General features: G+C 45.1%; 4 protein-coding genes across 9 annotated transcripts in view; 3 read left to right on the top strand and 1 right to left on the bottom strand.

The window, feature by feature from the left end:
• Positions 1-21,900: 21,900 nt before the first annotated feature.
• Positions 21,901-23,318, top strand: LOC136544236 (uncharacterized). Its single transcript, XM_066536462.1, has 3 exons — positions 21,901-22,835; positions 22,949-23,168; positions 23,286-23,318. Exons 1-3 carry the CDS (start codon positions 21,901-21,903, stop codon positions 23,316-23,318), a joined length of 1,188 nt encoding a protein of 395 aa, XP_066392559.1.
• A 5,163-nt stretch (positions 23,319-28,481) lies between these two features.
• LOC136542115 (NAC domain-containing protein 92-like) lies at positions 28,482-32,403 on the top strand. Its single transcript, XM_066534405.1, has 3 exons — positions 28,482-28,998; positions 30,922-31,205; positions 31,363-32,403. Exons 1-3 carry the CDS (start codon positions 28,788-28,790, stop codon positions 32,020-32,022), a joined length of 1,155 nt encoding a protein of 384 aa, XP_066390502.1. The 5' UTR covers positions 28,482-28,787; the 3' UTR covers positions 32,023-32,403.
• Positions 32,404-32,768: 365 nt separating this feature from the next.
• On the bottom strand, positions 32,769-38,540 carry LOC136542114 (uncharacterized). 6 transcript variants are annotated; one of them, XM_066534403.1, is made up of 15 exons: positions 38,031-38,539; positions 37,384-37,481; positions 37,214-37,285; positions 37,027-37,140; positions 36,100-36,168; positions 35,958-36,014; positions 35,323-35,376; positions 35,189-35,251; positions 35,014-35,076; positions 34,613-34,777; positions 34,352-34,507; positions 33,802-33,882; positions 33,640-33,701; positions 33,388-33,523; positions 32,769-33,241 (listed from the first exon to the last, which is right to left on the bottom strand). In XM_066534403.1, the coding sequence occupies exons 1-14, from the start codon at positions 38,236-38,238 to the stop codon at positions 33,436-33,438; spliced, it is 1,350 nt and encodes a 449-aa protein (XP_066390500.1). In that variant the 5' UTR covers positions 38,239-38,539; the 3' UTR covers positions 32,769-33,241; positions 33,388-33,435. The 6 variants fall into 6 exon arrangements, 4 of the variants coding, with proteins under 4 accessions (XP_066390500.1, XP_066390499.1, XP_066390498.1 ...); XM_066534402.1 differs by having other exon boundaries at positions 37,369-37,481; positions 38,031-38,537; XM_066534401.1 differs by having other exon boundaries at positions 37,384-37,496; positions 38,031-38,535.
• Positions 38,541-70,737: 32,197 nt separating this feature from the next.
• The window catches only part of LOC136546526 (uncharacterized), a 4,054-nt gene continuing 3,158 nt past the window's right edge, over positions 70,738-71,633 (top strand). Inside the window, exon 1 of the mRNA XM_066538503.1 lies at positions 70,738-70,896. The gene's annotated coding sequence lies outside the window, so the exon portion shown is untranslated. The remainder of the gene's footprint in view (positions 70,897-71,633) is intronic.

Here is a 71,633-nt window from a genome sequence, read left to right as displayed (position 1 = left end):
TTGTGTCCTTCTTGATGGGGCTTGATGCATGATTCGGTTGATCCCTTCTCAAGCTTCTTCACCATGTCTTCACGATTATCTTGAGAAGGTTGAACATTGCACTTTCCCTTTAATTGAATCAAGTCCCTTTTTAGCCTCTCAACTTCTTCCTTGAGCTCTTTATTTTCTTTTGTAATGGAATCATCACAAATTTCTATAATCACATGCTCAACGGAAGGTTGGCTTGCTTGAGAGCAACAATTGTTAGCACATGATAAAATATATGGAACTTTTGTACATGTGCACTTGTGAGTGTGAGATCGGTATGATTTTACCATTGTTACCACAACCTCATGAGCAATTTCTAGTATGAGATGAGAATCCATAAGCTTCTCATGAGAGCAGAAAAGCTCATCATGATCTTCTTGTAAGATCTCATTCTTGCTAGTGAGCCTTTCCACCTTGTCCTTAAGCACATAATTCTCATCTTCTAATTTGGAACCAGAAGATAGAGAGTTAATAGTACGAGTTTGCTCAATTGACAAGTTCTCATACCTTTTGACCAAACTAGCATGAGAGCACTTAAGCTTTTCATGCTTTTTGGTCAACTTCTCCAAGCATTTGATCTTATTGATGAGAAACTCTTCTTGCTCATGAAGTGTTTCTTCTTGCTCTTGAATTTTCTCTATGAGCTTGAGCACCATCAACTTGTCTTTCTTGCTTAGATGTGCCAAGTGTTGATTGAACTCATCATCATCACTTTCATCTTCACTCTCACTCACTTGCTACATTCTTCTCTTTCTTTGCCATGAGACCCAAATGAGTAGTGGCATAGAGAGTTGAGCTTCTTGGTGAGGTGGATTCATCATTTGGCCTCCACCGATCACAATCTTCTTCTTCCTTCAAAATGTTAGTCTCACAAGAACAAGAGAAAGTAGAAGTACCACATGTAAAAACATTATTCTCACCATCTATTTCATTGCCTTTAGTTAGGTCATATGTTGGCGAGGAAGTGCATGTGGTATGATCACTTAGGCCTTTTGGGAGAATCACTTGAGGCTCTTCATTTGTCGGTGAAGTTGAGCACTCCTCAAGTGGTTCCTCCAATGAGAGTGTCTTCTCATCATATTTGGACTTGTCATATTTTTCTTTGAGTGTGGTCCAAATGATATGAGCATCATCAAGTGGTTCATCATCTCCAAATATGATGGCATCAAAAACATCTTCACTCAAAGCACTAAATAAGACATTAGTAGATTGAGCATTGTGTTGTAAGCATTTCACTTCCGAGGACCAAGATGCATAATTTGAGCCATCTAAAAGTAGAAGTTCTAGAGATACCTCCTCACTTGTCGACATCGTCTCTCAAGGTGGTTAAGCCCTAAATTAAGAGCCTAGCTCTGATACCAATTGAAAGGACCTTGATGTCGCCTAGAGGAGGGTGAATAGGCGCTTTTGAAAATTAACAACAAATAAAACTTGCAGTGGATTAGTAGAGTGTGTGGCACTGCTTCTTCATTGTGCAGCACTACCGCACTGTAGCACTGCCTCGCTTAGAATGCGGCACTGCCATGCCTGTGCAAGGAGCTTCAACAACAGCTATGCCTAGAACCCAAACTTAGAGATGTGCATGGAGATGTCCAAGGGCAAGTCCACTAAGTACCTACACTCATAAACATGCACAACCAAGTAGATCGAGTGTAACACAGATAATGCAATTCAAAACATAAAGGAGACAAGACACAAGATTTATCCCGTGGTTCAGCTCGCCAGCAAGGCTTGTCTATGCCCACATTATTGAGGAAGCCACTAAGGCTTAGGCTTTGCAACCCTTATCCTCGTTCTAAAGTCAAGAGATTAAACTCTTGAGATGAGGGGTTTCCACTAGATCAATGGGGTAATTAACAAATTATCCCATGGCTTACAAAAAGCACGGGAGCTCACCGGGTGATGCCTAGCAGTCTAGGAGGCTTCATCTCCAAGAGTAACAAATGCACAACAAAGATTGACAATGCCCGACAAGTGCTCAAGGATTGGCTTGTTCTTAATTGTTCTCTAACACTTAATCAATCACTAATCACTCACTCTCACAAAGAGAGAGGTTAGAGAGAGCTCACAAATGGCTTAGCAAGGGTTTGAAATGGTTGGAGCATCAGCAGCAACACTAGGTGTCGTGGGATGGGTATTTATAGTCACCCCACACAAGCTAGTTGTTGTAGTTCAAAAACTAGCCGTTATGACCTGTGCAGGTGCGGCACTGCCACATCGACCCGCGGCACTGCTACGAAAATTCATGGCACTGCCATAGCTCTTAGAAACAGCACATGTCACCTCACTAAAAATGCCATAACTTTTTACTCCAAACTCCGTTTTTAGTTATAAGGAAAATAGACCCTAGGCCCATTTACTTTTAATTTTCGTGTTTGATGACCAACACAACCAAATTGGACTAATGAATTTGTAAATAATTGTTTTATAGTTCAATAGGGTGCAAGACGTGACTTAGACGAAGATGACATGCTGATCCCATGAACAACACCATAAGCAAGACCCTAGAAGCATAAGAGAAGACCCAAGATATCAAGCAAAGTCCAAGCACGAAGATAGGAATCAAGCTAGACGCAAGATCGCAAAGAAACAAGCTCGGTAGAGGTGACCAGACATGGCCCTATGTGGACCGGACGTGGCCAATCAGTTGCTCGACAATAGTAGCAGCGACCGGACGCTGAGCGAGGCAGTGACCAGACGCATGAACTTCACTGTTCATCGTCATGACAACAACTCAGTGAGGATCGGATGCAGCGGCACTGGATGACTAAAAGCACAAAGTGCAGTGTCCGATCGAGTCTAGAGAGGTTCTAGAGTGGCGCCAGTGCGACCGGACACGTCCGATCGAGTGAGACCGGACACGGCCCAGAGTCCGATCAACGCGCATGTTCAATGGTTGGGATGACCGGATGCGTCCGGTTAGGACGACAACAGCGTCCGGTCAGTAGCAAAAAGCTAGGTTTCGCCCCTAATGGCTACTTTCTTTATGGGGCTTATAAATAGATCCCCAACCGACCATTTGAGGTGTGGAGAGTTGAGGAAACATACCAAGGGTGTTGATACACTATTTTAGTGATCTCCACTTACATAGTGCTTAGTGATTCATTAGGTGATTAGTGTAGGTGCTTTGTGAAGTGCTTAGGTTGATTAGACCACCGCTTATACACTAGCTCTAGGTTTAGGCCTAGTGTTTAGTGAGGTTTACATACCTCTTACCACTCGTGCTTGCATGCACCATTGTTATACATCAAATGGGCTTGTAGTCTTGTGAGATCACACCAACCGCGTTTGTGGTGTGGCCACCATCGTGTACCGGAGAGAACAAGACCAGTGATGGTTTGGCCAGAAGCTTGATAGTGAAGACGGCGGGGAGCGGTCTAGGAGATGCTTGCCGGAAGGCACATTGGAGACCCACTTGCATATGAGGAAGGCCTAGGACTACCCATGAAGTTACCCATTTGAGAGCTTGGCCCTTGCGAGGGATTCCTTACGAGGGGCTCCAACGAGGACTAGGAGAAGCTTACGTGCTTCTCGATACCTCAGTAAAAATACCGGAGTCATCGATGGGAGTTTGCATATCTCTATCTTACTCTTTAGCTTCCGCATTTATATTGCAATCTTAGTTTGTGCTTTACTTTTCTAGCTTAGTGATAGGCTAGTTGATAGGTTTGGAACCTAGGTTGCATAACTCCTTTTTGTGGTAGAGATAGCAACACACTAGCAAAACCGTAGTTGCACATTTAGATAGTGTATCTTTTGCATAGGTTTTTGCTAAGAATAGAAAAAGAGGCCATTGTTTAGAGTTAGAGTTATAAGTTGCCTAATTCACCCCCTCTTAGGCGTCATGGTCCCTTACAAGTGGTATCAGAGCCAGTTGGCTCAATTTGGACTTTTGGCTTTACCGTCATTGAGCCGACGCTATTTAGAGTGGTTGGGATGGATACCTCTAGGCCTCCGCACTTTGATAGCACTAACTTCTCCTACTATAAAGCTAGAATGGCTTGTCACCTTGAGGCAGTAGATTTGGGTGTTTAGAGGGTCACTCGTGATGGGATGAAACCCATTAAGAATCCTGATAAACCCACAAGGAGTGAAGAAAAAGAAAATCATTTCAATGCTAGAGCTAAAAATTGCTTGTTTGAATATTTTAGCATGGATGTGTTTAACCAAGTGTTCACTTTAAATACGACACATGAAATTTGGTTAAAACTCCAAGAGCTCCATGATGGCACAACTAATGTCCGTGAGCAAAAACATTGTGTAGCTAAACAAAATTATGATTTCTTTAAAATGAATGATGATGAGCTTGTTCGTGATATGTATTCTCATTTGAATATAATTATCAATGAGCTCCATTCAATAGGATTAACAAAGCTAGATGATGCGGACATCATGAAGAAGATCATCTCCGTGTTATCACAAAATAAATATACAAGCATCATCACCATTCTTCACAACATGGAGGACTTGAGCACCATGACCCCGACCATAGTCATTGGCAAGATAGTGGCATTTTAAATGTCATGGAAGATGGGTCAAGAAGAAGCCTCATCATCAAGCAAAGGCAAAGCTCTTGCATATAGTGAGAAAAAGAAGATGAAGGGCAAGCAAGTTGAGACAAGATCAAGCTCAAACTCCTCAAGTGAAGAAGAAGAAGAAGAAGATGATGATGATGATGATGTGATGATGATGATGATGATGATGATGATGATGATGATGATGATGATGATGATGATTTCAAGTGATGATGATCAATCTTCCTCATCCACCTCCGACCTTGATAAAAAATCAATCAAACTTATCAACAAGGTGGAGAAGATGATCCAAAGGCTCAATGTCAAGGGTGTGCCCATCCATATTCAAGATTTCATCTTCACCAATCAAAGAAATGAGCAAAGAAAGAAAGGATGCTATGGATGCGGTGAGTTAGGGCACTTTGTGGAAGTTTGTCCAAACAAGCCCACACCCAAAACAACGAAGAAGGCATGCAAGGACAAATCCCTCACATCAATAAGGTCATGGGATGATTCTTCAAGTGAAGAAGACCATCACAAGAGCGCGAGGCCACAAGCATTCATCATCAAGCTCTTCTCGTGTGTGCCTTATGGTAGGAGGTAACAAAAGCTTATCCTCTAGTTAGAGTGATAGTGATGATGAAATGCCTTCTCTTAATGAACTTGTGCAAGAAAATCTTAAATATACTAAGGCTTGTACTAGCCAACAAAAGAAGCTAAAAATGTTACAAGAAAAGCTAGATAGTTCACAAGAAGCATATAAAATCTTACTTGAACAATATAAGACATTTGCTAATCTCAATATTGAACTATCTACTAACATTGAGCAACTTGAGGCTAGTGCAACAACAAATGCATGCACAATCAATGATGAGCAACTTGTAAAGAAAAATGAAAAATTAAAAGAAAAGTTAGCTAGCTCACAAAATGCTTATAAAAGGTTGCTTGCTAAAATGGAAACTATGTACAAACATTATGATGAGCTAACTAATAAAGTTGCTAATCTTGAAGCCATTAGTACAACCCTCACCAAGGCACCTAAAAAGAAAAGTTCTATCTTTGACATGCCTAAAAAGGATGCTTCTACTTCTTGCAATGATTTATGTTTAGACTCACCCTTGTGCAACCAAGTTTGTGTTGAGAAAGTTGTTGTAGATACATGCGCACAAGAGGTCGCAATGGAGAATGAGCAACTCATGCAAGAAGTGGCTCGCCTTACCAAGGACTTAACTCAAGTAAAAGGCAAAACAGAGCAAGCCCAACATCGTCAAGATAACACCGTTAAGGGAGTGAAGAAGCTTGATAAAGGACAAACTGTGGTTTGCTACGTGTGCCACAAGGAAGGTCACAAGTCCTATGAGTGCAAGAAGAAGAATGGGGTAGGAGCTAAGAAGAAAGAGAAAATCAAAAAGGAAACAAGCAAGCTCTCCAACACCTACACCAACAAGGTGGACAAAAAGGACTCCACACCTTATCTCTTGAAGAAGAAGAAAAATGACAAGGTGGTGTCCATCAAGGTGAACAAGCAAGCCAACAATGGGGCCAAATGCATTTGGGTGCCAAAGGAGATTATTTCCAACATGAAGAGCACCAAGAAGGTTTGGATCCCGAAAGGGAAGTGAGAAGTCCGATGGACTTTGGGGAATTTGGAGACTTGGCAAAGTATGGGTGTATTTCATGAGGTGCATCATTATGGACAAAGTAATTGTTAAGTGGGTTAGTGAATACTATGGACCCAAATTCCCCTTCCCATGTTATATAACTAGATTCAATTTCTTGCAATTTCAATTAGCATCTAGTTCCTTTTCATGCCTAGGTTTGCATTTGCTTGTTTAATCTTTTGTCTTCCATACACTAGGTATATCTTATGGTAGGCTTGCTTGGTTTCACTCTTAACCCTTGGAGCAAACCTACATGGTTTAAATTGTTGAAGAGCACGGCACATAGCTTGTTTTACAATTGTTCATCTAATATGTGCCAAAGTCTAAATTGTAGATAATTTCTCTCGAATATCACTTTCAAAAATGATTCTCGCATTCATGTGATGACATCTTTTAAGTGGTATTTTTATTCTAAAATCAATGTTCATGCCTCCTACAAGTATTCCATACTTGTGTGCACAAATTTAGGGGGAGGTTACTGTGGTAGAACCGCCTGAAATAACACACCTTTGGAGGCGCTCATCTTCTACCAGACACTAAGCACTCCTGAAAGCAAGCTACATCGGGTGGATTCCATCGAGCACACCCTAAGGGAGAACTTGAATAATCCATGTTTTTCCTCCAGGATCCAATAATAAGAATGAGTTTATAATACTTAGTCCATTTCATACGACTAGAGTTCTTAGAAATACACTATTATAGTACCAAGTTCAGAGTGCGGAATTTAAACCGCAGAATTACAATAAACATCTAACGGTAGAATACAAGGATTCGTCTGTGCTCACTAGAAGAATCCTCCACACAACAGCTACTCTTCAAGCTGTATCTACAATAGGGGTGAATAAACCTTGAGTACACAATGTACTTGCAAGACTTACCCGACTAGTGGAAATAATTTCCTGACTTCAAAGGATATGATAAGCTCTATGGTTTGCTGGGTTCCCTTTTTGCGAAAAGCAATACTAGTAGTGAATCCTTATGTATGTTTCTTATTAGCCATCATGATTAGTTCATTACCTAACCATTCTATGTAAGCACATGTTCTACTTTCAAGCAAGAGTTGAGCAAATAGATCTATTTCACCATCTTTCATCTTCCAGTTCTTACTATGGTGCTAGACTGTAGACAACCCGTACCGAATTACCCGACGATTCACGAATCAATGTGCCCAGCTGGTACCCTGAAACACATGCCCCACTAGTACCCCAGGCACAAGTAGGACCAACCCACCACTCTCCTATCAAGGGATCTAGGTCCCCTTCCAAACTTGGACTCCAAGCCCCCACACCTGAGTCTCAGACCCAGTGTGGTGCTTAAACCTCCACCATCCCCGTCTCCAATCAGTCAGTCTAGAAAGAGTCAGAACCCATGACAAGAGAAGAACGAGTCTTCCCTACTCCCATGAACAAGTATGTGCTCAGGATAATAAGTCTGTGACTTGCCTAGAACCCAATGCAACAGCCGGTCCTTAACCGACACAAATAGGGAAAAATAATGTAACCAAGCTATGCCCTATTGGTCGTGGGACACAACCTCTTACACCCACCAATACCCATACCATATCCCTACTCGATCTCCATTTTTCCTTTCACCATTTTATCATGAGAGTGATAATAATAACCACCTATTATGAGTAATGGCAGGTGTCGGAGACCTAATACCGGGGTACCCAATGAGGTGGAACTAATAACCATTGAAAGTTGATGCTTCCAGTCAGACATGAATGCTACTACGCTTCTTGCCCGAACGATGGAAGCTTGGTTCCATCTCGCCCGACCCCCAAGGGCTAGACTCTACCTCACCCAATGGCTAAGGGTTGGCTCTCCTCGCCCGACGTCCAAGGGCTAGACTCCACCTCACCCAACGGCTGAGGGCTGGCTCTACCTTGCCTAATTACTACACCCTACTCTTCATGATGATGAGCATAGAGTACGATAGGACATTCGAGTCAACCGCAGTACCGAGGACCATGCCCTGCACGCCTTCAGGGAGGTACCATCAGGATATGATGGGACGGGCGCTTTAATCCCTTTATGACCTAATAGAGCCTGAACAGTGTTGTAGGCGCCGACTTTTGTCCTACAGTGTTGTGGGTGCCGACTTTTGTCCTACAGTGTTGTAGGCGCCGCCATCAGCCCTCGGGCGTGGATGCTAACCCCAACATATGACAACCACTACAATCTAAGGAGGAACTCACATCATCTATAGTACAGGCGTATGGTCAATTCCCCATTTACTCCCCATAGAGTCATGGCTCAGCGCCCTAACACACCGCACCGTTCATTGGGGGAGGATGGGACATGACCACTCACTGAGACAAAGCCAAAGCCTGACCCTATCAGGATCAACGAAACATGCTATCCCTGGCGTGGTCTGCCATGTCAGTAGGGTAGGCTCAAGGGAAAAGGAAGACCCGACACCCTCGAAGGACCTTCTCTACCTTTGATTTTTTCCTCTTTCTCCCATCTATAACCCCTGCTCCCCCCTTGGTCTATAAAAGGGAGGGCAGGATGCCCCACTAGAGGGGATTAGACAGATCAATTCCATAAAACACATAGCCAAGCAGCAACTGAGCCTTTGGCATCCTTTCAACCTTTCCATCAGAGACTTGGGACCTGTCCCTCTCTCGACCGTTTGTACCCCTACTATGAACCTTTTTTGGTACCAATAACATGAGCAGCAACAAACTAGACATAGAGACATTCTGCCTGAACTAGTATAAACCTTGTGTCCTTTAGTACACCATCTGAGCCAAACGTGCAACAATATAAATTTACTAGTTGGTGTTTGTTTGAAACAACGATAGTTGGCGCACCAGGTAGGGGCCTTTGCACATTCCAAATCAGGCCTCGGATGGTTAACCACGCAATCAGCTAGGTCTTGGGCTCACACATGCATTTTGGTGACCTAGACTTCATCGTCATGGTGGGAGGAGAGTCGGCGTTGGCTCACGCCGCCATCCAACCTCTTCCCTCCATCGACTTTAGCTACAAGAGGCTTGGGGGCTAGACTAGCGCCTCCTTTAGACCCCAACCGTCCAGGGGGGACTTGCGCTGCCTCACCCTCCCTTTGAAACACTCCACATGGAGCGCCTCGACGGCGCTTCCGTTCGGTCTCCACAACGCTGCGACGACCGTTAGCCACCTTGTGGCACAGCATATGATCCAGTCCCCCACAAACAACGAGTTCATGGGGATGATCAAAGGCATCATGGAATCCCTCCATGGCCTCCTCGTGGAGGGGCTAGGGTCAGACACTGGCTTTGACTCTAGCAGGGGGAGCCATCACCCCTCTTAGGAATGTTTCATGGTGGGTACCCTCAAGGGACACATCGAAAGCATCTCCACGGAGGACCTGGTTCTCTACCTCATGCAAAGCAACAAGGACCGTCACAAGCTCTCCCTACCCTAGGAGGGGCCATACATCATCGTGGAAGCACTCTGGCTAGGCACCTACAAGTTGAAAACCATCAACGGCGAGGTCTTCACCAACGCCTAGAACATTGAGCAGCTATGTCGTTTTTACCCTTAAATAAACACATACTTTCTTATCAGTTTTTGTCATCAAAATCCCTGATCTTTCATGACATCTAACCCCTGCAAGTGCGAGGGGTCTGACCTCACTCGGGGGCTAATATAAGTACATTTATCTTGCAAACACTCCATGTGTTATCTTTGCAAACATTCTCTGTGTTTTCCCTCTTTTCTCATGGTAAGTCCTAAGGGCTAGGATTTTAGGAACAAAATCTAAGTATAACTAGTAGGACTGTGGGAAACCCACGCCCTGATGGCTATGGCCTCCTTGCTTACCAGCATGATCAGAATTAGCTCACCCGTGCTCTGAGTCTTTTGCGACCATAACTATGGGAAGGGTCAGAAGGCATTAAACCTTCTTTGCCAAAGAGAGGGAGAAAAGCTAAAAAGCTATTTGCCACAATGAAAGCTGAAAATTTATTCATTTTTCACACAAACTCATCGCTTACAAAGTGATTTCATCATGAAAAGGACAGGTGCATCCATAAATACAAAAGACTATTCATTCGATGGCTCCCACACAAACTTATTCGATTATAGTTTCTGACCAGTTCTACTATGAGTACTACTACGGTCGCCACGCCATGCTCTCCATCGGCAATGTCCTACCACTCTAAGGGATCCTCGAGGGCGCCATCGTCTGCAATATCAAGCACCACATCGGTGACCGTGGCACCTTCGCTAGGGCGTCCAGGGACTATGGCATCATGATCAGCCGCAACCCTAACAATGGCACCTGGACAGAGGGTGCTTCCAGCCAAAGAAAGGCTGCCATGGCTGATGGATGCCTCCGACATCTCATCAAGCTTCATGAACTAGCCGATCTGAGTGGCCGTAAGGACGAAAACCCCCATCAACATAGTTCTGGGTGGCTTCCCCACCAACAAGACTCACCCAAAGAAGATTCGTTGGAAGAGCTTCCCGCACGGCTCCATCCCGACAAAGGCCTCATGGACGACGGCAAGGCCGACAACGCTTAGCACCACCCAGTGCACCTCCTCCTTTGGCAGCAGTGGCCCTTTCTCAACAAAGGCGGCCAGCACCATCTCATCTATGATGGATGACCTCCAACTTGACATTGCACTCTAGATTCATGAACAGATCTGTGAGCTCTCCTCTCCCTCGCATTACCCTCTCTCACTTAGGAATCACCGCGACATACGAACATGCTCGGCAAGAAGGAGAAAGGAGAAGAGGTAGCAGCTTAGGAATAGGTGAAGGAATTGGATGAGAACTCCTCTCCCCCTCCCTATTTAAGGAAGAGGCACAATAGCTGAGGAAAGGCGAAAGGTTGGGACAAAAAACTCTCTCCCTTCCTCTATTCAATGCAGATGGGAAATCGATGCTGATGGGAATTTGAGGGAGCACGCCTAGACCAATAGGACATGCTTTGGTTGACAAGACATTGCCTGGTCAAACAGGATGTTGCCTGGGCATGGCCCACCACTACTATGCATCAGGTGCGAGAATCAGCTCACACCCGCATGCAGGCGACTCTCTGCCCCCCACGCAAGACCTGGAAGGACCTAACGGGTGTTGTACACCCATCAGGTAACCCCCATCAAGGGGGCCCAATAGGCCTCCTAGGTCAATCGGATAGCCTAGGAAAAACGACGAACGAATGGCCATCGAAAGATAAGCACCTATATTTACTTACTTTGTGGGTTAATTTCATTATTGAGCTTCCAACCCCAGCAACGGCAGGGGCACGGACATCGCTCAGGGGCTGCCGAGAGTATCTACTCATTTAGACATCATCTTCACTCGACCCCTCCTTACATTCGAACCCAGAGACACGGTGTGCAGGTGTAAAACTTTGAGTAAAACTAGATGAATCGGTAGACCCTACGCCTCGACAGCTATAGTGTTTTTATTCACCAGCATAATCGAATTCATAGTTCCCCGTACCCCAAGCTTTAATGTTTGCCTTTTTGAGAAGGGTTCAGAGGGGTCCACCTACAAAATCTCCTTCAAGGAGTAGCTGTCAGGTCGCTTGAAGTCAATCGAATGACTCGAATCACCACCGAGAGACAGAAACAAAAAATTGCGATGCTCATGCAGGTTACACCGGCCCAATCATGAACGTCAGACTCGAACCCCACACGAACATCCGGTAAGATCTTCCCATCACTCATACCACCAAGGTAACATTACCGACCCCCACTTTCGTTTCAATTAAACCCATACATCCAAACGATGCATATGCAATCGTCGCATCTTAACACTTTGTGTCGTGCCACGAAGCGACACCTGCCTCATTTCATATGAGCGGCAACTAATCAAGGTTTGAAGGCCGGCCCATGAAGGGCTCGAGGCTGCCTCACATCAAACAGAGCCATGGGAGAAAAACCAAGAGGAGCCCCAGCGACCTTGCCCAACCCTGCTCAAAAGCGGACAGGGACATCTCAATGTTTCTTGTCTGATTCTAACCTTGAGCCAAACCCATAGAATCTCCATTGAGGAGAGGCCAATGGGCCACCTGAGCCTATCAAACGGCTCGGGCATCTACTAGGAGGTGGGTTAAGAAGTAGTGAATGCCACATGAGGGCTCTACTGACCCCGTCAGCGATTGATGCACCCAGATTCCACACGAACATACCCATTAGCGAGCTCATTGAGCACGACACTTAAGCCATCAAGGCAAGTGTCATTAACTTAGCCCCTCTGGTTGCAGAAACTAAGGATGGGGTGACGCGTGAAATATGGCCGACCCCTATCAGACCATAAGGGGCTTGGGGGCTCGAGCAGCTCGATCCAAGATCGAGAGGCTGAGGTTCGAAGGCTAACATGCGAAGGGTCCGAGGCCACCTCACGACAAATAAGAGCCAGGGGAGAAAACATAGATGAGCCTCCGTGGCCTTTGCCCAACCCGCATTGAGGCGGATAGGGTCATGTCAACCTTCTAGTTCAATCCAGCCTCTAGCTGAGCCCATGGAATCCCCATTGAGGGGGAATCTATTGGAAGGTAGGTCAAGGAGCAATGAAACGCCACCCAGGGGCTTTGCCAACTCTATCGCAAAGCAACGGGATCGGATTCTATTCGAACATCCCCGTTAGCGAGCTTATCGAGCACGTCACTCAAGCCATCGAGGCAAGTGACATCACCACAACCCCTCCAGTTGTGGAAATCACAGACGGGGAGACAGTCACAAATGAGCCAACCCTTGACCGAATCCCCGCCACGGGCGAGGGCTCAGGGAAGGCCGGGCCAGCAATAAGACCAAACGCACGGTCACAGAACGATCACCAAAATCCTAAGTAAGGGGTACGTATGAATACAAGAGTAAGTTCGCTACCCTTGCTTTGGTCTCCAGTAACACCTGACGAGTGTGCTCACGCGCACCCTCTAGTGAATCGAAATACCCCTTGGGTGATTCTATCCGAATCACCCGAGGGCTTAGGGGCTACTATCGGGGACCTAATACTGGGGTACCTAATGAGGTGAAACTAATAACCATCGAACATTGATGCTTCTGGTCACACAAGAACGCTACTCGCTTCTTGCCCAAACGACGGAAGCTTGGTTCCGCCTTGCTCGACCCCTAAGGGCTAGACTCTGCCTTGCCCGATGTTCAAGGGCTAGACTCTGCCTTGCTCAATGGCTGAGGGCTGGCTCTACCCCACTCGATGTCCGAGGGTAGGCTCCGCCTCGCCCGATGACTGCACCCTGCTCCTTCATGATGACGAGCACAGAGTACGATAGGACATTCGAGTCAACTGTAGTACCGAGGACCTGCCCTGCACGCCTTCAAGGAGGTACCGTCAGGATATGATGGGACAGGTGCTTTAAGCCCTTTATGACCTAACAGAGCCTAAACAGTGTTGTAGGCGCCGACTTTTATCCTACAGTGTTGTAGGCACCAACTTTTGTCCTACAGTGTGGTAGGCACCGCCATCAGCCCTTGGGCATGGATGCTAACCCAGGCATATGACAACCACTACAATCTAAGGAGGAACTCACATCATCTACAACATAGGCATATGGTCATTTCCCCGTCTACTCCCCACAGAATCATGGCTCGGTGCCTTGACACACCGCACCGTCCACCAAGGGAGGATGGGACATGACCACCTGCTGAGACGTTGCCAGAGCCTAGCCCTATTAGGATCAACAAAACATGCTATCCTTGGTGTGGTCTGCCTTGTCAATAGGGTAGTCTCAAGGGAAAAGGAAGACCCGGCACCCTCGAAGGACCTTCTCTACCTTTGATTTTTTTTCCTCTTTCTCCCATCTGTAACCCCTGCTCCCCACTTGGTCTATAAAAGGAAGGGTAGGACACCCCACTAGAGGGGATTAGACAGATCAATTCCACACAACACACAGCCAAGCAACAATCGAGCTCTTGGCATCCTTTTGACCTTTCTATCAGAGACTTAGGACATGTCCCTCTCTCGACCGTTTGTACCTCCTACTATGAACCTTTTCTGGTACTAATAACACAAGCAGCAGTAAACTAGACGTAGGGACATTCTGCCTGAACCAGTATAAACTTTATGTCCTTTAGTACACCATCTAAGCCTAACGTGCAACAATATAAATTTACTAGTTGGTGTTTGTTCGAAACACCGACAACTGGTTACTCATTACCAAAAAACCTAAGCATAGCAGCTACTCGACCTATGCTAGTAGAACTCATAGATAGGTTTATCTATGCATGTTGTTTTAATATAAATCCTATAACATAAATGCACATCACATATATATATCATGTGATTATTCAAAATAAGGGTTATGCACCGGGGCTTGCATTGGGCAAACGCGGTGTCAGCTCAGTCAGACCGTGGTAGCTCCAAGACCTCTACCTACATGAGGATCTCCTCCTCGTACTCTTCAATCACCTCCTCATACTCCTGCTCACCATCGGTCATGAACTCCACCAACTCGTTCTCTACATGCATGCAATGATGATGCAACACTCAATATTAAGGCAACAATAGTTCTTAAAATAAGAATACATCTACTAAGCCACTAAGCTAGCTCTAATGACTAAGATACCGAGCTAATCATCACTCCCATCAAACCCATAGGGTTTCACCTACAAGTGCTACTTAGCAACTAAAACATATTCTTACTCTTATTAATGATTTCCTATATACTACAACAAGGAGTACTTAGCTATCATATTTTTCAACCAATTCTAAGGCTACAAAAATTACAATAAGCACATAATAATACAATGAATCTACTGTAAAAATTTCATGGTCAAAGTTATTACCAGTTTGCCACAAAAATTCCTACAAATACTAATCTAGATAATACTGAACACTCACAAATGATTTAATAGCCGCTGGTATCAACAAATATATATATATGAACTAAATACACTAACAGATAGAGAACAATTTTAGGAACCTAAAAAATTGGTTTCATAATTTTTGGATATCTACATATGATTTACCAGAGTTCAGATCAGAATTACAAATGAAAAGCTATTTCTATTTTCCACGAAAAATCTAAACTGCTTTTGGCCCATGCGGTGCAACGCGTGCGCGCGAGCGCGTAGCGGCCCACAGGCGAGGCATGACCCATGCGCAGAGGCAACCTATGGTGAGGAGGCCTACACGCGCCGACACATATGGAAAAACGCCCCTGGACTATGAGCAAAATAACCCGCAGTCAATGCTACTATTCCTAGAGACAGCACTTATGCGAAAGAACCCTCAGATCTTTCTCCTCTTTACAATAGTGAGATCCTCGGCCATCCCCGCACGCTCTGGCATGGCAAGCAGTGGCACAGGCGCTTACGTCGGCCACACGGGACCCCTGCTGACCTAGCTACGATTCCGATGCTCACCTAGGGTTCGATGCAAGACGATGGGCGGCGGTTGCGCAAGCCAGGACACTGTAGAAGGACCTCTCCATGATAGTGGACACCCTTGTGGCAATGTCAATGATGTTTAGGTGAGCCATAGCAATAATCAAGGCAGTAGGGCAGCGGGTGAGCAATGACAACTCATCGGTGACCTTACCGAGAAGTCGGCTCGGCCAGAGACGACCTAAGCGAGGCTGGCTGCATGCGTGCGGTGGACTACTAAGGCATGGCCATGTCAGCAGCGAGGAGGTGGCACAAAGGCTACAACTAGCATGCGCATGATGAAGAGAAAGCCAAGATGAGCTAACGGTGCTAAGGAATTGATGCGGGGTGAGGTGGTGGAGACTAGCCATGGAGTGGGCGGCGATGAGCCTTAATGGCACAGCGACGATAAGATTTCAAAATTGGAGCTTGGCATGATGCAAGTCAATGCAGGGTGGGGTCGACTAGAGAGGGGGCAAGAAGGCGAAGACGCGAGCACGAGGAATTGATGAGAGGTGCTCGCTCTCTGGCTTCACCGCGACGCGACACGACGACGGTGGAAAGCAGAGGAAGGGAGAGACGGGTGCGGCAATGGGTTTGGCTCTTCCATGCCTTGGTGGGACGTGAGCGGTGGGACTAGGAGGCCCATGTGTCAGCGCTAGCCGACGGGCGTGCACGCCCAACTGGCGTGGCCCACGCGGCCATAGTGCCATAAATTGCAAACCAACGGCGGCGCACATGGCCACATGCGAACAGCACCCAACTGGGCTAGGGAGGGGTAGCATGATGTAGCACACATACTAGAGTGACACAACAGCAGTGGCAGTGTCGCGATGCGAGGCACTAGTGGCTGATGTGATGGCAACGCCACGTGGGATGGGACAGGGCAACGACGACGTGACGGCACATGGCTGGGAGCTAACGGCGGGTAGTAGCACGATAGTGAGGCGGGGCAGCCGTGCGCCAGGGCTGTCAGCCACAACGGCTAGCCGAGCATGGCCCGGAACGCGCGCGGGAGGCCGACGCGTCGACGTTGTGTCACAGGAGCGCGGTGACCGTGCCTATGTGAGGAAACCGACCGAGGATGTGCCATGCACGCTTTTAAAGCATCCAAAACAACTAATCGGTTGGCCAAACACCCAAACCATCTTCACCATACTTTAGAGGGTACATCAGGCCATGAAAACAACCCATAACACTACACTACTTCTTAACCACATTGTCATACAAAAATTACCAAACATCGCAGTGTCTAGCTCACCAAAAGTTCATGAAATCTTCTAAGTGTTGAATGACTTTCTATTTCTAGTTGCATTTCCAAACCCTTAGAAATATAAGCTAGCAACATTATTTATCAACACCAAGTATTTCATTATCATCTACAAAGTTTGTACTTTCAACTTTATCTAAGCGTTGCATATATGTTCTATATTGTTTTTGTTTGATAAAAATTAGTTTACAACCCTATTTGATAATTACGCGAATCTTGGAATAACTTTTCGATAACATTCTTTTGATCCTTCTACATTATGACACTACATCTACTCATTTCACCACATGCATTAACACACAAATATGATGCTCATGGCATATTTTAGTAAATGATTTATAGTGTAACACCGAGGGTGTTACAGTTACTCTACAAGTTGGATGCTTTGAGACTAACACCTTTTCAAGCTTATCATGTGTGTAGTAGTCTCATTGCAAGGAAAATGGAGTTCCCAAAGTTAAGCATCATACTTCAAATATCCACCACCTATTTTAAGTGGTATAAATCAAATTGGTTTCCACATGTGGTATTTCTAAACCGATATCATCATGTTGATTTCACTTTGGTATTTATATGCTTTCTCCATGTATTATATAGATTAAACTCCCTTGAGCATTAATTTGCTAATTATGCATAAACTATATTCTCCATCATATGTATGTATATATTTAGGGGGAGCTTAGTCTATGTAATGTGAGAGTCAAATTTTGTGACCTGTTCCACTCCACATACAAAGGATCACAAAGTTTGACCCTCCCTTGTGCTACTAATGTCTTCCTTTTCGGTGTTTGATTCCAAAGGGAGAGAATTTGTAGGACCAAAAGCAAGCCTGATCATAATAATTTATAAGTGGTAATGGTCTGAGAAAGGAAGGATAGTGGATTATGGAGTTAGGGGGAGGCTTAAATCCATAATTCCACATGGGGACATTTGTAAGGGAAAGATAAGTTTCTAAAGATGTTTACATGTGGTATCTTTTAGCATCATATAACCTTGCCCTTTGCATTGCATCCTAGCAAGTAAATAGTTTTTAAATTCCAAAAAATTTATTATTTGCTTGCTTTGGCCGTGTTGTCATCAATCACCAAAAATGGAGAGATTGTAAGGAAAATGGACCCAAGTCCCATTTACTTTAGATTTTGGTGTTTGATGACCAACATAACTAAATTGGACTAATGAATTTGCAAGTAATTGTTTTATAGTTCAATAGGGTGCAAGACGTGACTTGGATGAAGACGACATGATGATCCTATGATCAACACCATAAGCAAGATCCTAGAAGCACAAGAAAAGACCCAAGATATCAAGCAAAGTCCAAGCACGAAGATAGGAACCAAACTAAACGCAAAATCATGAAGAAACAAGCTCGACAGAGGTGACCAGACACAACCCTATGTGGACTGGACGCATCCGATTAGTTGCTCTGCAACAACAGGCTTAGCAGTAGTGACCGAACATTGAGCGAGGCAGTGACCGGACACACGAACTTCATTGCTCATCATCGAGACAACAACTCAGTGAGGACCGGACATAGTGGCACTGGATGACCGGAGGCACAAAGTGCAGCGTTCGATAGAGTCCAAAGAGGTTCCAGAGTGGCGCCAGCATGACCGGACGCATCCAATCGAGTGAGACCAGACTCGGCCCAGAGTCCGATCAATGCGCACGCTCAACGATCGGGATGACCGGACGCATCTGGTCAGGACGACAGCAGTGTTCGGTCAGTAGCAAAAAGCTGGGTTTCGCCTCCAATGGCTACTTTCTTCATGGGGCTTATAAATAGATCCCCAACCGGCCATTTGAGGCACAGAGAGTTGAGGAAATATACCAAGGGTGTTGATATACCATTTTAGTGATCTCCACTTGCATAATGCTTAGTGATTCATTAGGTGATTAGCGTAGGTGCTTTGCGAAGTGCTTAGGTTGATTAGACCACTACTTATGTGCTAGCTCTAGGTTTAGGCCTAGTGTTTAGTGAGGTTTGCATACCTCTTACCACTCGGTGCTTGCACGCACCATTGTTGTACATTGAATGGGCTTGTAGTCTTGTGAGATAACACCAACCGCATTTGTGGTGTGGCCGCCACTGTGTACCAGAGGGAACAAGGCCCACGACGGTTTGGCTAGAAGCTTGATAGTGAAGACGGCAGGGAGCAGTCCAAGATAGGCTTACCGGAAGGCACACCAGAGACCCACTTGCGTGTGGGGAAGGCCCGGGGCTATCCATGAAGTTACCCGACCAGGAGCTTGGCTCTTGCGAGGGATTCCTTGCGAGGGGCTCTAACGAGGACTAGGGGGAAGCCTGCGCGCTTCTCGATAGCTCGATAAAAATACCGGAGTCATCGACGGAAGTTTGCATATCTCTACCTTACTCTTTAGCTTCTGCGTTTACATTACAAGCTTGGTTTGTGCTTTACTTTCCTAGCTTAGTGATAGGCTAGTTGATAGGTTTGGAACCTAGGTTACATAACTCCTTTTTGTGGTAGAGATAGCAACACACTAGCAAAACCGTAGTTGCACATTTGGATAGTGTATCTTTTCCATAGGTTTTTGCTAAGGATAGAAAAGGAGGCTATAGTTTAGAGTTAGAGTTTTAAGTTGACTAATTCACCCCCCTCTCTTAGGAGTCATGGTCCCTTACATCAGTGATCTTGGACTTTCTGGAAAGCTTGTTTTGAGGGATATCCAGCCCAGCCTAGAACAAGCCCCAAAATCAACAAGTGTAGGTGTTGTGCTAATGTGTTTCTCTCATGTTAGCACTTGGGTTCGGTTAGTTTGAGCACTTGAGACTTGTCTATGATTCATATTGCATACCCCTTGATAGTACGATATACCTATACTCAGGATCAAGAGAATATAACCATTTCAATCACTTGAGTCTTCAATGTCTTCATATGTCATTTCTTCTCAATATCACTTCATAAGGGGTTCAATCATCTTTATCTCATCTATTCGAGCAAACACACCTTGAGCATGTGACTTGAACCATTTCCTTACATATAAGTTCACCTAAATGGCTTCAAGTCACTTTTACTAATGATTTAATCCTCAACACAATATGACTCCTCATAGCTTGATTAGTTCCTCGACGCAATGCAAGTACTCTCTTCTTCACCTTAGCCATGGTACCTCGGTCCTCAAGTCATCGCTTGCCCTTCACCTTTGCTTAGTCCCTCAAAGCCCTTGCCTTGCTACCTTCACTTTATCAAGCCATACTCAAGTCACATCATATTAAGCATCCATTGGAAAAATCATTTCTTCAATAGTATGATCCTTGCTTGAATATCTTGTAGATATGAATGTTGAGATCAATCAAGCTTTAGTTTGATTCACATAAAGACATGTATGAATCAACATTAATATGGTCAAGCCAATTCATGATTCCTTATATCCTCTTTATTTTGGCTTGACACTCCTAATACTCACTTCAATATCTGTCTTCATACTTCTAGCTTGATCAAGTCAATGCAAAGTGATTTTTCAAATCTTTGTCCATACAAGCAAACCAATGTAGAGAACATCTTATATCCATTATACATTGTCTGCTTTGTCATTTCACCTTTGCTTAACATTTTCTCACTTATACACTCTTGATTCATTCTTCAATCCTTGATCAAAGCTAGTCTGCTGTCCAACTCTTCTTGTTCATATAAAGCAGGCCATTATAGAGACCAATCCAAAATCATCAACTCATGTCTTATTTGTCATTTTGCCAAATATGCTTGCTTTCACATGATGCTATGATATCCCACAACATAAAAGTCATTTCATTGATTCCATTTACATTGTTGTCTTTTGCTTGAACTAGATTATTTCCGTAATCTTTCAATACAACAATATACAATTTGGCCTTCATTACAACACTATGTGGCATATCATCAAGTTTGACTTCTTTTTGAACCTATATACACTTCTTATTTCACAATCCACAAGTGTATGCAATAAACTCAATTTCCTGTTCAACACTTAGCAAACTTGTTAGACCTTTAATGATGTTGTCATTCAGTTCACCAAAAACCACTAAAGGGCTTGATGCACTTACAGTAGTTGTAGATGAGGACAAAGTATATGAAGCAATGGGATTTAAGGCAGTAGATGAGAGGGCAGAAGAAGCAGCAAAGGAAGCAATACCTATCCCTACAATGATAGATGAAATGCAACAAGATATGAGTGAAGTTGCTGTTCTAGTGGATGACAATGTAGAAGAGGAGCCAATGTTTGAGTGGGACAAGGATAACCTGACATGTATGTGGGGACTTGTTACCCTAGTATGAATGATTTTAGGCTAGCAGTGAGGCAACATGCCATAGTAAAGGAGTTTGAACTTGGTACTGCTCATTCTGATAAGAAAAGGTTTAGGGGACACTGTGCTGCTCTTGGGTGCCCTTGGATTATTAGAGCTAGGACACAATATGATGGGAGTGTTAGGGTATATTTTTTGTTTTTACTGTTCAGCTGATTTAATATTCTTGTGAATGTTTTCATGAAATGTTTACTTATGCAGGCTTCTTATGTCATTTTGCAGGTGCAAATAAATGAAGGCATTCATAATTATCCTTCTAGAGCTAGAGTCCCTGGGTGTTCAATGGCATCACAGACTTGGGTGGTAGAGAGGGCCATACCCTTACTTAAGAGGAAGCCTGGCATGGGTCCAAAGGCAGTACAAGATGAGCTTTAGGTTAAGTACAAAATAGAGATCCCATATCAGACTATAGTTTATGGTAGACAAAGGGCAGCCAATAAGCTGTTTGATAAATGGGATGATTCATTTGATTGGTTGTATAGATTCAAGGCAGTGGTTGAGATGAGGTCACCTAGGAGTATATTGGAGATAGACACTGAGACTGTGGAACACAAGGTTCATTTCAAAAGTTTTTTTGCTGTTTCAAGGCTACAATTGATGGTTTTAGAAATGGTTGCAGGCCCAATATTAGTATAGACTCAATAGCACTAAATGGACTTTGGAATGGACACCTGCCTGCAGCTCAAGCTTTGGATGGGCATAACTGGATGTACCCCTTGGCCTTTGAACTTTTTGACTCTAAGACAAAGGAAAATTGGACATGGTTTATGGAACAACTGAGCAAGGCAATAGGCCCCATGGACAAGCTAGTTGTTTGCACTGATGCTTGCAAGGGCCTTGAAGTTGCAGTTGCCAAGGTTTTCCCTAACAGTGAACAGAGGGAGTGCTTTAGGCATTTGATGGAAAGCATGAAGAAGTACTACTCAGGAGATGTCTATGCCAACAACATGTGGCCTGCTGTTAGATCATATACACCGCACAAGTTCAAGTACTTCTTTTACAAGGTAGTAGATGCTAGTCCAGATGTGCTTCACTGGCTCAAACAACATCACAACCTGCTATGGGCAAGGAGCAAATTCAGTCCAGACATCAAATGTGACTACATCAACAATAATCTAGCTGAGAGTTGGAATGCTTGGATCAAGGAGCACAAGGATCTACCTGTTCACTGCTTGGCTGATGCTATTAGAGAGAAGACACTCACTCTTTTTGCAAAGAGGAGGAAGATAGCTAATGCTCTGTCTCCTAGAATTCTACCTGCAGTTATCCATCATCTCAATGCAGCCTCTAGGGGTTTAGGCCATCTAAAAGTGACTAAAGGGCACCTAGAGGAAGCAGAAGTGACTGAGATCTACAAAGATGAGGAGGCTAGGAGGCATGTTGTATATCCAACACAACATATCTATACTTGTAAAGAGTGGCAAGTGACTAGAAAGCATTGCCCACATGCATTGGCTATAATCACAACCCTGAGGCAACCCAATATGGACATGTATGTGCACAACTACTACTCAGTTGAGAAGTTCCAGGCTGCATACCATGGGATCATTCCCAGCATAATAGATAGAGGACAATGGCCAGAGGTGGACAAGGGCTTCAAGTTGTTCCCACCAAATATAAAGAAGAGAGACCCAGGCAGACAGAAGAAGAAAAGGCATCTGGCTCCATCTGAGAGAAGTGGTAAAGCAACAAGACAGGTCAAATGCCCTGGATGTGGTGAGTATGGCCACAGGTCTAGAAGCTGGAGGTGTTCATTGACTGGCAACAAAAAAAAGGTAATGTACTACCCCTACCGTTAGCTATAATTCTAACCATTAACCACTGACCCTAACAACTACATTGCAGGAAAAGAACTAAAAAGTCAGCCCCTAATCCTGGAAGGAAGAAGAGCAAGACAGATCCTACCCCTAGTGGAGGAAAAATAACAAGAACAAGGGCAACAGTGGCTAAAGAAGCAGCAGCTAAGGCAGCAAGGGAGGCTCTGGAAGCTGCAGCTAAAGCTTCTGCAGTAGCTGAAACTGCAGCTGCTGCAGAGAGAGAAGTCCTAGATGTGGCGCCAATTAAGGTTGAGCATGCACCACCTTCAACCACTGCAGCAACTAGAAGATATGCCCTACTTCAAAATATATGCTTGGCCAAAACTTATTATTGCCATTCTGATAACATGTCTTGCATTCAACAGGAATCTCTGCTGGAATCTACAAGTTGTGAATGAGGTAGATGAAATAGCAAGTGCATTTGTGGACCCACCACCTAAGAAAATGACTCCAAGGAAGAAGCAGCTAGCTACAAAGGTGAGGAAGAGCCCAGCCAACAAAAATAAAAAATGAGAGCACCATCAAGGACAAATTCATTTTGGTTGTAAAGGCCTAAAAATTGTCTCTTTTGTGTAACTAAGGCCTTCTGTTGGCCAGAACATGGATATGTCATATGTATGTGGCCAAAAACAATGTATGTGGTCAGCTCAGTGTGTGGCCAGAACAATGTGTGTGGCAAAACTTTGTGTGTTTCATGTCACTGGATTTAGTACTGCTAGTTAATGTCACTGGATTTAGTACTACTGATTCATGTCACCGGATTCATCCATACATTGTCACTTCATTACACCATACAGTAGTATAGATCCTAATGCTGCGGTTTACACGGCGGCGGCGGCGGTGATGGGCGGGCGTTGCACGGAGCAGAGAAAGACAGGGGAGGGAGGGAGAGTGGAGTGGGCCGGGCTGCGTGGGGGAGGATAAAGACGCTAGGGGTAGGGGAGGTCTTTTTACCTGAGCCTGCTAACTCGGATCCGAGCTGGACAGCGGAGCTGACGTGTCACGCGAGCAAAAGTGGTAAATGTGTATCGTTTTTCTCTCTCTGCTGCTAAAAGCGTAGCGCCAAACCTAAAGCTACTATTTGAGGAGGCGCCATTCGTTATGATGGTAAAAAGTTAAATATCCCAATTGGTTCAATCGGAGTGTGAAGTTCGGGTGCGGCCGTGAGCCCGTGGCAGGGCTCCGGTCAACTTGGAATTTCTGTCAAATCCAATTTCTTAAAAAGGAAAATCTTACATCAATAAATCAACACAGAAAATTACTCCATCTGTTCCAAATCATAGTTCACCTTAACTTTCTCAAGACTTTTTAACATCAACCAAATTTATAGAAAAAAATGGACAAACATCTAGGACAACAAATTAGTATTCATTAAATTCTCTATGAAATATGGTTTTGTAGAACTTTTATTTAAACTTGTAAATGGTTACATAACTTTCTAATATATTGATCAAAGTTAGAGTGGTTTGACTTACGATAAAGCTAAAATAAACTACAGTGCTCCCTTTACTGTAAAGTGTAAGTCAGTTTAGTTATGTTATCAAGTCAAAATTCTTTAAATTTAATCAAGCTCAGAGTAAAATATATGAACATCTACCAGATCAGATTATATTTCGTGATGTATTTAATGAATCTAGTTTGATGTTGTAGATGTTTGTGATTTTTTCTACAAATTTAGTCAAGATTAGACAAGTTTAACTCAGAACATAGCTACCAACCTACAATTTAGAATGTGGAAGTGTAAATTAAAATGGTTGGGGCAGCGAAGAATCCAGCGTTATTGAGTTGACAATGTTGTGCACCTCACATGGTGCACCCAAAAAAAGAATCCGTCCATAAAAAAGGCCTTTTTGTTGAACTGCCGGATTTGCATTTTGCAAAGTTGGGCCCACGTTTTTCCAAGATTCAAGTACATTCTCATGGTTCATAGCAGCCAGCATAGGCCTGGCAGCAAATACAAGTTGCACCATGTTGCGATATCTTCACTGACAGTGAAGCTGCAGCTCACGAGACGCCAAGAGAGGTGGGGAAAACTGAACCCGCAAGAAACCAACCCTAAACTTATGGAAATGATCAAACCTGGAAAGAAAACCATGAGGGATTTTGGCCCACAAAAAAACTTTTACATATTCGTGTTAATCACACTTCAATGCAACAACATCAGCAACCAAAATGACCCTGGAGTCACTGCGCCAACCTTTTCGAACTATCAATTCCTGAACTTTCTTTTCATGGGGTCATTTTCAGATGTTACACAGCGAACAGTATATCAATAGCTGTTCATAAGCAGGCACCAACCAGTCTTCTCAGACCTCTGCATGTTGCTTTGATTATACCCATGAGAACCACGCATTGTTCATTAAGAGAAAGAGATTACTTACTTCGAGCGTTTAATGATCCGATCGCTTGAGCTATCAGTTCTTGCCACAAGAAATTCAGAAACTTCAGACACAACCAAAACCAGTATCTTTCAGCGGAGATTTAGTCAATGTACAGATATTCAGCTCTACTCAACTATCAGTGTCTGCACCCCCAGACAAATTAGTGCAAAGAAAATGAGAGGGCCTAAACATGACAAAACCGGGTATTTTTCTGAACGGCGTAAGTATGACAGAACTGGTCAGAGAGCACTGCAATTTGGGTGGTCAACGTGAACAAGAACCCCAGATTTAAGCAAGGATATTAAATAAGAACTGTTTTTTAGGGAATAATTTGAGGTGTTGTACTGCTGTGGCATGCAGGGTTTTCAATTTCGGTATTGCAAAAATTTCGGGCACCACCGAAACTACCAAATTTCGCGAAATTCGGCCGAAATTTCGGCGATTTTTTTTAGAGACTAGCACATGAAGTATGTTTTTTTCTAAAAAAAACATTTAAATCTAAACAAATATTAGTATGATTTATGACTACACATCTATTGAATACAAAAATATGCAATATAAACAATAAAAATTTGAGTCTAAAGTTATATAACACATATATTAGTGTATTACAAAATTTCGGATTTTTCTTTCGGCCACCACCGAAATTACCGAATTTCGCGAAATTTCACCGAAATTTTGAACCCTGGTGGCATGTGAGTGATGACAAGATTCAGGTTATTAGAACCTGTGCCTTTTGGCCAACCGTCCTGCTTGAATTGCTGTATAGTACCCCTCCCACCCCCTCCCCCCCCCCCCCCCCCCCCCCCCACCCCCCACCCCACCCCCTAGTCAAGATTGCATCCTGCTGTCATTGTCTTGATATTCACAAGACCTGGCTCAATCTTGACTGCCACAGCCCACAATGCAAGGTAGTGTCTTTCTGTCTTGCAAGTGGACAATGCAAGATCGATGACAGTTTGGTATACTCTGTTCCCAACATTTCAGTTGTTCAAGCTGTGGTGCTTGCCAATTCATTCCTGCATCTCTCAGCATTTATTCGACTGAAAACTTTATCAATTTTGTTTGAAACACGCGAATTACATACAAATGTGAGGGGGGTTATTCGGCTTCTGAACAATTTTCAGTTAAGCTGCCAACCGGTTCATGGTCCTCTGTGTACTCGGCACGATTCAAGAACCAGTTCCCCCCTAACAATGCTTTATGTCAGAGTTGCCGAGCCTTAAGAATTACTGGTATCATAACAAACTGCATGCGCCATGTGCAAAAGAAAACGAAAATGCTCAATTTTTAAGTACAAACAAACAAACAGGCTCAACTCTTTCTCTGAACTATGCACCAAATTCACATTGTGCCACAAGCAGCAACTAGCCATTTCTGTGCCAATGATTAAGGAAGGAAGACCAAAGGAAAAGACACCACAAGCTAGCTACAAACTGAACAATAATAACGCAAGGGAATAATCCTAGGCTTGTAGTAGATGACTGTGAAGTGCTGAACAGTTTGCTGCTGCTGCTGCAATTGTTTTCTACGCGTTGGTTGGGATCAGAGGGAACCCAGGCCCGGCGCCCCTGCTCGACTGCCGCTCTCAGCTCTCCTACTACTCCGGCCGGGTCAAGGGGAGCGTGGGCCCCTGCCGACGTGGCCATATCTGGCGCCCGGGCCCACCCGCACGTGTCCTGTTTGTCCAGTTTTCCAATCCTGTTGCTGCTAATTTTGCTATGCTCTACTGCTCAGGGTTTTCAATTTCGGTATTGCAAAAATTTCGGCCACCACCGAAACTACCGAATTTTGCGAAATTCGGCCGAAATTTCGGCGAATTTTTTTTAAAGACTAGCACATGAAGTATGCTTTTTCTAAAAAAAACATTTAAATCTAAACAAATATTAGTATGATTTATGACTACACATCTATTGAATACAAAAATATGCAATATAAACAATAAAAAATTGAGTCTAAAGTTATACAACACATGTATTAGTGTATTACAAAATTTTAGATTTTTCTTTCGGCCATCACCGAAATTACCGAATTTCGCGAAATTTTGCCGAAATTTTGAACCCTGCTACTACTCTATCTTCGTCTGCGCGTCCATCGATCGCCAGGTGTTTCAAAATTCCGTGATCAATCCTTTGTATAAAACATCTCCATGGAGTATATAAACTAATTCAGTTACGTTGCCATCGGTCGAAATATACATGTACTATTGACTTTCAGTTGTGAAATTTGTTCGGATCGGATAGGCTACTTGCGTATACGTATGTGATGTGTTATGGTAGCTTGTTTTGCCTAGATTTCTTTTTCTAGGTCAAATGATGAGTTGATTTTTGTCAAGGATTTCATACTGAGTTCAGTTTATGAATGCATGGCCAACTGAGTGATGGGATTTGACACTAGATTTGAACATGCATAACGCAAAAATCTATGGCAGCTAAAGCAGAACCTATACGTACGTGATGTTTATTTTGAGCAAACGGTGATCGAGCTAGCTGAGCTGCATATATAGAGGTAGAATGCAATGTTATGTGAGCATTGAGCTGCATATGGGTACAGCTCAATCGATGCTACGAACCAGTCTATTAACCAATTACTATATATATATAGTAATTGGTTAATAGACTGGTTCGTAGCATCGATTGAGCTGTACCCATATGCAGCTCAATGCTCACATAACATTGCATTCTACCATATATATATATATATATAGTAATTGGTTAATAGACTGGTTCGTAGCATCGATTGAGCTGTACCCATATGCAGCTCAATGCTCACATAACATTGCATTCTACCTCTATATATGCAGCTCAGCTAGCTCGATCACCGTTTGCTCAAAATAAACATCATAACATAATCAAGTTATTGATCGCTAGAGGTAGCAAGAAATGGCGCGGCCGTGAAAGGCGTGGCGTACTGCACACTACTGGCTAGTACGACGTACGGTCATATCCATGGGCACTACTGTTGCGATGAAGAAGACCCGGCGAGTTGAAAGATGCAGCGGCGAGCGCGTGGAACAAGACGCGCGCGACATGCGACTAGGACAACGCATGCACACCCGCGCCAGCAGGGCAGCAGCTTGTAGCTCACGACCCCTGGTAGGTAAAAGCTTCTCCAAGGCGTCTCCCTCGTCAAGCCCGCCCTCATGGCGCTGGCCCTATATCTCTGCCCTCTTGCGTGAAAAAACAACCCAAATATCTCAGAGAGAGCAAGGAAAGTTTAACCAGGGGAGCGAGCGAGACAGAGCTGCCGTGTGTGCAGTGTGTTCTTCTCTTCTTCCTCCTCCTTCGCCTAGCTCCTTATCAAACCCTTTTTTGTCAAATCATTTCGTTCTTGAATCCGTTATAGCTGCCTGCTGCCGTCCTCTTCAAGTAGTAGTGCAACAAGAAACTGGAAGCTTTATCTTTTGCAGAGTCTAGCACAGGATAGGGTTAGGGTTCTCCGCCGTTTTCTGATCTAGTAGACCATCGGTCGATTGATCTGAGTAGTATGGAAGGGTCAGCAGCAGCAGCAGGAGGTGGTGGAGGGGGAGGGGGAGAGTCGAAGAAGGAGGAGAGCCTGCCGCCGGGCTTCAGGTTCCACCCGACGGACGAGGAGCTCATCACGTACTACCTGCGGCAGAAGATCGCCGACGGCAGCTTCACGGCAAGGGCCATCGCCGAGGTCGACCTCAACAAGTGCGAGCCGTGGGATCTCCCGGGTAAGGATCGGAGTAACCAACTGTATATACACGCCCATATATATATGCATATGCATACTCACGACCAAATTAACTCCACATATAAATGATTGATCATCAAAAAGCTACACTGTTTCTTAACAATAACATCCGCGTGTTTACCAATCTTATTATATCTTTCTCTCTTCTTTTTAAGGACACGAATATCATTTTTAGGGGAGAATAGCATATTGTCTATCTACACATAAAAATCTGGCGCATCGTATATATCATCATGTTATTGTTACTTATTTGTTATATCCACTAATTCAAATATAGATAGAACACCTAGGTACGTGTAGATGTGGGCATGGTTAATTTCCAAGCATCTATCTTACCTATGAGAAGAGTTTTCTAATTGTCAAGCTTTTGGTGCAAGTTTTTCAAAAGCTAAAAAAGGCCTCAAAACCACCACTACTCGTTCAGATCGATATCCTACATGAATGGGTCTCAAAGTTTTCTTTATTTGTTAAGTTTTATTTTATATTCTTGCTGTCTAATCTGTCGTCCTTAGTTTAGCTTGGTTTTGTATACCTATAATCTATGTTAAATGTATATTTTGTCATCTTCGTCTCTTCTCTTCTCCCTTTCTTTTGGCGTGTGTATTGTGCATATGACCGTATGCATGCATCCTCCTCTTCCAAAAGAGGTATATGGAGATTTCAAGCTCTCATGGAGTCATGATCTTAATTAGTTATTTGTTCTCAAAGGCACAACTATTTTTTATCCTTGATATTACTTTTATTCTCAGTGTATCTATTTTGAAATTACTGGCCACCGGTGAACGACTGGATGTGTCGTTAATAATACCACTTCTCCTATATCTCAGGTGCCTGATTCTTTGTTGTTGTTCAGGCAACATGCAATTTTGTCATTGTTTGGCTATAGAAAAAAATATTTTTTTTGTCTCTTGAGAATTGTCCTTTTGATTGTAATAGTTGTCTCTTGTGAGTTGTTGCCTAAATTTTTTTAAAAAGGAGGCACCTAAAATATATAGCAACTACCTAATAATACAGATTGTCTTTCGGTTATTAACGATATGCACTCTCTCCGGTCACAACAATGTTGTTTTAGACATCTTCACGTCAACAAATATGTCCACCACAGCAATATAAACTATATGCAAGACATGGAAAATTGTATAATTTTTTTTTCATGGTTTTGATGGTCAAAGTCTTTTTAAATGGGTGGATTGCATATAGAACTCAAATGGCAATATTTGGTGAGAGTGGATGAAGCAGTTTTTTAGAGAGAGATCTACACTTATATATTTGTCTATCCAGAAAAAGTAAATCCAGAAGAATAGTGAGATGAAGTTGGATACCATGATATACTATCTCTGTACATGTCGTTTTGGAGTTTGGACATGCTTACCAGCTTGTGCTCTCTTGATCACTGGACCGTAGAGTGAGAACGGCTCAGCCCAAAGTTTTGCAACTTCAACTCTTAATAACTAATACCTCCGTGTGGGAAAGGATGCAATTCTAGTTCATCCTTTAGTCAAACTATTTAGTGTTTAGCCAAATTCATAAAAAAGAGTATTACTATTTGACGCTAAATAGACGTATTATGAAAATATATTTCCTAATGAATCTAAAGGTATTTATATGGTATCATTAACATTGATACCTTTCTGTATAAAATTGGTCAAACTAAATATGGTTTGGCTCGGTACTAAGCTAGAATTAATAGAATTGCATTCTTTTCTTTTCTGGAAGGTGGGTTTATGTAACTACATTAGACCGGAAACATGGATTTTCCTATGGGTACTTACCTTATGATAATATAATTCTCATGGGCTATCATCAATATATATAACCGGTTAAAAGTTAGCTTTGAAAAAGTTGTATTTATTTATTCGCAAAAAAAAAAGAAATTTGTATTTATTTGTTGAACTGATGCCAGAGAAAGCGAAGCTGGGAGAAAAAGAGTGGTATTTCTTCAGCCTAAGGGACCGGAAGTACCCAACAGGTGTTCGAACAAACCGTGCCACTAACGCTGGTTACTGGAAGACAACGGGGAAAGATAAGGAAATCTACAGCGGTCAGCTGCCAGCTGCCACGCCAGAGCTAGTAGGGATGAAGAAAACCCTGGTGTTCTACAAGGGAAGAGCTCCTCGGGGTGAGAAGACAAACTGGGTCATGCATGAGTATCGCCTGCACTCCAAATCAGTCCCCAAATCTAACAAGGTACGTACGGTATATATACATCTCTATATACTACACTTACTTATATAAATAAGTTATAAAATTCTATTCATATTTCACGAAATTCATTATATTCAGCGGAGTTTGTGATCCTAGATAAATTGATGAAGATGTTTTATCTGATGATTATGGCACGCAGGATGAGTGGGTGGTGTGCCGGGTGTTCGCCAAGAGCGCCGGCGCCAAGAAGTACCCGTCCAACAACGCGCACTCGCGGTCGCACCACCACCTCCACCCGTACGCGCTGGACATGGTGCCACCCCTCCTGCCCACGCTGCTGCAGCACGACCCCTTCGCGCGCCACCACCACCACCCGTACATGACCCCGGCCGACCTGGCCGAGCTCGCGCGCTTCGCCCGCGGCACGCCGGGGCTGCACCCGCACATCCAGCCGCACCCCGGGATGTCGGCGGCGGCGTACATGAACCCCGCCGCCGCCATGGCTGCGCCACCGTCGTTCACGCTCTCTGGCGGTGGCCTCAACCTGAACCTCGGCGCCTCGCCGGCCATGCCGTCGCCGCCTCCGCCGCCGGCGGCGGCACTCCACGCGATGTCGATGTCGATGGCGATGAGCGGCCAGACGGCGCCGAGCTGTGCCGGCGGCGGTAACCATCATCAGGTGATGGCAGGTGAGCACCAGCACCAGCAGCAGATGGCGACGGCGGCGGGGCTCGGCGGCTGCGTGATCGTGCCCGGAGCGGACGGAGGGTTCGGCGCGGACGCCACCGGGGGCCGGTACCAGAGCTTGGACGTGGAGCAGCTGGTGGAGAGGTACTGGCCTGCCGGGTACCAGGTCTAGTAGCTGTGTGGATCGGAGTGCGTGGCTGCCATGCATGCAGCAGCAGCAGCGCCCAAAGTGCGGAGCGACTTGACAACGTGTAATGTTGGTCTATGGATCGTGTAGGACGACAGGATTTGAGGTGTCTTTAATGTAGTTCGTTGTTGTATCAGTATCAGTAGCTGAAAGTTACTCTCTTTTTTCAGTTTTTTGTTGTGCTGTTGTAATGTTGTCTAGGGATTATTAGCTGTTGTCTTGGCTTGTAGAAATTGGAGCAGGATAGGTTGATAACATGCATGTCATGTGCAGAAAAAACAGGCATGGTACTGAGCTCATACAGGGCTCTGTGTACTCGTTCGTGTGATTGTTTCTGATAAATGTGCATGTTTTCTTCAAACCTAACACTACCTAAACTTTGAATTTTGAGCTATGGTTACGTGACTTGGCGTTCCAGGAATGGACGAATGGTCATCACGAAACCACCCAGTGGTGGCAAAATTTCTCTTCAACAAGACAAGACAGGTGGGGCGACAGCAGGTGAGGCCGCCTGCCGGATTTGCTCCAACACCGGGACATGCCCGTAGCTTCGATTTGGATTTTCCCTTGAAGAAACATCAAGCAGATTCGAGGTAGATTAGGGGCTTACGCAATTACGCGTAAACATCAAACTCGTTCACACAAATATATACAGCCATGTAGTGCAGCAACGCGCTGTTTGGATACAACTACCATGGTTTTGAAGTGCCATGAAATATTTGGATGGTACATTCGAAAACTACAGTATTTTAAAACTTTAGTCTTTTTGAAGTTTTAATAACTCCACTCTAGACCTCTTTTCCATGTCTCTTGTTTCTAAAACTAAGGTTCCTTGGTACTAGAGTTTCTCCAAACCACAGCATCCAAATGTCGAAGATAAACTTATACAGCGAGTGGAAGCTACAGCTGAAGTGATCAACAAATGCGAGACAAAAGAATGAAAATTACACAAGCTCAAACACATGCACAATGCTACAACAAGTAACCTATGAAATGAACACCCACAGATTTAAGCACGTGGTCCCTAATCTGATGAAAAACACCACAACCACAACTGTTCACACACAATGGGGGCAGAAACACAGTTCTTGTGTGTATTGTATAATTCGTAGATACACAGCAAGGTTCAGCGATGATGGATCATTGTGTCTATACCTGACAACGAACTCATCAGTGAAAGGTAACATGGTCAAACTTCCATGATCTGCACGGTACAGAATCAAATACTCAAGTCAAAAACTCAAAGTGACCTGGAAAGCCAAACAATATTTATACAACAATAAAATCGTTTTGTTTTCAAACCAGCAAATAAAATGGATCTGTATTACAGGGAACCAATAATGGTCGTACCTTCTTCAACTATAATACGGCACACCAAAGACTGTGTTTATCAATGGTTTATTTGTCAGCATGCCGGCGCTTATGTCTCCGATGACCATGGTTGGCATTACTGCTCCGTGATGTTTTCTTCTTCTGCCTCTTGATACTACATGCAAATGAAAATATTCAAATTAGGTGGCGAACAAAGTCAATTTGTATAAAGCCATGCCATTAAAACAAGCATCTAAAACTAGCTGAACACTGAGAAAAGAAAACACAAACCCAAATGTTTCAGTTAGGAGTGTGTACAAAACAAAGACGGGCATAACCAACAAAGCAGAAGCCTGTAAAGAGAGAGAATACGTAAGCATGTTCGTATGTTCAAAACAGCAAGGTACAGTAAAAAATAATTAATTAGTTAACTTTTGGTTAGTTGGTGCCTACCAGATACCACACCAACTCCTCAGTTACAAATTGTTTTGTAAATTCATGTTGGTGAAGGTAATCCGAGATAGTTGCCTGAGCCTGGAAAAGAAAATGGCTGAGATTCTTGCATGTGGTTATTGATCTGAGCATTTGATTATACTTATCGACATTAATCTATCATACTGATGGGAAAACATATTGCAATTAGCAGTAGTTTTGATATGTTTACTAACACAAAAGAAAGCAATCAAAGACCTCAACAACCAATTAATAATCAATAGTTTCGACACATACCAAAAGGGGGAAAAAAATTTGACCTCAGTGTTAAGGTTTTTCAGCAGAGAATACAGCAGAAGCTACATGAAATACTGGTGAATGAATATAAAAGAACATAAGAACTAAGCTCAGCTAAAAAGTGCGCTAGAAATCCAGCCATGATTTTCAAAATTTGGAAGCAATAAACATAGACAAATAAGAACTACAAGCAAAAAAATATAGATAGCAATTGAATATTAACAGGGACCAAAAATCTTGACTAAGGTAGATGGGAAAAGGAAACAACAAATACCTGCTGATGATATGTAGTAGCTGTCTCAAGAAACTGTCCATATACATGGCGTGCTCTTTTAGTATAGGGCTTGAGAGTAGTTCTAATTTTCTCAACATGTGGTTTAGTAGCTGTAGCAATTTGATCAATATATGGTTTGGATAATTTCTTGGCTTTCTGAAAAACATAGGATCAAACAATTATATATCAATGATTTTGCAGGGTTACCTGGTGAAAAAACTGTGGCACGGAGCCATAAAATCTTAAATGCTGGAGATGCACCTGGAAATAGGGGTCAGCAACTTGATGTGCATTTACAAGATGAGGCCTGATGAAGTCACTTGATGTTTGATAAACCTCCAATGATTTCTCTGAGACCATTTGGACATAAGGCTTTGCATTTTTATTCAAGATAACCCATTTTTCTTTAGCGACAGGCATCCATTTCTTCAAGAAGAGAAATGCCATTTTTAGTGAAAAATGAATCAATAAAGATGCTAAAAATTAGAAATAGTTTTAACATTTCAAATACACTTTATTCAACTACAGATTCACAAACATGATACATGTCAGGAATTTGCTACAAATGCATTAAGATATGATTCATATTTAATGCTTCAAAAACACCTGCTACATCATATTTCAGTAACTACAGATTCAGGAATATGTAAGAAGAATATTACTGTCTTAGCAGTTTCCAGATGGGGTTCGGCCCATTTCTTTGCCTGTGCTGATTTTTCTGATGCCTGCAGTTGTTTAGTTCACAGGGTATAAATGTCAAATGGATAGATAAAGTATCAATTTAATTCAGAATTTCCATCCATAAATAAAAAGAACTACAAAGAAGATACACGGCACCTTCTGCAACAAGCTGTCAAAGGCAGGTTTCCCATGTTCATTCCAGTGATTTGACATCACCTCCTGTATAGTAACACAACGAATGTGATGAGAGAAAGCAACCAAAGAAGAATAGTCTTTAGGTCCACTCGTACCATAGAGTGTGCTGCATGTGTCACTAACCAAGGTGGCAACCAGGCTCCATGAACCTGCCGAAGAAAAACATTCAGTATAATATGCATTGCAATAATCATGTAACAAAGAAGGCGTAAGGTTGGCATGAAACATAGAAGAGTATCATGCTCAACTGCTCATGGCAACCATAGCGGTTTGGAAGTTCTCACTGAACAAGAAGTTCCATGATAGCATCTACATGCCCAAGAACTGGAGTATGCTAGGGTTTAGCAAAAAAGGGACTTTGCTATTCTATTCAGCTTCCTCACAATTAGAGCAGTTCAGCTGAAAAGTTGAATTACATTGATTTGTGTTGTCAGAAAGGTCATTGGAACACATCACCAAGATGCGAAGCAGATATATTTACTAAACTTTTACCAATCAATTTACATCAACCTGACAAACATGAATTTACTATTCTATGCAACTTCATCACAAATTCACAATTAGAGCAGCTGAGCTGACAAGTTAAGTTGCATTTGAATTGTGTTTTTAAAAAATCATTGATATACTGCACCAAGATGTGAATCAGATAGTTTCACCAAAAAACTTGCAATGAATTTACAACAACCTGAAAAACCTTGATAGGATAGCAGAGAGTTAAATACATATTTACCTCTCCCAGCTGTTTAGCTTTTGTTGTTGCTTCCAACTGCACCTTCATCAGCTCCTCCTAGAGACATAAGAAACAAAGGTTGAACAGAATGCAAACATGCTACATCAGAACAAAGCATCACAGTAGTCGGATATTCTCAAACCTCAGCAACTTTAAGAGCGTGTTCAGTCTTCTGAATCCTGCGCTTTTGATCACTGCTTGTCTTCTGGAGCTATTAAGAAAAGTATAGAAGGACACTGCTCGGTGCTTGCTAAATAAAAATATGAAGTAAAAGCCTTTTTTTTCTTTTTGAGGGGCCTAAACCCTACTTACACAGAAACTGTAACAGGTGATAAGAAAGAAAGAAAGAAAGAAAGAAAGAAAGAACACAGGATCTGACAATCTAGCCTGTCTCTCAAAAGGAAATAACCTCAAACGTTTTTTTGTCTTTACATCTTGATTGCAACTCAACAAGACATGAGCCCCATTTATACTTAAGATAAATAAGAAAATGCTAACATGTAGTACGCTGTCATTCCATGGAACTCTAGGAAACTGAGCCTAACTCGGTAGGTTGAGGGTGTGGATGTATGCCTAGACCACCTTAGGTTCAACTTATCGAGGCAAATTTGGGTGCCTATTTTCTTAATATAAAGCCACCTACTTCCTCCTAGGCTGGTCTCTCTTTTTTCATTCCATGGAACTCCGACAACTATCGAAACTTCTTTTATCAAGTGACTACAATCACCAAATAGTGATAAGAGTAATTCAACCACAAATTTTCATGACTCATCACTCATGTGTAGTATAATTGCATATTCACTTACAAGTTACAATCAACATGGACAGAGAAGAAAAATGGGGAACTTTTGAACACCTACCATACCACTACCAGTACTGAATCTCAAACAAGGAAAAAAAATATAGCAGTAAGCATAACACAGAAAGTATGCTCGCTGTCTAACCACAGAAAATTCACCATGACCGCTAATCAATGAAAAGTAACTGCAAATTTTAGTGAAGTAGAGAAAAATTGTAGTCTAATGTAGTAGCAAAGAAGATAACTCCGCAACCACAGCTGCACACTTACTTTCTCCAGCTTCGTATTCAGCTCTTGCACCTTCTTATCAGCATCGCCAGCCCTAGCCTCCAGAGCTGCTTTTTTTATTTTTTGTTCTGTAATATCCTTCTTGAGCTTCTCGGTCTGGAAGAAGTTAGATCAGAAACCACAATATTCTGTCACAGTAACAGTTCATGGAATTCTACCAGCCCACTACCTGCTTCTCAAGCTCAATAGCCCGTGCATTGGCCTTGCTTGCCTGCTCCTCTGCAGCTAAAGACCCCTTGGCCTGTATAGGCAGTAGGTAATGAATATTGCTACTTCAATAAGGTATAAAACAATGCTCCAATAGTGTATTCATTGTTATTAAACCTCGAGGGAAGTTACTTCGTTCTGCATAGTAGCTATCTTCTGTGACTTTTCCTTGACAATCACATCCAGTGTTCCAATTGCATCATTCTTGGTCTTCAACTCCAGGTTCTGCTCTGCAATGCGAGAGACTGCAGAATGAAAACAATCATGCCAGTTTCTCACTGTTCAAAATTTTAAGAAGAGAAATGACAAAGCAGTTTGTCATGATTAGAAGTTGGTACAAACTTGCACTCAGCTACACAGGCTATTTTCCCCCAAATTGCTTCACTCTCAGACAAAAGCTGAAACTGTAGCTTACAAAACACGATAGATTGGTATGAGCATAATGTGCTCTAACTTGCAAGGGGAATGTAGGCACAATGACAAAGGCTTTTGCTCTAAATTGCAAGGTTTGAACAGAAACATTTTTCAGATAAACCTGGCCTTCGTCAAAGCATTTGAAATCGTCTCAAGTCGAAACGTAAACCCAGTGAAACAGCAGCCAAACCATCAGGTACTCACCAATCCCTCCCCCAACCCAACTCGCCTCATCTCGCATTACCCCGTTCCGTCACAACACAATGTTGAATTTCCACCTGAACCCTAGCGAGTCAGCCAAACCCCACCGACGACGCAGCAGAACAGCACGAAGCGGAGCGGGAATCAGGTAAGCGTGCACGCACCTAACGCGGAGATCTTCGCCCTGAGCTGCCCCAGCTCGGCGGCCAGCACCGCCGCCTCCTTGGCCCTCGCGCCCGCAGCGATCTCATCCGTCGCCGGCGCCACGCCCTCCACCGCCGCGTCCTGCGCCGCCACCGGCCCCGCGACGAGCAGAAGCAGACCCAACAGCAGCGCCGGCGCCGCGAGGAAGAGCCGCCTCGCGATCCGCATCCTCACGAGGTGAGCAGGGCACGAACCACGAATTCCTCGCTCACCTCGGCGCCGAGATGAGGAGTCGTGGGAGACTACTACGAGGAACTGAGGAAGGGAGGAGTCGGGAGGTGAGACAAGGGCGGCGTGCCGGTCGCTCGCCTACTTCTACTGCTCGTCAGTCGCCTACTCGCCCCAAGCCACGTCATGGCCCGCTGCTTCGTCCAAGAGGGATGCACGTGGGCGCGGCTGCCTCGGCCGGCCGGCCCTGGTTGCCTGGCTGGCCGCGGAAGGGACGACGAGGTGGGTGTCACGTGGTCGCCGTGCCCGTGCCCCGTGCCGGCCGAGCTGTTTTTTAGTGGAAAACGCCGTGGTGTCGTGGGATTTTTTAAATTTTTTTTCCTTCCTTACCGACGTTTACCAGTTTTATGCGCGTTCCTACAAGATTATTATCGTAAACAGTGTATCTTATACTTTTTTTTCACTTTCACTGATATGGCACACCAGGTGGCGAGCCTGGAAACCTCTACCAGGCATACGAAATTACTTGTTTTTCCCTGTTGCTTCTCTCTCAGTCTACTCGCTGACGTGTGGGCCCTCTTTCTCCTCTCGCTGATGCGGGGGCCCACACGTCAGCTTCTCCTTCAACCCCATCTCTTTTCCTCACCGCGCCTCACCTCCATAGCCATCGTCGTTGCCGAAGCAGAGGACAGCGGTTCGGCAAGCTGCCCAGAGGAGGTCGCGCTTGCCAAGAAGAAGAAGAAAGCTGAGAAGGCCCGAAGGAGATTTGATAAGGAGAAGGAGATCAACCGGCGGGTCCATGGTGACGAGAGCCGGAGCGACGTGGAGGCGGAGGAGCCCACGAAGATGGGTGACGACGCGAGTTCCTCGGAGTACGAGGAAGATAGGGGCATTGTTGTGACCTTGGTGGAGCGCCGTAAGCCCGCGACTGCGCCCGTCAGTGGCGGGCATGTTACAGAGGTGTGCGGCGACGTTCCTGAGTCGAGGAAGCGCGCCGCGAGTGAAGACGCCGCCCTCGAAAGAGAGGCGAAGCGGGCACGGTCGCCGCGCCCTTCGAAGGCGTTGTCGGCTTCACGGCCCCCTGCTCCGAGTGTGGCGGAGCACGCCGGTCGGTCGGGAGGATGTGATCATTTCCCTATGTCTCCAGGGTCGACGCATGTGCGCGACCCCCAACGGGGAGATGCCCCGCCAGTTGCTCCGGTGGTTTCACCATGAGCTAGCGGTCGCGGTCGTTCGCGGGCCGATCGGGGACCGACTGGATCGCCTCCTCCCTCGGTTGATGCGAGGGGGCGTGGGTCATGACCCCCAAGTGATCCTCGTCCGGTCGGCTCATCGTCAGCTGGTCGAGGCTTCAGGGTTCTGCCACTTTCGTTTGGGTATGTATTCATGCTTCCTTTTGTCCTCATAGTTGAGTTTTTTAGTGTGACTAACCTACGCTTGTTTGACAGCGGCCAAGGGTGGCAGGACTGGGGATCTCCCACCTCCTGTGCGAGAAGAGTGGTGACCCAGCCTACAACGGGTTGCAACGAGCGGTGGGGGAAGCAAATTGGTGGCGGCGTGACCTTCCTTAATGGGGGTTGCGTCTTCCCGACCGATCGTGAGCACGGCGGCAGCGGCAACGACAATGATGGCGGCGATCCCCGTGGTGATGGCAAAGGCCAGGTTAGAGGTGCTCTTATGGTCCCTCCCCCGACAGTTACGAAGGAGGAGAGGATGGAAGGTGGGCTCCCCGTCTCGCCCGGTGGAGGAGCGCATGGTTCGCCCGCTTGGTCAGAGCTAGAGGGGTCTAGAGGAGCCGCAGCCTGGTCAAAGGTAGAGCGGCCACCGGTGAGCCATGGAGTCTTGGTGGCAGACATCCCCTTCGACGGTGAGGAGGACACCAGGGTGGAGTCGCCAGCCGTTCTGCCGTCCCAGGAGTTGGTGATGATTTGGTCGTCGCTTGATACTGCGATGGCTAGATCTTCTAGCGGGTCAGGGATGACCCGCGAGCTAGTGTGGCCTTGCCCCGGTGAGCTAAAAAAGGCTCGGTTCATCCTTCGCGATGAGGAGGAGGTGAAGCTTTGGCACCTGCTCGAGGAGAGAGGGTTGTCAATGGAGTCCGATCTCGTCCTTACCAAGACAAGGCTCAAGGAGGCCTTGGAGAGGGTTGAGCTCGTCCAACAGCCCGTGACTATGGACCTACCATGCGTTGTTGAAAGGTCCTAATGGCTAGAGGGGGTGAATAGCCTATTAAAAATTTCTACAACAACACTTGCTTGCAACTAGTGTAAAATCGACCATTGTTCTTCACAAAACTAGTCTTGTGAGGAGCAAAGGCTGCCTTGCTTTTCTTAGGGGTATAGCCCAATCCCTCTTTGTAGAGAGAAGCTCTTTGGATACCCAAGCACATAAGCAAGCGGTCCTTACCACCATAGGCCTTAGCCAAAGTGCGAGTGAGCTTGTTAACCTCCTTCTTGAGATTCTTATTCTCAACCACTAGTGAGGCATCACAAGTGAGACCATCACTACTAGATGAGGTGGAAGTTGAAATACTACAAGAAGGGTTAGTGGGAGCAACAATGATAGGCATAGATAATGATTCATCAATTATATCACAAGTTAAGTCTGCATTGCAAGTTTCAACATGCTTTTTTTTATTTTGCTCATTAAGCAAGGAGGAATGAGCTTTTTTAAGCTTCTTGTGAGCCTTGCCAAGCTTCTCATGGGCTTCCTCTAGCCTCTCATGAGTTGCTTTAAGCTCATCAAGGGCTTGCTTAAGGGCTTTTACCTCCTTATTCAAGCTCTTGCATTCCCTTCTCTTAATATCAAAATGTTCTTTAGCATCTTCTAGCATGTCAAATAATTCATCTTTAGTAGGTTCATCATTATCACTATCACTATCATTTTCACTATCATGTTCATTTTCACTTTCATCATCACAAGTTTGTACCTTAGTGGCCTTAGCCATGAAGCATGATGGAGTGTTAAAGAGAGAAGGCTTTTCATTGATTGCAATGCTAGCAAGTGCCTTCTTCTTAGTGATCTTGTCATCATCACTATCATCATCATCACTTGAGGAAGCATCACTATCCCAAGTGACCACATATGAACCACCCTTCTTCTTCTTGAAGGTCATCTTGTCCTTCTTCTCTTTCTTTTCCTTCTTGTTCTTCTTCTTGTTTTTCTTGTTATCATCATCGTTATCACTATTGTATGGACATTGAGCAACAAGATGATCTTTGCTTCTACACTTGAAGCACCTTCTTGACTCTTCTTTGTTCTTGGATGAAGACTTCTTTCTTCTAGCACGGTAGCCCTTCTTCACCATGAACTTGCCAAATCTCTTGACAAAGAGAGCCATCTTCTCATCATCATCATTATCCCATGAATCATCATCTTCACTTGTTGTTTCTTGCTTAGCTTTGCCCTTGGATGATGTGGCCTTGAATGCCACGCTCTTCTTCTTGTCATCCCTCTTCTCATCCTTCTTCTCTCTCTCTTTTCTTCCTTCTCATCATCATCTCTATAAGCATCATCGATCATAATATCTCCCAAGATTTAGTTTTGTGTCATTGTGTCCAAACCGGTCCTCACTAGCAAACTTATTAGAGAAGTCCTTGTCCTCTATCTTCTCACCAAGTGCTTTGAGATCATTGACAAGAACTTACATCCGATAAAACATGTCCAGCACACTCTCATCCTCCTTCATCTTGAAGCTTGCAAACTTCTCTTTAAGAATGTATGCCTTTGCACCCTTCACGGCTTGAGTGCCCTCAAATGATTCCTCCAACTTCTTCCATACCTCATGAGCTCTCTCAATGTTCTTGATTTGCTTAAATGTTCTCTTATCCAAAGCATCATGGATGGCACTAAGAGCAATGCCATTATTTTGAAGTAGTATTTCTTTGGCGGTGGTGGGAGCCTCTTCATCTTCAATCTCAGTCTTTATCTCTACCACCTTCCAAACCTTTCTATTGATTGACTTGATATAAGTTGTCATCTTAGCTTTCCAATAGGGATAATTTGAGCCATCAAATTAGGGCGGCTTCTTGGTGTTATTGATTTGAGCTATTTTTACACCGAAGGTTGTTAAGCCTCAAATCACTATGACCTCGGCTCTGATACCACTTGAAATGTCCTAATGGCTAGAGGGTGGATGAATAGCCTATTAAAAATTTCTACAACAACACTTAACAAACCGGTTAGACAATTATGAGACGAAGCAAGTATTGCGCTAGCCTACTAAAATAGCAAGCCACCTACCACAATTCTAGTTTATATAGTTTCTATCCACACAATAGATATAACACTACACTAAGTTAGTGTGCTCTCAAAAGCTAACTAAAGAGCCACACTAACCAAACTAACAAGCTCTCATAACTAGCTACACTAAAGAGCTTGACAACTAGTTTGCGATAATGTAAAGAAAGTAAGCAAGAAGGTTATACCGCCGTATCGAGAAAGGAACCAATCAATCACAAGAATGAATAATAATGAAGACCAATCACCTCAGAATCAAATGATGAACACAATGATTTTTTACCGAGGTTCACTTGTTTACCGGCAAGCTACTCCTCGTTGTGGCGATTCATTCACTTGGAGGTTCACGTGCTAATTAGCATCACACGCCAAACCCTCAATAGGGTGCTGCACAATCAACACAAATGAGGATCACACAAGCCACGAGCAATCCACTAGAGTACCTTTTGGCTCTCCATCGGGGAAAGGTTAAGAACCCCTCACAATCACCACGGTCGGAGCCAGAGACAATCACCACCCTCAGCTCGACGATCCTCACTGCTCCAAGCCATCTAGGTGGCAGCAACCACCAAGGGTAACAAGCGAATCCTATAGTAAAACACGAACACCAAGTGCCTCTAGATGCAAACACTCAAGCAATGCACTTGGATTCTCTCCCAATCTCACAAAGATGATGAATCAATGATGCAGATGAGTGGGAGGGCTTTGGCTAAGCTCACAAGGTTGCTATGTCAATGCAAATGGCCAAGAGAGTGAGCTTGAGCCAGCTATGAGGCTTAAATAGAAGCCCCCACGAAATAGAGCCGTTATACCCCTTCACTAGGCACAACTCGAGGTGACCGGACGCTCCGGTTGGATCAATCGGACGCTGGCCCTCAGCATCCAGTCATGTGATACACACCATGTGTCCCCTCTCTTTGAATACTGTTTGCTCGATCTCAGTGGTCAACAGCCGGCCGGACGCTATGGCATAAGTGACCGGACGCTGAACCTCCAGCATCCGGTCATTTCCAGTAAGGTTCTAGAAATGAATTTCTTTGACCAGACGCGTCCGGTCATGCTCAACCTCAACAGTCAATAGTCAACTGGATGCTACGGCATAAGTTATCGGACGCTGAGCCTCCAGCGTCCGATCGTTTCCAGTAAGGTTCTAGAAACAAATTTCTTTGACCAGACGCGTTTAGTCATGCTCGACCGGACTCACCTAGCGTCTGGTCACTTGGCGTTTCTCCTATGCATGACTATGTCAGTGTGACCGAACACAGCCAGCCAGCATTCGGTCATTTCAACATCAGCATCCGGTCAATGACCGACACTGCGCTTCTTCTGCTGCTACTGACCGGACACGCTAGTCCTTCAGAGACCAGCGTCCAGTCACTTATAGTGACCTCTGTCTTTTTTGTCTAGGGTGCCAGTGGCACCATCGGACTATCCGCACTCTACGGGCAGACACTCCACCAGTGAAGTTCCTAATCCTTGCTCAAATGTGTCAACCACCAAGTGTATCACCTTGTGCACATGTGTTAGCATATTTTCACAAACATTTTCAAGGGTGTTAGCACTCCACTAGATCCTAAATGCATATGCAATGAGTTAGAGCATCTAGTGGCACTTTAATAACCACATTTCGATACGAGTTTCACCTCTCTTAATAGTACGGCTATCAAACCTAAATGTGATCACACTCTCTAAGTGTCTTGATCATCAAAACAAAATAGCTCCTACCATTTATACCTTTGCCTTGAGCCTTTTGTTTTTCTCTTTCTTCTTTTCTATTCTAAGCACTTGATCATCACTATGGCATTGCCATCTTCATGTCATGATCTTTATTTGCTTCATCACTTGGAATGTTCTACCTATCTCACGATCATTTGATAAACTAGGTTAGCACTTAGGGTTTCATCAATTCACCAAAACCAAACTAGAGCTTTCAGTTGTAGAGGTAAGTTTTCTACGTTCCTAGTATTATCTTTGATTCCTTGGCATTTAAATGATTGTATCAGCACACCTGCTTCTTGTCTCATAGGACCTGGAGATGATGTTGACCTATAAGTCCTGGTTTCTTTGGGAGGAGCACAGTCGGATGGAGAAAGAAGCGGTAGCGTCATGGTAGGTTGACGAGCTCAGGCACCAGCTAGAGTCTACCTGCCATGAGTCCCAAGACTAGGTGGCTGAGGCGATGGGAGCATGGGTGATGAAGATGCGTGTGGTCGAGCGGGTAGCTGCTACCGAGCAAAAACTCGACACGGTGAAGGCCCACTTGGCGGAGACCAAGACGGCGCTCGAGAAGTCCCTAGAGGCTCTAAAGCGGAGTGAAAGGCCCGATTGGACGCCAAACGGGAGGTCATCGCACTCCGGAGGTAGATGCTTGGGGCAGAGGAGTCAAACACTCGGCTACTCAGGAGGGTGACCTAGCAAGAGGAAGGGCATTCCAATCTTGAAAGTGCCTGGCTTGGTACATACCTATTCTATGCTCAGTTGATGCCTTGAATTTTTCTTTATCTTGCTCCTAAATTTGTTGTCCGTTTCTAGAACTGGGTGGAAAGATTGGCTCTCTAGAGCAAGAGTTAGAGACGATCAAAGCAGCAGTTGGTCAAGGCATGGAGACGCTAGCCTAGTCCCTTGAGGAGCAATGCGCTCTTGAGGTAGAGCTCAACCAGATTCACAACATCGCACAGGTGGTGGTCTTCGAGGGGTTTGGGTTAGGACCAAGCACTAGTACGCCCGCCGTCTAGCTGGCGGAGGTTCGGGATGAAGTTCAGGTGCCCATCTCTGACAACATCCCCTGTAGAACATCGACGGTGCTAAACTCGGTGGTGACCCACTACCCTAATCTAGATTTCGTGGCTATCTGCAGAGGATATGTCGATGGGTGGAGTGCAGACGAGATCCATGCGCTAGGGGAAAGTTTGGTGCTGCATGCATAGATGGTCGCTGAGCAGGTCACCGCACAGTGGGTGATGGAGGCTCACTGTTCGACCATGGCCACAGACATGCACCGAGAAGATGTTGTCCAGCCTACAAAGGCAGCGGAGGCCGGTCGGAGGTGAGCATCGTCCCGCCCCAATCGAGCCAAACGTCATCCCGACCGTAGCCGAGCCGAGCACTATTGTCCCATCCACAACCGAGCTACCTTCGTCCTCGCCAACCGCACCGTCAGCCGATGCGGCCGAGGGGCCATAATAGAGTTAGAGTAGAAATAGTCAGTTTATGTAAAAGATGAATTCGTGGGGAGCCCCTATGTGAATAGTTTTACATTCGTGAATATTTTAAGTTCGTTTTTGTGATGAAATCACTTGTGAGGGGAAGCTTCTCCCATCCACCCTTATTTTTATCCTTGCGTAGCTTTGTTTTTCTCCTTTCTTTTTCGCACCTGCCCGTTGACCCGTAGGCTACAACCTTAAGAACCTAGGCATGGCCCATGAGGTTTAGCTGCTCGTAACCATAGGTCATGGCGAGGTATGATCAGTCGGGAGGCTAAAAGCACAAGTTACGTAGGGTAATCAAAGGAATGGAATGCTCTTTTGTTTGGGTGATGCCCTTTTGTTTGCAGACGCCCTTTTGTTTGGGCAAAAAGTGTTACTATATGATAGTAAAAAGGGGTGGTATCACACCCCCGTGGAGCCCCCAAGCGACCTAGGCCGAGAGTGCTCGGGCTGGGGTGCTATAGGAGCAAGCATTGAATGGAAATAAATGGTAAGACCAAGCTTCAGGGAAAGAAACAACGTAACTATTCGATGTTCCATGTGTTGGTGAGAACATTACCGTTGTTGTCCTTCAGTCGGTAGGCGCCCGATCGGATCACCTTAATCACTATGTTGGGTCCTTCCCTTGGTGGAGAGAGCTTATGTTTCTCCTTGGTTGACTAGGTCCTCTAGAGTACGAGATCACCGACCTCGAGGTCCTCCCCCTGATTTTTCTTTCATGGTACATGTGAAGAGTTTGCTGGTAACGAGCGGAGTGGATGACAGTCGTCTCACGAGCCTCCTCGAGCAGGTCGACCATGTCCTACTGAGCCTCCAAGGCTCGGTCTCGGTCAAAGGCCTTTACTCTTGGGGCACCGTGATCGAGGTCGGAGGGCAGCACTACTTTGGCTCCGTATGCAAGAAAGAAAGGGGTGAACCCTATGGATCAGTTTGGGGTCATTCTTAAGCTCTAGAGGATTGCTGGGACCTCTACAACCCATCGCTCGGCATACTTTTTGAATCAGTCAAAGATGTAGGGCTTGAGTCCTTAGAGGATCATGCCATTAGCCCGCTCGACCTGACCATTAGTATGCGGGTGTTTGACCGAGGCCCAATTGATCCTGATGTCATATCCATTACAGAAGTCTAGAAACTTCTTCCCGATGAAGTTTGTTCTATGTTCAGTGATGATATAGTTAGGGACACCAAACTGATAAATGATGTCGAGAAGGAACTTGACTGCCTCTTTTGAGCGGATATTGGTGATAGGCTTCACCTCTATCCATTTGGTGAACTTGTTCACCACCATAAGTAGGTGAGTGAATCCACCTGGGGCCTTTTTGAGGGGTCGACAATGTTGAGGCCCCAGACCGTGAATGGCTAGGTGATGGGGATGGTCTGAAGTTCCTACGTCGGCACATGAGTGTGCTAAGCTTAAAACGGGCATCCTTCACACCTACGGACCACCTCCTTTGCATCTTGTAGTGGATTGGGCCAGTAGAAACCTTGGCGAAAGGCTTTCCCCACCAGTGACCTTGGGGCCACGTGATGTCCACAGATACTGGCATGGACTTCAAGGAGAAGCTATTTCCCTAGTCGGTCGGGATGCACATCATGAGCACTCCCGACGGACTTTGCTTGTAAAGTTTGTTACTAATGGTGACGAATGTCTTGGCGCATCGAGCGATTCATCACGCTTCAGTCCTTTCCAGTGGGAGAACCTCCTCGAGGAGGTAGGCGAGCAGTGCTGCTCTCTAGTCGACCGGATCGAGTGCCATCATGGCGATGTCGCTGAGTGATGTTGCCATGGAGGCGCCAAGGTTGGAGCCCCTGAGCACTCGGTCAGGGTCGAGGCACATCGGGAGGTCAGAGTCCCTGAGTGCCAGATTGGTGTTGGAGTGCGTCTAGGTCGGATCCTCTCAGATGCGGGTAGACAACTCATGGAGGTTGTTTATAAAGACCCCATCGGTGGGCGGTTCCCGTCTAGCCGCTAATTTTGCGAGGAAGTTGGTCGCATCATTATCCTTTCGAGGGACATGATGCAGTTTGATCCCTCGCAACTTATCCTTGAGCTTGCAAACCTCCTAGTAGTAAGCCACCATGAGAGGGCTCTTGTAGGAGAATTCCTTTATGCCTTGGTCGATGACCAACTCTGAGTTGCCACGAACATACAACCGCTTGGCACCGAGCTCGACGATGATGCGCAGTCCGTTGATGAGGGCCTCATACTCCACGACATTATTTGAGACTAAAAAATAGATATGGATCATGTAGCAAAGCCTACTCCCATCTAGGGAGATCAGAAACCACTCTAACCCCCAAGTCAGGCACCATGACCGACCCATCGAAGTACATCATCCAGTACTCATGGGTGACGTCCGGGGTCGGGAAATAGACTTTCGTCCATTCGGCGATGAAGTTGGCAAGAGCATGAGACTTAATAGCAGTGCGGAGGACATACCTGATGTTGTGGCCCATGAGCTTGAGAGCCCACTTGGAGATTAGGCTGGTGGCATCGCAGTTACGGACGACCTCCCCGAGTAGGTACGACATGATGACCATGACCTCATGGTCGGTGAAGTAGTGCAGGAGCTTCTGGGTCACCATCAGCATGGTCTACGAAAGCTTCTGAACCTAGGGGTAGCAAACTTTGGCATCGGTGAGTACCTCACTGATGAAGTACACCAGTCGTTGGACCTTCAGGGGGTGTCCCGGCTCCTCCCTCTTTGATGACGAGGGAGGCACTCACAACGTGGTTGTTTGCCACGATGTAGAGGAGGAGGGATTCTTCCCGTTCAGGAGCGATGAGGATTGGTGTTGATGTCAGCGATGCTTTGAGGCTTTCCAAAGCCTGCTGTGCCTCCCTCGTCCAGACAAATGTGTCTATCTTCTTGAGAAGTTTATAGAGAGGCATCCCTCATTCGCCTAGTTGGGAGATGAACTGGCTCAGGGTAGCCAAACAGCCGGTGAGCCTCTGTACGCCCTTGATGTTATGTATCGAGCCCATGTTGGAGATGACCATGATTTTTTTAGGGTTGGCTTCGATGCTGTGTTCAGACACGATGTATCCAAGTGGCTTCCCCTTTAGGACCCTAAAAACATATTTTTAGGATTCAATTTGACACTAAACCTTCGGAGGTTCGTGAATGTTGTGGCCAAGTTTGCGATCAGGTCGCTAGCTTGAGCCATTTTCACCACTATGTCATCTAAATAGATGGCGATTATTGGTTTTAGCCGCTCAACCTGATTAGGTTGGTCGGGTAGGTTGATTTGGTCGGTGAAGCATCACTACATGCACCATTGATAGGTGGTGCCAACGTTCTTCAGACCAAAAGACATGGTTACGTAACAGTACGAACCATACGGAGTGATGAATAAAGTCACGACTTGGTCAGACTCTTTCATCGTGATCTGGTGGTAGCCTAAGTAGGCATCTAGGAAGGAGAGGGTTTCGCACCCTGAGGTGGAGTCGACTATCTGATCTATGCACGGTAAAGGGAAGTGATCCTTTGGGCATGCCTTGTTGAGGCCAGTATAATCACCACACATTCTCCACTTTCCATTCTTCTTTTTCACAAGAATGGGATCAGCTAGCCAGTCGGAGTGGAATACCTCTTTAATGAATTCGACTACCAAAAGTTTGGTGATCTCCTCGCCTATAGCCCTACGCCTTTGAAAGCTCTAATTTGATTTTGGTGAATTGATGAAACCCTAAGTGCTGACCTAGTTTATTAAATGATCATGAGATATGTAGCACATTCCAAGTGGTGAAGCAAATGGAGATCATGACATGATGATGGTGATGCCATGGTGATGATCAAGTGCTTGGACTTGGAAAGAAGAAAGAGAAAAACAAAAGGCTCAAGGCAAATGTATAAGTGGTAGGAGCCAATTTGTTTTTTGGTGATCGAGACACTTAGTGAGTGTGATCACATTTAGGATCGATAGCCATACTATTAAGAGGGGTGAAACTCGTATCAAAATGCAGTTATCAAAGTGCCACTAGATGCTCCAACTCACTTCATATGCATTTAGGATCTTGTGGAGTTCTAACACCATTGAAAATGTTTGTGAAAATATGCTAACACACATGTGCATAAGGTGATACACTTGGTGGTTGACACATTTGAGCAAGAGTTCTAAACTTCACTGGCGGAGTGTCCGGCGCTCTATATAGAAAAGACTCGGTCTCACAGAGTGGACTGGACGCTGGCCTCAACTGGACCGGTGCGTCTGGTCAGTAGAAGCGGTGAAGACGCTGGCATCAGTCTTCGATCAGACACTAGGTCACTTCATGACCAGATGCTGAGTGGGTGCATCCAATCCCACTGATGTGGCAGCGCACAGAGGAGACGTTGAGTGACCAGACGCTAGGTGAGTCCGGTCGGGCATGACTAGACGCATCCGATCGTGATTTTTTTGCTTTTGGTACCTTACTGGAAATGACCGAACGCTGGTGTTGGTGCATCCGGTCACTTTGAGCAATGTGTCTAGTCACTACTTGAATGTACTGATGACCATTGAGATCAAGCGATCAATGTTTGAAACCGATGACACATAGCAAGCATCAGGTGATCGGACGCTAGGGTCCTACGTCCGGTTGATCTGACCGGAGCGTTCGGTCACCCCGAGCAGTGCCCAGTAAAGGGGTACAACGGCTCTATTTTGTGGGAGCTTCTATTTAAGCCCCATGGCCGGCTCTAGCTCACTCTCTTGGCCATTTGCATTGACATAGCAACCTTGTGAGCTTAGCCAAAGCCCTCACACTCATCTCCATCATAGACTTAACATCTTTATGAGATTGGGAGTGAATCCAAGTGCATTGCTTGAGTGTTTGCATCTAGAGGCACTTGGTATTCGTGTTTCGCTGTGGGATTTGCTTGTTACTCTTGGTGGTTCCTGCCACCTAGACGGCTTCAAGCAGCGAGGATCATCGAGCGGTAGTTGGTGATTGTCTCTAGCTCCGATCGTGGTGATTGTGAGGGATTCTTGACCTTTCCCTAGCATAGAGCCAAAAGGTACTCTACTGAATTACTCATGGCTTGTGTGATCCTCATCTTGTGTTGGTTGTGTGCCACCCTATTAATGAATTGGCGTGTGATGCCAATTAGCGCGTGAACCTCTAAGTGAGTGAATCGCCACAACGAGGACTAGCTTGCCGGCAAGCAAGTGAACCTCGGTAAAAAATCATTATGTCATCATTTGATTTCGAGGTGATTGGTCTTCATTGGTATTCATCCTTGTGATTGATTGGTTCACTACTCGACACGGCGGTATAACCATCTTCCTCACTCTCTCTCTCTACATTACCACAAACTAGTTGTCAAGCTCTTTAGTATAGCTAGTTGTGAGAGCTTGTTAGTTTGGTTAGTGTGGCTCTTTAGTTAGCCTTTTAAGAGTACACTAACTTGGTGTAGTGACATAGCTATTGTGTTGATAGAAACTATATAAACTAGAATTGTGGTAGGTGACTTACAATTTTAGTAGGCTAGCGCAACACTTGCTTTGCCTCATAATTGTCTAACCGGTTTGCTAAGTGTTGTTGTAGAAATTTTTAATAGGCTATTCACCCCACTCTAGCCATTAGGACCTTTCAAGTGGTATCAGAGCCAAGGTCACCATGATTTGAGGCTTAACAACCTTCGGTGTAAAAATGACTTAAATCAACAACACCAAGAAGCCACTCCAATTTGATGGCACAAATTATCTATATTGGAAATCAAAGATGACCACACATATCAAGTCAATCAATAGAAGAGTGTGGAAGATGGTAGAAACCAAAATTGAGATTGATGATCTAGAAAATCCCACCGCGGCCAAAGAAGTGCTTCTCCAAAACAATGACATTACTCTAAGTGTCATTCATGATGCAATTGATGAGAGAACATTTGAGCAAATCAAGAATATTGAGATGGCTTATGAGGCTTGGAAGAAGTTGGAAGAATCATTTGAGGGCACTCAAGCCATGAAGGGTGCAAAGGCATACATTCTTAAAGAGAAGTTTATAAGCTTCAAGATAAAGGAGGATGACAGTGTGCCGGAGATGTTCCATAGGCTTTAAGTGCTTGTCAATGATCTCAAAGCACTTGGAGAAGAGGTAAAGGATAAAAACTTCTCCCACGAGTTCTTGAGATGCTTACCTTCAAGATTTGGCATATTAGTCACTATTCTAGTGAGGAGTGGTTTGGATACTATGACACCAAACCAAGTGTTGGGAGATATAATGACCGATGATACATATAGAGATGATGATGAGAAGGAAGAAAAGAAGGAAAAGAAAGATAAGAAGAAGGATGAGAAGAAGAAGAGCGTGGCATTCAAGGCCACATCATCTAAGGGAAAAGGCAAAGCAAGATACATCAAGTGAAGATGATGGCTCATTAGATGATGATGATGATGAGAAGATGGCTCTCTTTGTCAAGAGATTTGGCAAGTTCATGATGAAGAAAGGCTACCGTGCTAGAAGAAAGAAATCTTCATCCAAGAACAAGGAAGAGTTAAGAAGGTGCTTCAATTATGGAAGCAAAGATCATCTAGTTGCTCAATGTCTATACAATAGTGACAAAGATGATGACAAGAAGAACAAGAAGAAGGACAAGAAGTAAAAGAAAGAGAAGGAGGACAACATGACCTTCAAGAAGAAGAAGGGTGGTTTATATGTGGTCACTTGGGATAGTGATGCTTCCTCAAGTGATGATGATGATAGTGATGATGACAAGACCACCAAGAAGAAGGCACTTGCAAGCATTGTTATCAATGAGAAGCCTTCTCTCTTCGATACTCCATCATGCTTCATGGCTAAGACCACTAAGGTACAATTTTTTATGATGGAATTGATGAAGAACATGATAATGAAAATGAAAATGAAAATGATAGTGATAGTGATGATGATGAACCTAGTAAGGATGAACTATTTGACATGCTAGAAGATACTAAAGAACACTTTAGCATTAAGAGAAGAGAATGCAAAAGCTTGCGTAACAAACTAAAAGCCCTTAAGCAAGCCTTTGATGAGCTCAATGCAACTCATGAGAGGCTAGAGAAAGCCCATGAGAAGCTTGGCAAGGCTCACAAGAAGCTTGAAAAAGCTCATTCCTCTTTGCTTAATGAACAAAATAAAAAGAAGCATGTTGAGACTTGTGATGTAGGCTTAACTTGTTATATAATTGATGAATCATTATCTGTGCCTATCATTGTTGCTCCCACTAACCCTTCTTGTAGTACTTCTACTTCCACCTCATCTAGTAGTGATAGTTTCACTTGTGATGCCTCACTAATAGTTGAGAATGAGAACCTCAAGAAGAAGGTCAATAAGCTCACTCACACCTTGGCTAAGGCCTATGGTGGTGAGGACCGCTTGTTTATGTGCTTGGGTAGCCAAAGAGCTTCTCTCTACAAAGAGGAATTGGGCTATACCCCCAAGAAAGGCAAGGCAGCCTTTGCTCCTCACAAGACTAGTTTTATGAAGAACAATGGTTGATTTTGCACTAGTTGCAAGCAAGTTGGTCATAAAGAGCATGAATGCAATAACAAGAGCAAAAATGCTAATGTATCCTCCATTAAGCTTGATTTTTTCTATGTACTTACAAAGGGCGCAAATAGTATAAAGGCTAAGTTCATTGGTAAACCATGGATAGGCTCAAAGAAGAAAGTTATTTGGGTACCAATGAGCTTAGTGACTAACCTTTAAGGACCCAAGCAAGTTTGGGTACCTAAAAAGAATTGATCTTCTTTTATAGGTCAATTATAAAGCCAGAGGAAGGCATTGGGTTCTTGATAGTGGGTGCACTCAACACATGACCGGTGATGCAAGAATGTTCAACTCAATCAATACCAATGACAATGATGGTTATGATAGTATCATATTTGGTGACAATGACAAAGGCAAGGTCAAATGGCTTGGTAAGATTGCAATATCCAATGACATGGGCATATCCAATGTATTGCTAGTAGAGAGATTGAACTTCAATTTGCTATTTGTGGTTCAATTGTGTGATCTTGGATTCAAATACATATTTGGGGTAGATGATGTAGAGATCATAAGTGTAGATGGCTCTAATTTGATCTTCAAAGGCTTTAGATATGAGAATCTATACTTGGTTGATTTCAATGCTAGTGAAGCTAAATTATCTACATGTTTGTTCACTAAGTCTAGCATGGGTTGGATATGGCATAGAAGACTTGGTCATATTGGAATGAAACAATTGAATAGATTGGTTAAGCATGACTTGGTTAGAGGCTTGAAAGATGTTGTGTTTGAAAAGGATAAGCTTTGTAGCTCTTGTCAAGTCAGAAAACAAGTTGGAAATACCCATCCCAAGAAAAGCATGATGAGCACTAGTAAAGCATTTGAGTTATTACACATGGATTTGTTTAGGCCAACACAATACACTAGCATTGGTGGTAACAAATATGACTTTGTGATAGTGGATGACTATACTAGATACACTTGGATATTCTTTCTAGTGGATAAAAGTGATATGTTTGCAACATTCAAATCATTTGTCAAGGGCATTCACAATGAGTTTGAAACAACCATCAAGAAAGTTAGAAGTGACAATGATAGTGAGTTCAAGAACACTAAAATTGATGAGTTGTGTGATGAATTTAGAATTAGACATCAATTCTCGGCCAAGTACACTCCATAATCAAATGACCTTGTTGAGAGGAAGAATAGAACACTCATTGATATGGCAAGGTCTATGCTTAGTGAGTACAATGTGAGTCAATCTTTTTAGGCCGAAGCTATCAACATGGCTTGCTATTGTAGCAATCGCCTCTATTGTCACCTATTGAAAGAGAAGACACCATATGAGCTCTTGAATGGTAGAAAGCCCAACATTGCATATTTTTGGGTCTTTGGTTGCAAATGCTATATCTTGAAGAAAGGCACTAGATTGGACAAGTTTGACAAGAAATGTGATGAAGGATTTCTACTTGGTTATTCCACTACAAGCAAAGCATATAGAGTTTGGAATTTGGATAGTGGTACTCTTAAGGAAATTCATGATTCAAGGGTTCATAAGAAAAAAAATAAGAACTTGGAAGATGTTAGAGGTATTCAACTTTCAAATGCCATGAAGAACATGGATGTTGGTGAATTGAGGCCTAGGCAAGTAAATGATGATGAAGATGATCAAGTGAGAGTGCTCTCTAACTCAAATGTGCAAGATGATATAAATCAAGTTAGCACAAGTGGCTCATATGATAATGAACAAGATCAAGTGGCTAGTACATTATCTCAACCTAATGATCAAGCAAGTGTAAGCAATCAAGTTTCAATCCTCCAACCAACCAATGTTACAAGGGATATTTCAAGAGGTATGCAAACTAGATCAAGATTGGTTTTATTTTATGAGCATTTCTAATTTATGTCATCCATTGAACCAAAGAAGATAGATAAAGCATTGAAGGATGTTGATTGGGAGAATGTTATGCATGAAAAATTAAATAACTTCACAGGAAATCAAGTATGAGAATTAGTAGAGAGACCAAAGGGACACAATGTGATTAGAACCAAATGGGTCTTTAGAAACAAACAAGATCAAGATGGGATAGTAGTAAGGAACAAAGCAAGATTGGTAGTACAAGGATATACACAAGTTGAAGGTCTTGACTTTGGAGAAACATATGCCCTGGTTGCTAGATTGGAAGTAATTAGAATCTTGCTAGCCTATGCTTGTGCCCATAACATCAAGCTCTATCAAATGGATGTTAAGAGTGCATTTCTCAATGGTTACATCAATGAAAAAGTATATGTTGAGCAACCTCCCAGTTTTGAAGATGACAAGAAGCCCGACCATGTATACAAGTTGAAGAAGGCATTATATGGCTTGAAGCAAGCACCTAGAGCATGGTATGAGAGATTGAGGGACTTCCTACTCTCAAAGGGTTCATGATGGGCAAGGTTGACACCACTCTTTTCATCAAGATTGGAAAAGATTTATTTCTATTACAAATCTATATTGATGACATCATATTTGGATCAACCAATCAAGACTTTTGTGATGAGTTTGGAAAGATTATGGAGTTTGAGATGTCCATGATTGAAGAGTTGAGTTACTTCCTTGGTCTTTAAATCAGGCAATTGAAGAATGGTACTTTTGTGAGTCAAGGCAAGTTTATCAAGGACATGATCAAAAAGTTTAGCACGAGTGATATCAAAGCTATTAGTACACCAATGGGAACAAATAGCAACTTAGATAGTGATGTAAGTGGAAATATGGTGGATCAAAAATTGTATCGGTCTATTATTAGAAGCCTACTCTATGTGACCGCATCAAGGCCGAATGCTATATTTAGTGTATGCATGTGTGCAAGATTTCAAGTCTCATCAAGAGATAGTCATTTGAAGGCTACAAAGAGAATATTGAGGTACTTGAAGTATACACAAAATGTTGGCTTGTGGTTGTAACACCTCTAGTGTTACGAGCTCGTTTAGCATCACGATTTAGGACTAAGTAAAATTTTCAAAATGAGTTTCTCAGATTTTTAATTTAAAACGTACTTGAGACGATAAGTGAATCCTATGTGACTTAGTTTCATGGATTAAATAAACGCTCAAGTTAATTTAAGTAGTGCATAGAAATATTTTAGGCATGACTGATAATGATTCTAGCAAGTAAATGGCGAAACACACGCACGCCATGCTACATACTATGTTGGCCACATTTTGCATTGCTCTGTCCATCGTCTTGCAGCTGCTGCGATTAACGTGTCATCCACCGTACAAAAGCGCAGTGGCTCACATGAAGTTTTTAGTGCGTGCATGCAACGCTTACCACTCATCAGGCTTAGCTGTACGAACATCCAACCTTTAGCTACTGTAATGCCCAGTCTCTATCCAGGCACATGATCGAGTTGAACCGCGTTATGAGGCTGGTGGTGAACCACACGGCTCCTTGCATTTTGCCTTGTACTATCTCTGTCCGCTCTAGTCCTTCTGGTCATGGCCACAAGTGTTGCTGCCCCTTGCCTCTGCTGTCTCCATGGCCGGCGAGCAAAGCTCCAACTCACGAATTCCCACATCTTTGACTCGGCCTACCTTGCTTGTCCCTAATCTAATCTTGCTTGTCTTCTACTGCTACTTGTCCTTGCTTCACTGTTTTCTCTACCGAATAAGACAGCCGGTCACCTCTGTGCTGCCTCCTACCCCTGCTTCTTGAGGAAGCCAACGCCATAGCTTTGCTCTCCCTCCCCAGCTCGCCCTCACTCTGTTGCCTCACGCCAGAGCCCACGCCACCGCTCTAGGCACACCGCGTGTGTGCTTGCCCACGGCGCTGCCCTCCCGCACATCCTAGCCAGGCTCAACTGAGCGTGCTGCTCCTCCTAGGTGCATCATGTCCCGCTGCCTCTTCTGGTGTCCCTCACGTGCGCGCCCCTAGGCTCAACTGAGCGTGCTGCTCCTCCTAGGCGCGTCATGTCCCGCTGCCTCTTCTGGTGTCCCTCACGTGCGCGCCCTCAGTCAGTGCTGCCGCTCCTTCCTACCTATAGCCACCCTGTGTCCTGCAGTGCCCAACCATGGCTGCGCTAGGCCGCCTAGAGCCATGGAGCCCTCCTGCCAGCATTGCCCTCTCATGCTCCCTCTCCGGCCCCACTATGCTCCGCATCATGGCTGTTTCCATCAACTCATCGTGCCTCCCCGCGTGTAGCTCCTGCTCTGCCTTGTCACCTCTTCACCGCGTGTAGCCTACCAAGTCACAGTCGTGCCTGTGCCACAGTGCTCCACTACCGCGCCATTCCTATAGCTTACCACACTTCTTGCACCGGAACCGTCGGTGCCCCATGCCTCCCCTCACCATCGTCTGCCCTGCTACCGCCCTACCATGCATGGCCATCGTGACCATGCCATCGCCCTGACAATGCCGCTCCACCTCCGTTGCCAGTACCCGTGCTGCCGTCACGGCCCGCCTTGGCAAACACCCAGCGCGAGTAGCCGCAACTGCTACGCAGCCACCGCGCTAGGAGCACCGTCGCCATGACCGTATCCCTTCCGGTCTAAAATTCATCATACATAAGGTTTATCCCTCCAATTCCTTGAATCCCTAACACCGTGAGGAGGATATAGAGAGTTGTGACATGGATCGAACGCCATTAGTTCATCAGAGCGCACGTGCATGCCGTTTTCATCGCCGGCCGCTGCGCGTAGTCCTTCCTTGGATGCCGCCGTGGATGTGTCTGTGGCTAGCTCAGCTCAGAGCACCCATGCCTAGCACGACTAGTAGCAGCTCTGCCTTGACCATCTGAGCCCGCGTGTTTGCTTTTGGAGTGGAGCCAGGCCCGGCGCTTCACCGCCGTGCGCGGCTAGAGTCACGCCATCGGCGCCCTATCGACGCTCTGCTCTAGAGCCTTCCCTCCTGGGCCAGCCCGTTTCCACGCATGGACCAGCGGTCCACCCGTGCTGGATCAGATCCTGCCATTGCTAGGCCAAACTCGCCGTCCGTGCTGTTCCTGCCTTGCTGGGCCGGTCTGCCATCACTGGCTGGGTCGCGGCCTGCTCGCTGCTCACGCCTAGGCTGCAGTTCACGCCCGCGCACTGGGCCGTTGGCCACGCGCTCGCCTGGGCCACCACGCCTTACCGCGCTACTGGGTCGGCCGGTAGCCACCGTCCGTGTGCTGGACCGTTGGGCCGATCTGGCCGCTGGCCCTTTAGTTTCTAAAACAGTTAGCTAATTTAGTTTCGGGAATAAAATTGCAAAATCAATATAAAATTGTGTAGGTGTCCAAAAATTATAAAACCAATTTTGTTAGTCTCCTAAAATCATGATCTACTTGTTAGTATATTTTATTCACATAGTGTGATAATATTCTTGAAAGCTATATAATTAATTTAAGGTACTTAATATTGTAAAGATATAAACTTGTACGAATTATTGTGATAAATTGTTAATAGTGTTGAATCTAAAATTATTACAGTAGGCTTCTAGCAATATTAGGTACTCACTATAATTTTTATAGCACCGTAACAATTAGTTGCTAAATAGGTAATGATGTCCTATTGCGAATAAAGATTAAATTGATAGAACGGAATAAAGAAACAACTTGGGTTTGTATAATTAAAACATCTGTTGGGAAATAACGTCTTATTCGACAACGTGGATACGTAGACCAGCGTTAGAGCTATCTCATTAGCTTGTGAGGCATGATCAGATTTCTAAATATTTTGACTGTCGTCGGTTATTTACATCTATACATTTGCATCCATGCATACCATATAGGTACGACGATGGGTCAACGGATCAATTGAAGGATGATTGGGAATTTGAGGACGGTGTAATGGTATTCTCTCTAGGAGATGATGTAATGAGCTTTCTATTCAATTGATGGTGGATTACCCAAAGATGCAGATACTAACTTTTTAATATATATCTTACCCAGGCAAGCCCCGGTGCATAACCCCTATTTTTCTGCAGTTTAAATTATATTTGTGCATTAAGTTTTAAGGAGTTGAATAAAACCCACTTGTATATATATATCTTTATCCAATGAGTCTTACTAGTATGACAAGATCATATAGAATGCTATGCTACAGGACTCCGGTAGAAGTTGAGTGATTGCCTATCACTCTCGAGAGATAGAAAATATCTTACTATATTATTATCACTGGAAAATATAAATGGTGGAAAGGAAAAATAGTGATCGGGTAGGGATATGGTTTGTGTATTGGTGGATGTAAGAGGTTGTATCGCCGTGGACGCGGGACATGGCTTGGTTACACTACTTTCCCTATCTGTGTCAGTTAAGGACCGGTCGTTGCATAAGCCATCAAGGCAAGTCATAGATCTATTGTCTCGAGCACATACTTGGGTATGGGCGCTTGGAAGACTTGTTGCTCTCTTGTTGTAGATTCGGCTCTTTTTAGACCAACTATCAGGGTTTCTTTTTGGTAGAGGAGGTCCTTGCACCGCACTGAGTTCGAGACTCAAGTGCGGGGGCTTGGAGTCCTAGTTTGGACGAGGACCTAGACACCTAGAACAGGAGGGTGATGGGTTGGTCCTGCTTGTGCCCGGGGTACAAGCGGGGCGTGTGTTTTCGGGGCACCCAACTAGGCATATTGGTTCATGAATCGCCGCCGAGTCGGTACGGCTTGTCTTATGCCTAGCACCGTAGTAAGAACTAAAAGATGAAAGATGGAAAGAAAAGGAAATATGATTGCTTACCACCTGCTTGAAAGTAGCATAGGTGCTTACATGGAATGGTTAGTTAATGAACCAATGTGGCCATTAATAAAAATCTAATATAAGGACACACGCTTAATAATGCTTCCTGCAAATGCAATAAACCCACAAGCCAGATAGCCTTGCACATCCTTGGAGTCTTTTCTTTCCTCCCGTCGAGTAAGTCTTGCTGAGTACAATTGAGTACTTAGGGTTTTATTCCTTCTGTTGCAGATGACAGGTGGATGCTAGAGCTGACCCTTGTGTGTGGATACCTCCTGGTGGGCTCAACGAGGATTCCTTTACACTGCGATCATAGTTGTTATTTATAACTCTCACCAAATGCTATTATAAATGAAAGTTTCATAATCTATTGTCGTAGTTTATATATCAATACTTCATCATGTCATGATTAGATATTAATTTCTACTGTAATTCTGATCACATGTTTATATTCCGCTGTTTAATTAAATTGCTTATAACTCTGATAATATGATTTCAATCCCCTGTTATATTAATAAATATTATACTCTGATGTTATATTAAAAGTGATGTAAGAAATGGTTTAGAATGAGGTAAGCTTTATTCTCTCATTTGTGATCCTGAAGGCAAAAATATGGATTTTTGGGTTCTCCCCTGGGTGTGCCCGATGGAACCGAGTAATTTAGTGTTCTCCTTTGGGTGCTTAGGGTCTAATGGAAGACAAGCACTCCTAGGAGGCATTAGATTAGGCGGTTCTGCCATAGTGGTATCCCAAAGGAGCAAAGTTTGAGCTAGTTGGTTACTCCGACTCGAATTATGCGGGATGCAAGGTTGAAAGGAAGAGCACCTCGGGCAGATGTCAATTGTTGGGAAGATCACTTGTTTCACGGTCATCAAAGAAGCAAAATAGTGTTGTATTATCAACCACCAAAACCGAATACATATTCGTCGGTAGTTGTTGTGCACAAATACTTTGGATGAAGGCCACTTTGAGTGACTTTGAAATCAAGTTCAAGAAAGTGTCATTGTTATGTGACAATGAGAGTGCAATCAAGTTAACCAACAATCCGGTTCAACATGCAAGAACAAAACACATTGATGTCCGCCACCATTTCATAAGAGATCACCAACAACAGGGGGACATTTGCTTTGAAAGTGTAGACACCGAAGATCAACTTGCCGATATATTCACCAAGCCATTGAATGAGAAAAGGTTTTGCAAGCTAAGAAATGAGTTGAACATATTGGATTTCTCAAATATGTGTTAATGCACCCCTCACTTATATGACATGCCTCTCCTTCAAGCAATCCATGGTAAAAGTTGATTGGCATGGCATACATCCTTGCTAAGGACATGTTTAGTGCATCTAGTCATCTCTCACATTAAATAGGCTCATTCATGAAAATCAAATGATTTTGATGATTGTGTGGTACCACTATTGCTTCTATGCTTATTTTGATCTAGTGGTAGCATATGACATATTTGTGGGCTTGTAAACCTAGTGTTTGATCTAGAAAATAAGCTCTAAGTGTTTAACTCAACATGATACAAGATAACCCATATTTGGAGGTGTGAAGAAGCTTGTCCTTGGATCAAACCGAGTTAAATATCTTTGGCAAGTATTCTAGATTGGACCAAATTTGGGAAAATAATCCTCACCCCATTGATTGACATTATAATCTCAACATATCTATATTTTGAACCTTTGTGGTCATTGATGACAAAGGGGGAGACAAACAAAGATATTAGTGATATTAGTACTATGGGAAGAAAAACGAAGATATTAGTGTACTAAGATAGTGAAATGACAAGGGGGAGAATTTGAAATAGGGGGAGAGATATAACAAAAGAAGAGGATCAATTAAAATTTTGAGCACACAAGTAGAGGGAGCAAGCTCATGAACTTGTATGGTGCATTTCATATGTTTGCTTGTATGGCACAAGTTTTAAATTTCAATATCCATGCTTGTGTGGAGTATGCTAGTTGTAGGTTTGAACGATGAAATAAAAAAACTAGCATGCATAGGTTATCTAGTGATTTCATTTCCAAGTGGTATTGAGCTAACCATGGTGCAAAGGATGGTACATTGGTGCACTCCGATTGGTATCACGCATCAAAGGTCCATCTTTTATACCTTAGCATCATTTGGTAGACATTGTCTCCTATATTTCCTATCTAAGCGTATGTGCAAGCTATAATCCAAACTCTTAGCACATATGTAGGGGAGCAATTGCTACCATACAGGGTTCATGAAACTTGTCCATATCCTTTTATACATAGTAAATATGCTTGGGCAAGCAACATGGATTCAATTGAATTTTAATTCATATTTTTGTGTAAGAGCTGTCATCAATTACCAAAAAGAGAGAGATTGAAAGCTCTAGTTTGGTTTTGGTGAATTGATGAAACCCTAAGTGCTAACCTAGTTTATTAAGTTATCATGAGATAGGTAGCACATTCCAAGTGGTGAAGCAAATAGAGATCATGACATGATGATGGAGATGCCATGGTGATGATCAAGTGCTTGGACTTGAAAAGAATAAAGAGAAAAACAAAAGCCTCAAGGCAAAGGTATAAGTGGTAGGAGCCAATTTATTTTTTGGTGATCGAGACACTTAGTGAGTGTGATCACATTTAGGATCGATAGTCGTACTATTAAGAGGGGTAAAACTCGTATCGAAATGTGGTTATCAAAGTGCCACTAGATACTCCAACTCACTGCATATGCATTTAGGATCTAGTGGAGTGCTAACACCCTTGAAAATGTTTGTGAAAATATGCTAACACACATGTACATAAGGTGATACACTTGGTGGTTCGCACATTTGAGCAAGGGTTCTAAACTTCACTGGCGCCCTATATAGAAAAGACTGGGTCTCACAGAGTGGACTGGATGGTGGCCTCAACTCGACCGGCGCGTCTGGTCAGTAGAAGCGGTGAAGACACTGGCATCGGTCTTCGACCGAATGCTGGGTCACTTCATGACCAAACGCTGAGTGGGTGCGTCCGGTCCCACTAATGTAGCAGCACATAGAGGAGACATTGAGTGACTGGACACTGGGTGAGTCCGATCAAGCTCTGGTACCTTACTAGAAATGACCGAACGCTGGTGTTGGTGCGTCCGGTCACTTTGAGTAGCGCGTCCGGTCACTACTTGAATGTACTGATGACCATTGAGATCGGGTGATCAGTGTTTGAAACCGATGACAAGTGGCAAGCATCAGGCGATCGGACGCTAGGGTCCTATGTCTGGTCGATCTGACCAGAGCGTCCGATCACCCCGAGCAGTGCCCAGTGAAGGGGTACAACAGCTCTATTCCATGGGGGCTTCTATTTAAGCCCCATGGCTAGCTCTAGCTCACTCTTTTGGCCATTTGCATTGACATAGCAACCTTGTGAGTTTAGCCAAAGCCCTCATACTCATCTCCATCATAGACTCAACATCTTTGTGAGATTGGGAGTGAATCTAAGTGCATTGCTTGAGTGTTTGCATCTAGAGGCACTTGGTGTTTATGTTTCGCTGTGGGATTCGCTTATTACTCTTGGTGGTTGCTGCCACCTAGATGGCTTGGAATAGCGAGGATCATCGAGCGGAGGTTGGTGATTGTCTCTGGCTCCGATCGTGGTGATTGTGAGGGATTCTAGACCTTTTCTCGATGGAGAGCCAAAAGGTACTCTAGTGAATTGCTCGTGGCTTGTGTGATCCTCATCTTGTGTTGGTTGTGCGGCACCCTATTGATGGTTTGGTGTGTGATGCCAATTAGCGCGTGAACCTCCAAGTGGGTGAATCGCCACAACAAGGACTAGCTTACCAGCAAGCAAGTGAACCTCGGTAAAAAATCATTGTGTCATCATTTGATTCTGAGGTGATTGGTCTTCATTGGTATTCATCCTTGTGATTGATTGGTTCACTACTCGACATGGCAATATAATCATCTTGCTCACTCTCTATATTACCGCAAACTAGTTGTCAAGCTCTTTAGTGTAGCTAGTTGTGAGAGCTTGTTAGTTTAGTTAGTGTGGCTCTTTAGTTAGCCTTTTAAGAGCACACTAACTTGGTGTAGTGACATAGTTATTGTGTTGATAGAAACTATATAAACTAGAATTGTGGTAGGTGGCTTGCAATTTTAGTAGGCTAGCGCAACACTCGCTTCACCTCATAATTGTCTAACCGGTTTGCTAAGTATTATTGTAAAAATTTTTAATAGGCTATTCACCCCCCTATAGCCATTAGGACCTTTTAGCCTTTCATCATCAAAGCGATGGAGGCATTGCTTGGCAAGCTTTGAGCCTAGGACGACATGTAGTGCGTGCTCGGTGACCTCGCTCGGTATGCCTGGCATGTCAAAAGGCTTCCATGCAAAGACATCACGATTTGCGCGTAGGAAGTCGGCGAACTCGCTTTCCCATTTGGTCAGGAGCTTGGTCCCGATCCACACTGTCTTGGTTGGGTCGGTGGGGTTGATCTCCACTGCCTTGGTTTCCACAGTTAGATGGAAGGCACTCGAGGAGGTCGGCCCATTGCAGTCAGGGACTGCTAGAGTCGCTGAATTCCCAAGCCTCGGGAGCTCGGCGGAGTTGATGACGGTAGTGGCGAGCTCATAATGCTCACGATCACACATGTAGGCGTGTGAAAGGTGCTACCTATGGTGATGATGTCGTTTGGCCTTGGCATCTTTAGCTTGAGGTAGGTGTAGTTAGGGATCACCATGAACTTGGCGTAGCATGGCCGCCCCAAAATGGCATGGTAGGACCCTGGAAAGTCCACTACCTCGAAGGTTAGGACCTCCGAGCGGAAGTTGGTGCAGTCACCAAATGTGATGGGTAGGTCGATCTGCCTGAGTGGATACGCCTACGCCCCTAGGATCACGCCATGGAAGGGAGAGCTCACTGAGCGGAGCTCCGACCAGGGAATGTGCATGGTGTCAAGGGTGTCGACGTAGAGAATGTTGAGGCCGCTACCTCCATCCATCGGCATCTTGGTGAGGTGCTTCTTGGGATGATGGGGTCAACGATGAGTGGGTAGCGACCCAGTCAGGCGACGTGGGAAGGATGGTCTCTCTGATCAAAAGTGATCGGGGAGTCCGACTAGATAAGGAAAGAGGGGATGGCCGACTCAGCAGCGCATGCCTCTCTATACATACCTTATGTTGGCCCTTAGAGTGGATGGCATCGGATCCCCCAAAGATCATGAGGCATTCCTCAGGGTTGGGAAAGCCATCTTCATCCTTGCCTGTCGTGCCTCCTTTCTTGGCCGCCTCCTCCTTGCCTTTCCCCTCCTTTGGCTTGCTGGCTTGCTACAGAAAGCGCTTGAGGAGCTCACAGTCCTTGTAGAAGTGCTTGATGGGGTAGGCGTGGTTGGTGCATGGACTCTCCATGAGCTTATCGAAGTGGTCAGGCTAGCCCTGATGGGGCTGCTTGCCCGTTCGGTCGGCCATAGCGACCAAAGCTGGGTTGGCCGGTCAGCGTCGATCCTTCTTGTTCTTCTTGCCCCTTTGTGTGGAGGGACACTCACCTTGGTCCTCATGCTTGGCCTTGCCCCTATCCCGACCACCGCTGAAGAAGGCCCCAATCGCCTCCTCACCGGAGGTGTGGTTCATGGAGATGTCGAGTAGGTTGCGGGTGGTATGAGGCTTCACACAGTTGAGCTTATGGATCAAGGACTCACAGGTTGTCTCATAGAGGAATGCGCTGATGACATCCGCGTCGACGACATCAGGAAGGGAGTTACACTGCTTTGAGAACCTACGAATGTAATCCCATAGGGACTTGTTGGGCTCCTATTGATAGCTCTTGAGGTCCTAGGAATTCCCAGGACAGACATACATACCCTATAAGTTTTTGACGAAGACCCTCTTGAGATTCGCCCAGTCGCGGATGCTGTCGGGCAGAAGGAATTTGAGCCATGCTTGAACATGCTCCCCCACGCAAATGGGGAGGTACTGAATGATGAAGTAGTCATCATCCACTCCTCCAGCTCGACAGGCGAGCTAAAAGTCTTCGAGTCATATACTGGGGTTCGTCTCCCTAGTGTATCTGGCAATGTTGGTGGGTGGTCGGAAGCGTTGTGGGAACGACACTTCCTAAATGCGATGGCCAAAGGCCCATGGCCCTAGTCATTTGGTCGGCCACCATTCCTAGGGTGCGTGTCCCCGCACTCCTCGATGGTCAGGCCGGGGCTCATGCCACCATTCGATGGGCGTTATCATCATGTTGGGCATGGCGTTGATTGTTGATGATGCTGCGAGTATCATGGTTCGGCCTGAGCCATTCACGCATGGGTGGTCGGTGTGGAGCGGGCACCGGGTTGGGCTATGGTGTAGTCGGGCGTCCTGCTTCATGCCCAGCAACTACTGCGGTGAGTGGATGGAGCGATTTGACTAGTGTGGTCCTAGTCCCCTGGTTGGGCAAGAGGCCATGAGCTGGTTGAAAGGTCCTAATGGCTAGAGGAGGGGTGAATAGCCTATTAAAAATTTCTACAACAACACTTAGCAAACCGGTTAGACAATTATGAGGTAAAGCAAGTGTTGCGCTAGCCTATTAAAATTGCAAGCTATCTACCACAATTCTAGTTTATATGGTTTCTATCCACACAATAACTATGTCACTACACTAAGTTAGTGCGCTCTCAAAAGCTAACTAAAGAGCCACAATAACCAAACTAGCAAGCTCTCACAACTAGTTACACTAAAGAGCTTGACAACTAGTTTGTGGTATTGTAAAGAGAGAGAGCAAGATAGTTATACCACCATGTCGAGGAGTGAACCAATCAATCACAAGAATAAATACCAATGAAGACCAATCACCTCGGAATCAAATGATGACACAATGATTTTTTACCGAGGTTCACTTGCTTGCCGGCAAGCTAGTCCTCGTTGTGGTGATTCACTCACTTGGAGGTTCAAGCGCTAATTGGCATCACACGCCAAACCCTCAATAGGGTGCCGCACAACCAACACAAGATAAGGATCACACAAGCCACAAACAATTCACTAGAGTACCTTTTGGCTCTCCGTTGGGGAAAGGTCAAGAACCCCTCACAATTACCACGATCGAAGCCAGAGACAATCATCAACCTTCGCTCGACGATCCTCACTGCTCTAAGCCATCTAGGTGGTGGCAATCACCAAGAGTAATAAGCAAATCCCATAGAGAAACACGAACACCAAGTGCCTCTAAATGCAAATACTCAAGCAATGCACTTGGATTCACTCCCAATCTCACAAAGATGATGAATCTATGATGGAGATGAGTGGGAGGGCTTTGGCTAAGCTCATAAGGTTGCTATGTCAATGCAAATAGCTAAGAGAGTGAGCTAGAGCTGGCAATGGGACTTAAATAGAAGTCCCCACGAAATAGAGACATTGTACCCCTTCACTAGGCACTGCTCAGGGTGACTGGATGCTCTGGTCAGATCGACCGGATGCAGGACCCTAACGTCTAGTCGCCCGATGCTTGCCATGTGTCATTGGCTTCAAACACTGATCACCCGATCTCAACGGTCATCAGTACATTTAAGTAGTGATCGGACGCGCTGCTCAAAGTGACCAGACGCAGGACCCCAGCATCCGGTCGTTTCCAGTAAGGTTCCACTCATGACCAGACACGTCCGGTCACGCCCGACTGGACTCACCCAGTGTCTGGTCACACATGGTCTCCTCCATGTGCTGCCACATCAGCGAGACCAAATGCACCCTGTCAGCATCTGGTCACGAAGTTACCCAGCATCCGGTCAAAGACCGACGCCAGCGTCTTCACTCCTTCTACTGACCGAACACGCCGGTCTAGTTGAGGCCAGCATCCGGTCCACTCTGTGGAACCCTATATTTTTTATACAGGGCACCAATGAAGTTTCTTACCCTTGCTCAAATGTGCCAACCACCAAGTGTATCACCTTGTGTACATGTGTGTTAGCATATTTTCACAAACATTTTTCAAGGGTGTTAGCACTCCACTAGGTCCTAAATGCATATGCAATGAGTTAGAGTATCTAGTGGCACTTTGATAATCGTATTTTGATACAAGTTTCACCCCTCTTAATAGTATGGCTATCGAACCTAAATGTGATCACACTCGCTAAGTGTCTCGATCACTAAAACAAAATAGCTCCTACCGCGTATACCTTTGCCTTGAGCCTTTTATTTTTCTCTTTCTTCTTTTCAAGTCCAAGCACTTGATCATTACCATGGCATCACCATCATCATGTCGTGATCTTCATTTGCTTCAACACTTGGAATGTGCTACCTATCTCATGATCACTTTGATAAACTAGGTTAGCACTTAGGGTTTCATCAATTTACCAAAACCAAACTAGAGCTTTCACCGGTGTCGCAACATGGAGCTCTCCACTTGCTGAACGGCGGTGGTCTCCACCAGGCCCGGAGGTTGCGGTAGATTACCTGTTCTTGGGGGTCGACAGGCTTGGGGAGGCCACGTAGAAGCATCGCCGCAGCAGCGATGTTCTGGCCAGCCTAAGCAAACTAAGGGGGTCGTTCTCTCGGTCTAGAATGTTACACTGGACTTGACGCGCGTGGCCTGAGCGCCGCTTGCTAGGTTACGTGCATGTGGTGTAGCGTGCTGCACCAAGCACGCCAGCGCAGGTGGCGGCTGGCTCTGCCGTCTTTATCGTAACGCCTCGCCGTGCTCCTGCACATGCGTCGGGGCCTTTGCACGGGGGTCCAGAGGGGTGTGAGTCTATAGAAACACCACTACCACCGGTGACTGTCCCAGAGCATCCACCATAGTGCACTCCCAAGATAGAGGGTGGCCAGGTGTCATGACATCACTGATGCTGGAGCCGTCGCTTTTGACCTCATCATCGACGAGGTCGTGGAAGGAGGTTGGAGCATAGCCCGCCATCCTCACAAACTCGGACATGAGAGAGGGCGGTGTCAGGATCCTTCAGAGCCCCCATGCGCACGTGTCCATGAGGGACGCGAAGCCGTAGAGGAACCGGTCGCACGATGATCATGGTGGGGAAAATGGGGTCCCTCCAGAGAGTCAGCGAAAGATGTTAAATAGTGAGTAAATAACAATAAGTACATCACTTACCGTGGGGTTTGAGCCCAGCATGGGCTCGAGGCAAAGCACGAGTGTCTCAACATTTAGGTCGTCAAGTGGCCCAGGGCCGGTGGAGGGCGCTCCTCCTCCAGTGGACGTCGGGATGAGCGCCTCCTCGCAGAGGCAGAGTACACTGAGCTGGTCAGCGACAAAGTCTAGACTCCCAAAGAGGAAGGTCTAGAGTGGCATGAAGACGGGAGGAGCCCGCCATGCCGAAGATGGTGGAAGGGTGGGCCATCCGATGACCAGGCATGAATGCACGACGTCTTCTCCATGGACGACGCCAACTGTCGGTGCCAAATGTGGCCGACAAGTAAATATTTATAGTTTTGTCGTGCATTGTGATCGGATGTAGCCTAGCACATAATGGCACATGATTTATACTGGTTCGGGCAACGTGCCCTACGTCCAGTTTCAGTCGGCCGATGACTTTATTCCTAAGCCTATGTGCTCGAAGTTTGCTGTGGGGTTATAAACGAGTAAGGAATGAGAAGAGGGGTGTTAGAGGCCAGGTCAGACTCTGAACCAAATAGAAGAGTGTGACGGGTGCTCTAACATACGCTAAGTATTAGAGTGTATGCTCTGTGTAGCTATCGAGTTTTAGAGCTGTTGAGCTGTTCGAGTCCTCAGGTCATCGAGTCCTCCAGTCGTCTAGCATCCCCCTATTGAGAGAGAGCGCATTCCCTTTTACAGGTAAAGGGGATGGCCTTACAAGTCAGAGAGAAAGAGAGAGTGCATACATGTGCTATCTAGTCTTGTTGCCCACGCTGTCGGGTACGAGATGGTTGCCAGCGCCCATAATACTGTTTATGCCCAGACGCGTCTAGCAGGCTCTACCGTGTTCGCCTAGTACGACAAACGACGGCGCCCACAACACTATTTATGCTCTGACATGTCTGGAAGGTTGTAGAGTGTCCGTCTGTCATAGCCTGGTGGCACCGTCCTGCATGTGCGTAGGATATGACAAGGTACGGTCCTCAGTATTGTGGTTGACTTGAGCGTCTTACCTTATCTGCCCCGCCTGCGCCCTGGGCCCACACCGAGCGAGCGTCCCCGGTCAGTTGCTCCCAGTTGGCCTCGACCGTGTCAGTCGGGAAAGAGCAGCGAGCGGAGGTCCGACGTATCCTCGGTCGAAGAAAGGGGGTCGGACGAGGCGGAGCTCGTGACCCAGAGATTGGACGAGGCGGAGCGCGCGACCCAGAGGTCGGGCGAGGCGGAGCCCCCGACCCAGAGGTCGGCCCTTTCTGCCCTTTCTACCCCTTCACTCTAAAGGTGCCCGGAGCGGTTGCCGAACCCATCGGTGGGCCAACCTTCGAACTCCTGGGCCTAAACGGGCCGTAGGAGCGTTTTTAGCTCTGTATCCCTCTTTCCTCTAACGGATCGTGGCCCGTTCGGGGAGGCCCTAGTCGGAGGTGACGATCAGGAACCGGATCTTGGTCTTGGCCTGTTATTGTGTATCTGGGCCGGCTTAGGCGTATGTTGTCGTTGCGCCGCCTGCTGGGCCGAACTTTATAGGGAAGCGGGTCCATTGAGGACCCTAGGTTTATAAACCCGACATCAATTACGTAGGAACATGCACAAAAGTGACCAACGAAGGAGTGCCATCTTTATGATGGCAAAAAAAAGTTAAAAATCCCTGGTTGTGCGGTGGGGCCATGCGAGTATGCGACGAATAACGAATTGATGCCGACCATAAAGCTCAGTCCGTGGATGGGCCTACAGATGCTCCCACTCAGACAGAGACAGCCCACCACACGCACGAACGCGTGTTGGACGGACCGTGGCCATTGCGCTACAGCCCAACAGGTTGGGCCAGTGAGCCCACGCTAGCCCGGTGAGACGGCACGCGCCCCCAGGGCAGGAAGGATGGTACACGAGAAGACGACAGCGGCAGCTAAAACGGAGCCGTCAGTGTCTGCACGACTGCACCTCCTTCATCCACCCGACTCGGCGGCCTCCGCTCATCCGCCCGTTCTTCGCCGGCCGCAGACCGGTCTGAGGAGTGAGGATCCAGGAACCGCTTCTCCCCACCAGGTACTCGCTTGGTTCTTGCAGCCTGTGCTAGCGTCTGATTTTAGTTCAGCTGTCTGGATGAAGTGTAGTTGTTTGATCCCCATAGACATGCTCCCGCTCGTCCCGGACTCAACCTGAAGTGAGAGTCTTGATAGGATTTCGCGGTGACTTTGTTTGGATTTGTGCGGTGCCTAGTATAAAGTTTCTTTGTGGCTCTTGTTAGTTGGTCGGTTGGCTAGTTAGCTCTGCTCCGTCAGTGCACCTGGTATGTGTATGCTCAGGTGATGTTCTTCCGGTTTCTCATAGGGGTCAATCTTGGTTAAGCTTTTGTGGCGCCTTCTTGGACTGATGGGTGGTGACCAAGATAGCTTTATTTTTGGATAGTCCTTTACTTGTACAGGGTCTCTTATTTGTTGGTGTGGATGTAACCAGAAGCCTGCCCACTACTGCAATTTGATCTCCTCTAATTTTTATCAGTTATAACCTTTTCAGACCGAGTGATTGACATAAGATTCTTATGGTATGCTCATTTTGTTGATCGGTGTGGCACTGTTTTTAGACTGTAGTGCCAATTACACACTACCATACTTGTCTAGCTTAACTGTAGTTGTAGGAAGACTGGGAGTTGAGTTATGCTCTTTAGTTGCAAAGGGCACTGCTTGGCTCCTTGGGCATAGATTCAGCAAATAATCTGGCACGATTGAACTTTTGTTTTACAGATTCACTTTGCTTTAGGTTACTAATATGAGAAAAGAGAG

This window comes from Miscanthus floridulus, chromosome 3 (genome assembly GCF_019320115.1).
Source record: "Miscanthus floridulus cultivar M001 chromosome 3, ASM1932011v1, whole genome shotgun sequence".
NCBI classification, from domain to species: Eukaryota; Viridiplantae; Streptophyta; class Magnoliopsida; order Poales; family Poaceae; genus Miscanthus; species Miscanthus floridulus.
This window is presented reverse-complemented; position numbering and strand designations above follow the sequence as displayed.

Coding starts and splice junctions, on each gene's coding strand:
- LOC136544236 (XM_066536462.1), top strand. CDS start 21,901: ATGGACAAGCTAGTTGTTTGCACTGATGCTTGCAAGGGCCTTGAAGTT. Junction 22,836..22,948: donor TGTGGTGAGTATGGCCACAG/GTCTAGAAGCTG, acceptor ACTACATTGCAG/GAAAAGAACTAAAAAGTCAG. Junction 23,169..23,285: donor TAGATGTGGCGCCAATTAAG/GTTGAGCATGCA, acceptor TGCATTCAACAG/GAATCTCTGCTGGAATCTAC.
- LOC136542115 (XM_066534405.1), top strand. CDS start 28,788: ATGGAAGGGTCAGCAGCAGCAGCAGGAGGTGGTGGAGGGGGAGGGGGA. Junction 28,999..30,921: donor CGAGCCGTGGGATCTCCCGG/GTAAGGATCGGA, acceptor AACTGATGCCAG/AGAAAGCGAAGCTGGGAGAA. Junction 31,206..31,362: donor CAGTCCCCAAATCTAACAAG/GTACGTACGGTA, acceptor TATGGCACGCAG/GATGAGTGGGTGGTGTGCCG.
- LOC136542114 (XM_066534400.1), bottom strand. CDS start 38,238: ATGCGGATCGCGAGGCGGCTCTTCCTCGCGGCGCCGGCGCTGCTGTTG. Junction 37,497..38,030: donor GGCGAAGATCTCCGCGTTAG/GTGCGTGCACGC, acceptor TTCATTCTGCAG/TCTCTCGCATTGCAGAGCAG. Junction 35,377..35,957: donor AAGCTAAACAGCTGGGAGAG/GTAAATATGTAT, acceptor TTTCTTCGGCAG/GTTCATGGAGCCTGGTTGCC.